The 72,089-nt window shown below is 47.1% G+C and overlaps 3 protein-coding genes across 5 annotated transcripts in view; 1 reads left to right on the top strand and 2 right to left on the bottom strand.

The window, feature by feature from the left end:
• Positions 1-10,891, bottom strand: part of LOC119405101 (tetratricopeptide repeat protein 39B) — a 117,414-nt gene extending 106,523 nt beyond the window's left edge. Inside the window, exon 1 of the mRNA XM_037671888.2 lies at positions 10,761-10,891. Within this exon, the coding sequence (XP_037527816.1) occupies positions 10,761-10,838 (78 nt within the window). The 5' untranslated portion in view covers positions 10,839-10,891. The remainder of the gene's footprint in view (positions 1-10,760) is intronic.
• A 14,454-nt stretch (positions 10,892-25,345) lies between these two features.
• LOC119405097 (uncharacterized) lies at positions 25,346-68,803 on the bottom strand. 3 transcript variants are annotated; one of them, XM_037671883.2, is made up of 9 exons: positions 68,525-68,803; positions 67,856-68,122; positions 64,954-65,043; positions 41,177-41,243; positions 39,725-39,823; positions 37,936-38,034; positions 34,508-34,809; positions 31,767-31,847; positions 25,346-28,057 (listed from the first exon to the last, which is right to left on the bottom strand). In XM_037671883.2, the coding sequence occupies exons 1-9, from the start codon at positions 68,765-68,767 to the stop codon at positions 27,788-27,790; spliced, it is 1,518 nt and encodes a 505-aa protein (XP_037527811.1). In that variant the 5' UTR covers positions 68,768-68,803; the 3' UTR covers positions 25,346-27,787. The 3 variants fall into 3 exon arrangements, with proteins under 3 accessions (XP_037527811.1, XP_037527812.1, XP_037527813.1); XM_037671884.2 differs by lacking the exon at positions 37,936-38,034; XM_037671885.2 differs by lacking the exons at positions 64,954-65,043; positions 67,856-68,122; positions 68,525-68,803 and adding an exon at positions 41,514-41,775.
• Positions 60,563-61,626, top strand: LOC119405099 (mediator of RNA polymerase II transcription subunit 27). Its single transcript, XM_037671887.2, has one exon. It carries the CDS (start codon positions 60,651-60,653, stop codon positions 61,584-61,586), a length of 936 nt encoding a protein of 311 aa, XP_037527815.1. The 5' UTR covers positions 60,563-60,650; the 3' UTR covers positions 61,587-61,626.
• Positions 68,804-72,089: the final 3,286 nt, after the last annotated feature.

The following is a 72,089-nucleotide window of genomic DNA, read 5'->3' as shown; positions in this document are numbered from 1 at the left end:
AATATCTATACCCCGATTCACGCAGGAGATCCCATCCAAAAACTCAAACAGGCCCACCATTTTTTTGTTTGTTTGTTTGTTTTCTTCACGCCTTGCGGCGCAGTCCTTGAATCGGCTTTCTCCTACGCTCACGGACGTGCCGTAAGAAAAACAGCTACAGGAATGCACCCAAACAAGCGTCTTCCTTCTTTCCTCTCTGTCAGGTCATATTCGGACCGGATATACGTACTTAGAATACTGATTAAGCGGCAAATCAATTAAGCCACTGAACGCGCCCTTTCGCTGCCGCGTACACGGTTCACGCGATACGCGACTACACAATAAGGATACCGTCGAAATAACGAGTGCGCGTGCCCGGTGAAGCCCGGGGACAAGGAAGCAACAACTTCGGGCCGCATGACTAATAAGGAAATAACGCCATGCAAGTACGCCAAATAGTCCGCGGGCGCGCTTGAAGACTGCAGCGGCCCCCCTGTGAACGGAGTATATAAAGGCGCATGGAGCGAATGCATGAAAGAACAGAAACAACAAAAAGAGAAGTTGAGACTACGGGAAAGTCCAAGCCACGGACAACAGTATCAGAAGAATTTCTCGCCGTCTATGCATACTTTTTGTTCCCTTTTGGCGGCTCGCAAAAGAAACTTCCTTCCCGTCGCTTCCTCGCGTTCCGCGCCGCTGCGAGGGGAAAACTCCGTTGCTCTCGCGGCACAAACCTCCCGTTTTGTTTGTTTGTTTATTTGTTTGTTTGTTCGTCGCTAATTCTTTGTATGCTCATTTCGGGCTTCCCTGCACGTTCGCCGCATGGTTTCCGTCTTCGGCCAACCGTCCGGAATCTCGCAGATTTTCTTATTTTATTCTTCCTCAACCAACCGGCCTGCATAAGCAACGCACCGCGTCCCGCCTTTTCCGGCTTGTTGGATAGCGCGCGAGGCACGCCTGTCGAGCCCGTGCCGGCCGGAAATAGACTGTTCTTGGTATAAACCAAGAGCGAGACCACTATAGACTATACCGTATACGCGACGCTTCGAATGTATATTCGTTCGGGTATACGCGGAGCGTCGCGAGGTGCATGCAGGTCTCGTAACCGCGCGAGCACTCTATACTCTCTCGGATGATTTACAATGTGCTATACGACGGCGTCCTGGAAACAAAAGACGTCGGATGCGATGCTGCTCAGTTTCACAGTAGCTGCAGCTCGATCGTTAACGCTGTCAAGGCTGATTTGCGGCTGTTGTTCTTGGAACGGATTCTGCAAACGCACCGACTCGGTGGGCCTCAGTTGAGTATAATCGCTTCTTACCTATAGATAGACATGGCGTTCTAGGAGTGATATTGAACATATTGTAACATACCCGGCGTGGTATAATGACTTAGTTGGTAAGGTTTCGCGCTAGCTAGTATATCCATCTGTGGACATATGTACAGACGGGTCCACTGTTAAAGGGAACACTTGCGTGCAGGGCATGTTCAGATTTCGCTCTCTTGCAAAAACATAGTGGCTTAGATTCGCATAAGACTACTGGTGGTTGACAGTTGGGACTCCTTTTCACAGAACAGTGCCATGCACGAACGATGTTTCCCCATCCACTTGCCGTTAGGGGGCCAGCAATATGAAGGGTGCTCATGCGAGTGTTCCCTTTAACAGTGGACCGCACTGTACATAGTCCATATCTCCCCTTCTTTCTGTCCTTTCACTAACCTCACCCACTGATGGCCAACGTTCACGTGTCAAGCTGATCGAACTTGACAGTTTTACACAGCAGTGGCCATATCATTCACTCATGTCCCTCTCCCTTCCCCGCCTCTTATACATATTTGCTCGTATAAACAACCGCTGACGTACAAGCTCCAGAACGCGGGCTCTTATTCCCCGCCACGGCGGCAGCATTTCCTTTCCATTAGCCAACAATAGGCAAGTGAAGTTCGGCGTGATTGTGTATGTATGCATAGAGACCACGACGATGTGACGAGGCGATCGCTACGTAGCCAGCTACGTAGCCAATGTATATATCTAGTCGCACCAGCTTCGCGTCACATCCGGATGTGACGTCAGCAGGCCCGTAGCCAGGAATTTTTTTCGAGGGGGGGGGGGGGGGGGCACTTACTGAAAGCCTTGACTATTTGAGAAAAACGCCTATTTTCATTATTTATTTTCGGTAAAACACCACGTATCATAAAAATGTCGGGGGGGGGGGGGCGCACCCCCCCTGGCTACGGGCCTGGACGTCAGCAATAGGCAAGTGAAGTTCGGCGTGTTTATCAGGTCAAGTGTAGGTACGCATGCATAGGGACCACAGTGACGTGACGAGGCGACCGCTACGCGGCAATGTATGTGTTTAGTCGCGCTTCCGGATATGACGCACGACGTGGGTGATTCTCAGCCAGCACTTCTCAAATCGAGCGGGTGATAATGGACTACACTCTTGAACGACGCCCTCCGCGAGGCCTGCAGCGACTTCAGCACCAAGATTTCGTGAAGACGAAGACAAGGTAGGCAAGCAGGCAAGTCACAGTGTTGGTGGCACACTCTAAGAAAAAAAGGGTGTCCTTTGACTCTTCTTTCCTAGACATGTGACTCTCACATGTATAACTCTCTTTAGAAAGTCACGCTGAGTCTCTATAGGAGAGTCGTAGGATGTATAACTCACTTGAAAAAGAAACGCTAACTCTCTTTTGGAATACCGTGCGTACCACGACTCTCCTAAAGAGAGCCAAAGTGACTCTCTAAAGAGAGTTATACATGTGAGAGTCACATGTCTAGCAAAGAAGAGTCAAAGTGACTCTCCAAAGAGAGTAATACATGTGATAGTAGCATGTCTAGCAAAGAAGAGTCAAAGGACACCTTTTTTTCTTAGAGTGTAGTCTCGAGCTCACGCTTGCCCGGATTGTGGACGCTTGACGCTCGCCCTTGACGTTCCCCGACGTTCGCACGTCAACAAATCACGTCACGCAAGAAACAAAATCTTGCTGCGGGGACCGAAGTCGATCGCGAATCCCGATGGGAACGAGTATGAACGCTTCACGCAGAAACACAGAAAGGAAACGCTTCCGCGGAAAAAAATAAAATGTCACGTGATCCGGTCGCGCGACGGACTCACGCGTGTTGCCAGCACGTGGGTCGGATTTCCGCTTATAAGACGCAAGTGCACGTCTAAGTAAGCGTCGATATATAAATACCACAGCACCGCAAGCCACTCTTCGTAGCAGTTATATATATACGCCTACGAGGTATCGCATGCGATGAGCCAGCGCTCGCCCGATGCGCCCAAGAAACCAGGAAGGAAGGATACGTGTGTGGGACTTCGCAGCGTCGCCGGCCAGTGCGTCGACGTCGCGCGGTGACGGCGACGACGCTCGTGACAGCCCCGGGGCTACAGCGGCGTTTCCTAGGCGCGCGACACGCCCGTTAATAGGACGCCTCCCCCCTCCACCTGCATGAGGCGCAGGAAGCGAACGCGAAGCCACACCACCGTCCCACGCGGAAACCGGTCACCGTCATAAGCGCTGCAGCTTCCCCGACATCCTCCTTCAAGGAGCGACGCGCGAAAGGGGGGGGGGGGGGGTGTGCGAGATATACTGTAGAGTGCTTTTTCCCCCCTGTCGTTCCACTATTACGTCTGTGATACGCTTTAATTGACACGGTAAGAAAGAAAAATTGGCGCGAAAGGCTACGCGCGGTGTATGTGTGTGTGTGTGTTTTCGATCGCCGGAAGTGGTGACGCGGCCGGGCTCCGTCGAAGTTATCGCGTTACGTAACTGTTGGCGGAGTACCGCGTCGCCTCGAGATGACAGAGCGATGTTAGCCCAGAAAAGCGTTGATTGACAGAGGCTGACTTGCAACGTCGACAAAAATGCTGCGCTCATTCACAACCTTGTTGACTTCCGCGTTGAGGTAAAAAAAAAAACAATTTGCTCAGTTGTTCGAAATTTCGGCCAATAAAGGGTCTGCCAGTTTGTACGGTGGAGCCGACAGACCCAGCCGGCGGCGTCCTACACAATTAAGGGAGGGAGAGAGCAGGTACGCAAGATACATGGGGCACTGTAGTGATCAAAGTTTGGAAATGTGTTTGTGCAATGTTATTTAGAGCATGATTGTACAAGTCTACGGAGGGGGTGGGGGGCAAGGCCCCCTTCGCGGACGAGATCGAGAGGGGAGTGCGAACGACCCTCCCCCCCTTCCCTCATTCGCCCCTGCCGCGCAGTAACCGACGCCTCAGCTAAAACCTGCATTTTATTAAACCCATGAGACTGGCGTTCTGCGCATTGATTTTTGCAAGCTCTACAGGCACGACTCTTAAAACTCATTTCGACTGTACCTACAATGTGCAGGAATGGACTCGCTGTGACGTCTCGCCAAAAATAATCCGCAGTATACCCTTCCATATATGTCTGCTGACGCTCTAAAGTTTGCAGGAAGCTGACGGTGCATTTGCGCTCCGTTATTCAGATACCGGTACACGTATGCGTGTCAATCGTGCTCGCGGGCTCTCCTCTCGCCTGCCCAGGTAATAAACGTCTCCGCACGCGCCGCTAGCGTCGTGACCCGAGACACGTGATCACGCCATGTCCGTTCTCGTGGCTTCCCTGTTAATCATTATGCAAAGGGATGACAGCTAGATCAAGACACATCCGACGTTCGAATACGGCTGTTACGGCTCCCGTGCTGTGGGGTATGCATGTGTATAAGCGCCAGTAGCAGGTCTCGTATAGTAGCACGCCGATCGCCGACAGAGGAGGAAATTCGATGACAGCGTGTGCGTATATAGATATGCGACAACCGCTTCGTGAGCTGCGCTGAACGAGGGCATCGGAAGAAAGAAATTCTTGGTACTCGCGTGATGATGATGACAGGTAACACAAAATCGTCTCTTCAAAAGCGCCGTTGCGGACCGAATCATACTTAGACCGAAAGGATCCTAGGGCTAATTCTCTAGGAAAACCGTGCGTTCACAAAAAATAACGCGTCGAGATCCATGGGCAGTGATGTAGCCAAAGGGTGTCTGGGTCTGAGGTGGGGCGGGGGGGGGGGCAGTTACAGCCCCCGAAATTTCTACATTTCGATTGTGTACACATACGCGCACACATACAAACACATGCACACACATAAAGAAGGTCGACCCCCCTCCCCCCGCCCCCCAATACTGGAAAGAAAGTTCTGGCTACACCCCTGCTCAGTAGCTTGCGGAAGAGACCTTTTCCAAAAATTGTGGCATGAAACGACGCACGATCGTCGCCTGTAAACGTGTCCGCCGACCCCTCTCGCCTTGCTCGTGGCTGTACACATTTTCTCGAAGACACCGTAAAATGCGAAACAGTTAACCTCGTAAATAAGCGTACACGAGACAAGCCACGAAAGGTGGCTCATCGCTCTACATACTGGCCGTCACGCCAAGCGCCTTCATGGCTCATCAAAGTACGTGGTGTCGGTTAGGCATGGTCCACATGAGCACGCCGTGAAGGGAACGCTCGACTGGCGTTGAGAGGGACGAGGCAATAAGATGTCAGAAAACAGTGAAAAGTTGCTGGACTTAGTCAATGAATTGAGATTAGATGAAGACGTGTTGTTCTTATGACAGCGGACAGCCAACATAAACAACACCTGCCAACACTCGCCATTGTTTCGCCCACACAAGTCATGATATAGACATAATCATCACAATACCATGCCCACTCGATATTCCCCAACGTTAGGTAACACGCGTCAGCGTATTTACTCAGCGCCCCCCCCCCCCCCATCTCTCTCTCCTTCTCATTTCTATTCTCCTTCCCCATTCCCCCTGCGTAGGGTACTCAACCGGACACTCTTCTGGTTAACCTACCTGCATTTTGTTTTTCTATTTTCTTCCTTCCTGAGGCAACATATGCAAAACTTGCAGTTCAATGATTGAGCCATATTTTAGACTACTTTAACCAGTGCTGCACAGGCGTAGCCAGAGGGGATTCAAGCCCCCGCCGAAAATTTTCGATTTTACATGTGTGGTTAAATTAAAGGGTTAAAGCCCCCTGCCTCCCCGCCCGATAAAAGTTTCCGGTTGCGCCGCTGCGGTGCTCGTTTTATTCCAGTAAATGCGGTACTTAATTCGGTCTGAATTACATTATCGTCGACGTCACACGATACCCGGTTAGAGGATGTGGGTGTAATAAGAGACCCAGGAAGGCATTGTCTTCAAGACAAGCAAAGAATCATCGCAGACTGACCCCTAGCGGCGCGCCGCGCGCGCCACGGGAGCCTTTCCGGTCCACTTCCGTGTCCCGACCCCAGCGTGCGCGGCCGCGAACCAGTTCGCTACGCCACCGACGACGGCGACGCAAAATGCAGCAAGAGATCGCGATGGGCGAGCTGGCTAAAGCTGGCGCGCCCCAACAAGACGACGCGAGGGCCGTGCAGTGCAAGGAATATCGTGCGGCGATACAGCCGCCGCCATCTTGAATGATGCGCTGGCTAATGAGGATTAGGGGCGACAAACAGCCGGGATTTCGAGGAATTCCTAAAGGGCTTTCGCGGCGCGTTAAGTAGTCAGTGAATATGGGTGCTGAGCTGTATCAATAGCAAAGCGGCAATTATCATCAGGAAAAGATAAGTATGTGTGGCTGTAGCCGCCGCCATATTGAATGATGGGCCGCCGCCATCTTAAATGCAGGGATTAACAGGAATTCATGCTGGGCCTCCACAAGCACAGTGACTCAAGTATACATTGAATACAGATCGACAGCAAAGCGGCAATTTTTATTAGTAGAGGAGAGAGGTGTTTGGCAGTATAGCCGCCGCCATCTTGAATGATGCGCTATAGCCGGTGCAGATTAAGCGCGACAGCCAAGCAAGGATTAATAGAATTCCCACTGGGATTCCGTGGCGCGTTACGTAGACACTGAATAGGCCTATGAATGTTGAGCTGTATTAACAGCAAAGCGGCAATTTTTAGTAAGAGAGCATAGATGTGTGGATATATGCCTCGGTAGCTATAATATCGAACAATGGGCTGACTAATGCGGATTAAGAACGACAAGACGAGTAGGGATTGATGGCAATTCCACCTCGGCCTTCCGCGGCGAATCGAGCGGACAATGAAAACAGGCTGTGAAGCTGTATCAACAGCAAAACGGGCAGTATTAGTGGAAGTGGAGGTCTCGTAAGCCAGAGAAAACGCGCTAACAAAATGACGATGAAAACGTACTAATCTCATCAAGTTTGAGCACCGGTAGATCGTGACGTCGTTCATTTGGCAGCGCCTGCTGACTGCGTTTTTATAATAGGAAAATTTTCACATTTTCTTTTCGCAAGTTAAAGCTGCTTGAATACGAGAAAATAGTCTAAAAATTTATGTACCAGGGCTGAGCTGTTGGCTCCCAAAATGAAGAACAAAATTCTGATTTCCGCTATTTACTACCAGACGTAACTATTCCGATCATTCCAGCCTCCAGTGAATTACACTAAGAGTTATCCAAACTACCTTGCCAGTAATAACTACTTTAGTCTGTTTTTATTGTAAAATTAAATAACATCGTTAACTGTTCGTTGTGATCTATCGCAGCGCCGGTAAAAAAAAAAGATTGTGGCTTTCAATGTTTGTTTGCCCAAGAGTACCGAAAAATGCAATTTTCTTTGAACGCACACAGAGGCGAGTCATGAAGACGTTATGAAACTGACAACTTCGGAACTCTTGGGAACTTTTGACACATTTCGGGGCCTCGACGCAACTGTGCGCGATACGTCTATGCGGACAATGACCTTTCTTCAGGTCATCAGCCTCAAGCAACATGAGGCGCATGGATTACGGGAACTCGGCAGCGAATAATCCAAGACTGCAATGACGACGAGCACTGTACACACCTTGTGACACCTATAGGCGTTTGAATATGGTTCAGTTGATTGATTGATTGATTGATTGATTGATTGATTGATTGATTGATTGATCGAACGAACAATTATGTTTACTGTTTCAAAGCACATAATGGAGGGCTCTTGATTAAGTTTCGTAACCAGCAAGTTTCAACCTGTAATCGACGTTTGGTGCATTACGCCCTCACCTAAGTGCAGCGGCGGCCGCCAGGAATCGAACCCGCGACTTCACGCATTGTCCAAGACAGTGAGAACAATCGGTTACGTACCTTCACGTACGCTGAAGAGACCAGCGAAGCTAATCGTCTCTTCATCGTAACCACGAGACGCGGATGTCGGCGAGGTATACTCCGTCTCGCGGGGAGGCCCCGCTTCGGTCTAGTTTTGCTACCCCAAACAAACCAGGCTAGTCACTGAAAAGCAAAACATAAACGCTAACGCGGGAACTGGTCGGGTGAGCCAGACAACCAACGCGTTCCTTCCTTCCAACCAATGGCGGGGGGAAGTGATTTTTTAAATTTAGGAAACGAAGAGAAAAGTGCACCCCGCAAATGTCTCCCTCAGGAGTGGACACCTCAGCAGTAGCGCACAGGGGGAGGGCTGAGGGATGCAAAGAGACAGAGAGGAAAGACGGTGAGCGATTAGAGGCAATCGCGGACGACGAAGCGTTAAGTGTGAACCAACAGCCGATGAAGGGCGAAGCGTCAGGCGTAAAAGGGTGGCACGCAGTTCTCCGAAGAACTTCGCTCCAAACTGCCACTAAACGTTTCTATCATTCTCTCCCATTCACCTTCACAGAGTCGCTGAAAGGAGGCACAACAAAAACCGAATACCAGTAACCAGAATTTGGGCGGTGAGGGGGGGGTGGGGGAGGGTGTTCAACCATACTTTATGTTCGTGCATGCGTTTGAAATTTCGGGGATGTTGTTTCGTTTGAAATTGCGCAGGTGTGGCTTGGGGGGGGGGGGATGTTGGGGGTGAGTGCCCTTTTTGCACAAAGGATAAAAAACCATCGGAAAACACGGGACACAGCGGAAAGAAGTCGACGGGACAAGCTGGCACTCCCCTGCCGACGCTCACGCCCGCGTACAAGAATTTTTCTTCTGAAGATCAGTATGTAGGCTGTGCGCTGAAGTCTTGGAGCCACTATGAAGTTGAAAGCGTTCGTGCACTGAACAAAACCTCTAAGGCGTCAAAGCTAGCCCATTGAGGACTCGCATTCCGGCCTTCTCCGCGAAACGTCACGGTCGTGTTCGTTCCCAGCTCTCACGCCGCACTCATTCAATCCATGCAACGCTATGAAAGTGCCGAACCAACCATGTTTTGGAAGGCGTTGACTGACCATAACCGTGTCAGCTGTCAATCAACACTAATCAACCCTGTGTGCAATCACCCTTGCGTGCTATTGTCATGACTTGTCGTCACAGACTCTTCTCCTTCATTATTTTACACCACCTGTAAAATCCGAAGAGTTCGTTCCAAGATGAACCGGGCTTCTCTCGCACCACGCGCCGCCCCTCGTTTTTCTTTTCTTCTTTGCGCGCGCTATCTTTGCAGTTATTAACATCCGCTTTCCTCTTCCCAAGTACAGGGTAGCGAACCTGAGACCTGCTTTGGATAACCTGCCTGACTTTCCTCTCATCTTTCTCTCTCTCTCTGTCTCTATTTTAGCACCCTTCCCTTTCAATCTCACCTGCAGTAAGCATATAGAGGCTGGATAGTAAGCAGGAACCCAAGTTCGCGGGTTTCAAGCATTCTTTCTAGGGCCGGAAAACGTGTCTTGAAGCAGCAAAAGGGAGAGTTGGGCTAGTTGGTTTGCGTTCATACTGAAACAGCGCAAAAGACGAAGGACACAGAAAGACTAGACAACACAAGCGCTGACGGTGACACGTGTGTCAGCGCACCGTCGATTTCTTTACTTGATTGCGAGTTAACGTACTTGGAGAAGACATAATGATGTTACTAGTGTAGTCCTTTGTCATGTGCATAGGTTGCGTGCGCATTTTTTGTTCTTTCTTCTTCTCCCTTTCTATGTTTCGCTTGAATAAAGCATTCAGTTGTCACAGCGCTTGTGTCGTCTAGTCTTTCTGTGTCCTTCGTCTTTTGCGCTGTTTCAATATGGTGTCTTGAAGCACTTGTAATCATATTCGTAGCGCAGAAAACAAGACGCAGACACAAGTAAGGAGCACATACACAGGACGGGAAGAATGCCTTGGCGGACAACATTTAGCGTGACTTCGCGGTGTACACAACGTGTCTTGCATTAGGGGCTGCCTGTCAGGGAAGCCGCGGGATTCGACACGCCGCCTCTGTGGCCCACAACGCGTCGGGTCGGTTTGAGTCACTTCGTTGTATAAGTTAAATATTTAGGGATTTTACAGCCATGTGGAAGGCCGATGGATGGATGGGGCTGTACCCTATTAATCGGGCGGCGGCTCACGCCACCTAGCCGTAACACATAGTGTAACGCTATGTATTGAATGACTAAATTTCACTTCTGCCTTTATTCTAGCCACCGATCAGATAACGTCCTCTTAGTTATTTCTACCTGCTTAAAGTCTATGTCGTCTTCACTGTCCCTAAACACCGATGCTTTGAAAAATTCAGCTCCATTGCCTTGAACTGTAGGGTGACGCCTTTTACAGTAAAGTATCAGGTGTTCAGCCGTTTCATCCTCCTCTTCACACGCACCGCATAGTGTGTCTACCCCTTCGTACTTGGCTCTGTACGTCTTCGTCCGCAACAGTCTTGGCAACACTGCTGGACACGATCAAATAGCGACAGCCCGGCATTCCGGAACATGCGCGCAGAACAGACACTCTACGCTCGCATATGCATCAGAACATGACACTCGATGATTTCAAGCGAGTTTTGCCGATTCCGCCACGCGTCCAGCCCTAGTGCGAACGCACATCCTTACCTCTGCGTCCTCGTCGGGACAGGGTCGCACTGTCGCCGCTTCGTTGACGTTCTCCAGTGACATGGTCCAGAAGGACATGGTTGCTGGCTGTTGCGTCGCACCCGTGGAGGAGATGTACAACAGAGTGGCGAAAAATCCCTCGGGAGTCGACGGAACGGGCCACGGAAGGAAGAATTATCACACAACACCGGTTGCCCACTCGCACGCCCCGAGAAGCACGAAAGGAAGAAAAAAAAAACCCTCGAAGTGCGGTTCTCGTCGAGCTGTGAAGACTACGTCGTCGTCGTCTCCCGAAGTGCGGCCGAAAAGCCGAGGATTCACACGGGGCAGCGGAGCGCGCGCGCGCGGCTGCTTTTTGCAAAAGGCGTGCAACGAGTCTTCAATCACAGGACCGGTGGCTGCATGGCTGTTCGGTCGGCAGGGGCTGCTCGGTGCTGCGACGGGCTCCCTTCTCCTGCGTCCTGGAAGCAAGCGGATGGCTGGCTGGCTCGCCGGTCGGCCCGACTTTTCGGTCCGGGTCAGTCGGGCGAGGGGGTCACTGCGCGTACGGCGGAGAGTGCGGACTGCGAGCACGGGCGGGAAGGGAGGGGGGGGTCATTATAAAACCGTCGAGTACCGGTGGGGGGGGGGGGAGGAGGAGAGAAGCGGAGGAGCTAACGGGACGCGCCATGCAAACAAGCAAAAGCGAAACGAGGGCGCGAAGGCGAGGGGAGGACAATTCAACCTGCAAGTTAGGGAGTATACTGCGCCCGCGAATGGCAGACGCAACGGCGTCTTCTCTCGCTCCGCTCGCAGGTGTATTTGAACAGGTTCGCCAGTACTACTCGCTTCCGCGCGAGCCTCTGGGATTCGGGAGTGGCACGCGAGGCGAGTCGCGGTGGTGACTTCTACCCCATCCGTAACGTTGTCAGCACCATTACACTAGTTACTGCGCACACAGTAAGCGCCGCAGGACTACATTCCTCTAGGAAGCATTTATACGCGCGTGCCCGAGCGCTGGTGCGGAAAGGCTCCCTACGTGCATAAGCATGCGCGGGGGGTGGGAACGGGGGGGGGGAGGGGGCTGGAAGGACTTTTATACCGTAAAGCCGGGAACCAAAGGAAGGCCGTCGTGAGCAGCCCGTCATTTCTTCATTCCTAATTTTGCATCCACTGCGAAGTTTGTTCGCTGTCCGCTTGTAGGTGTCGTCCAGTGAAAAAAAAAGGGGGGGGGGGGTGCGGTGACCCCTGCGCATACTGACAGTTCTGAGGTGAGAAAGACGCTACTTTCTGGCTTCAGCGGCTCGCCGGGGGCAGTTGGCACGGAGAGAAGAGTGAAAGACAGGAGAGAGCGGAAAGGTACGGCTGCCTTCCCGAGAAAAGTGTCCACTTTTTCCACGCTGTAGTGTCTTTGTATCCTCACACGCTGCGGTAAGCTACAGACTGTCGCACCTCATCAACTGCCCACTTCGGGGCAGCCTCCTGCCATCCCGATCACAGAGTTCAGCTTTCGCCCAAAGTCGGTGCTCCTCGGATCCCTCTGCTTTCCGGTTGTCTGGATCCCTCGTCGCCGGCTTTCTTCTTCCACCGAGTATATTGTCCCCGCCTTTTCTTCTACGATGGTGCCGAGCCACCTCGCTCCCGCGAAGGGTGGCGTAGATAGCTCCATACTATCCTCCTAAGCAGAACCGCAACACATCCACGCTGCCGAGCGAAAACCGGTGGGTAGCAGGCCGCGCTTGGAATCGAACCCAGAACCTCAAGCATTGGAAGTAAAAGCTCTACATTTTGACCCCCGCTGCGGTCCTACGACACCTCGATACACGCTCTCTCTCTCTCAGTGACATAATTTCAACTCCTATCAGAATGGTTCCCGCGGAGCCTAAGCGGCGACTTCGGTTCATCAATAGTTGATGTCTTCGTAAATTCGACATCTTAGGAAATAGCTGACTGGGCTGGTTGGTTATTCATACTGAAGAGATAGGTAGCTATTAATAAACTTTATTACGGATAAAGAGCACAAAAAAGCACGGCCACGGAAAGCAAACACACAGGACAAGCGCTGGCTTCCAACTGAATTTTCACTGATGCGTCGCTAAATTCGACTAGTGCTTAGGAAGTAGCTGACTGAGCAATGTAAGTGGTCTGGCAGCTAACGGCACCGTTACGTGTTGCACCCACTTTGATGATTGGTGGTAGATCTCCTCCGACGACTAACGTCCAGTTAAAGATTAAACAAATCCTTGTGGTAGGTAGTGGTTAACTGAAACGTAATCAGAGAACGGGAGTGATAAAGGGCGTCGCTTTGGACGCAGAATTCGCCATCCCGGATAATGTGATTGCACACCAGCGGAATAGAGGGAAACAAAAATTTTTCTCTGCGCGAGCGTGAACGGGGAACGCGGTGTTACACAGGTGGAGGCTTGCGTAAGCATTTTTGGTTTGGAACGTGACTATGACAGGCCGGCTTTTACCACGCTTGGGGCCATGTCGCCACCTCGCGGTGTGTTAAGGCTGGCTTCTATTCAACGCCCCGAATGGGATGGATGTGTAACGCATTGCAGGTTATTGAGGCCATAGTAATGACGAATTACTTTATACGTCCCAGAGGGCAACACCACCCCGCCGCAGGCGCGTTTGTAAGTATATGCGGGAGCGTGCCCGGCCTCTGTTTTGCGGACACGGTCCTGGGTTACAACCTTGTTTTCTTTGCCCTCTGGTTGTAACTTTTTTTTCGAAAGAACTGAAAAAAAACGTGTTAAAAACACAGCATTAACGATCACAGTGGCCTGATGCGCAAAAATCCCGCATTCCGAGGAACAGAGCTCCTAGCTGTCAGACAGCGCAACCAAAAGTTATAACTTACGCAACCGCTCCTCTCTCGCACCATTTTAGCGCTTGTCCTGTGTGTTTGCTTTCCGTGCATTTTTGTGCTGTTTATCTTCAGTAGTGCTTAGGGCCGCACAATTGTGTTGTTACTGCCTAAAATTGGCATCACGCATCATATTCATAAATTCGGAGAAGCCTATAGGACTCGTAAGTACCAGAACATATCACTGACGAAAGGTGACCGCACGCAAGTTTCAGGGAAGAAGCGCTTCTCGTCCAGAGCTCGCCGCTGATCTTTCCATAAACGGTAATTTCAGCCACGCCACATGGAATTCAAAACGATAGAAAGAGATAGAAACTCTCATATTCCTCTCAACACGATAGCGTTGAAGAGCCCGTGTCGCAGAAAATACGGTGTCGGCGTCGGCGGCGTTGTCCGATAGCGAAATATCCGGATGGAAGCAAAGAATTAAAAAAAAGAACGCCAGGCCTGCGCGGAAAGCGCAGCACAGTCACAGCGAAAGCTGAAAGAACGGCATTTTAGAGCCCGTTGTAAACTCTCTTGGGGCTACTCATACAAGTACGCTAGCAAGGTATCCCCTACGCTACAAATCACAATATTTGTGAAGTTGGGAAGCACCTACAACGCCATTATTCATCATTGTGCGCAAAAGCGAGGTTCCAGCTACACATATGTAAGGCATTATGTGTACTTTGTTTGCGTGACGACTGATGACGATGAAGAATTGTGGCTCAGCCCTTGTAATGGGTTGGAAGCTTTAAACGGCTCACCAGTTACGTAATTCGCATTATGTGACGCCCGGTCGCTATTTCACTCTCACACCATGCAATACAACATACGTTGACGTGAGAAAGAGAGACGGAGAGAGGAGGGAAGAACTTTATCGAGACCCTGAGGAAATGGATGATGGGCCTATGGGCTTCCTCGGCAACCAATGCAAGTGCACTTGCGAGGAACCCACTACGCTATACCTCATCATAATTTGTGCGTCATAGGGAAACAGCCACTATACCATTTTTCGTCATTCAACGTAGAGCCGTGGTACCCGCTAAAAACATGTAAGGCATTATGCGCACTTTGTTGGTGTTCTGCCTGATGACGATGAAGAATTATTTCAGAGCCCCTTGTAATGGGTTGGAAGCATCCAACAGCCCACTCGTTGCTCAATTCGCATTGTGTGACGCCTGGTTACAGAATTCGCGTTGTGTGGGGCGTGGTTGTTATTTCACTCTTCTACCACACTAAATTACACATGTTAATGTGGTTCCTTCTGGACATGAAGCCTCTATAGCGTCTTCTTGCTAGGCAGTTCCAAGCACCGGCATGGCTCTGAGGTACAGCACTGGGCTCCCACGCAGAGGGCCCAGGTTCGAACCCCGTTCCATCCTGAAAATTTTTTCTTATTTCGCTTTTTTTCTTTATTTCGAGCGATAGTGGTTACGGACACCGGCGGCGGCGGCGGCGGACAACTACGGCGCCAAAAACGGCCAGTGAAATGATCTCATAACAGCTTTCGCTGTAAAATTGGGGGGCAGCTAAGCACTAGTGCTGCGATGACTGAAGCAGCAGCGAAGCTGGTGCGTTGCCCTCCCCCCCCCCCTCTTCCTCACCATCGCTTCCCTTTTCCACTCCTTGCTATACTATACTATACTATACTATACTATACTATACTATACTATACTATACTATACTATACTATACTATACTATACTATACTATACTATACTATACTATACTACAAAAGACTATGCTATGCTAACCAAATTTCTAGTGTCGCAACCACGTTGAAAAGAAATGTGGTTGTGAATTGTCTTTTAATACAAACTTCGATATAACGAAGTTACTTTCATGTCGCAAGTCGGCTCTGCGGAATCCCGCAAATTGGCGGAAGGGTTAAGACAGGGAAAATGGACAACCTATACTACGCTAACCAAATTTCTAATGTCACAACCACATTTAAAAGAAATGTGGTTGTGAACTGTCTTTCAATACAGTCAAACTTCGATATAACGAAGTTATTTTCATGTCGCAGATCAGTTCTGCGGAATCCCGCAAGGTGGCGGAAGGCTTAAGACAGGGAAAATGGACAACCACCCGTTCGTAGCACGAAGCCACAAGGAAATCCGTACGGATTTGTCAGAAATGAAGCCTCTTAGTCGCCGAAAAATTCGTCCTGGTCCGGGCGTCGAACCTGGAACCAACGCCTTTCCGGGGCGGTCGCTCTACCAATTGTGCGTGACACACACAACCCTCGTAACTATAGACCTATTTCCTCGACATCAATACCTTGTAAAACATGTGAACGCGTCAGTTTCTCGCATCTAGTCAATTTTTGGAATCTAATAGGTTTTTTTTTTTTTTTCATAACAGTCAGCATGGGTTCCGTAAGTCGTTCTCATGAAAAACGCAATTACTAACATTTTGCAATGATCTTCACGCATATTTAGACGCCGGCTTTATAGTGGACTGTATATTTTTTTAGATTTTGCAAAGGCTTTTGACAGAGCTAACCACCACTTACTCTTACTAAAACTCAGCCAGCTAAACACTGATCCCTTGGTCTTCAATTGGATTCGAGAGTTTCTTTCTAACCGAACGCAATATGTCAGCACTAATGATCTGACCCTCCTGAAGTACCGGTAAGCTCAGGCGTACCTCAAGGCTCTGTTTTACGCACCCTTACTTTTTTTTTTCCATCAATGACCTTCCTAACCAAATCGCAAGTACCATTTGTCTTGTTCGCCGACGATTGCGTCATATATCGCGCGACTGAAAGCTCTAAAGATACGTCAACACTCCAGTATGATCTAAATAATACTTCAACATGGCGTAAGCTCTGGCTATTTGAACTGAACACGTCTAAATGCAAAACAGTTAGAATTTTCCGTAATCGAATCAGCCTGCCCTACTTACTTAAAACGCTCCCCTTGATCAAGTACATGTTATAAATAGCTCTGTGTGCATATTACTAACAGTCTTTCATGGAAAAAAAAAACACATCGAACACATAACGTCGAAAGCCAACCTTTGTTATCTCGAGCGAAACTTTTCTTTAGCTCCACCGAAACTAAAACAATTCGACATCACTTACGTTAAATCTAACCTTGAATACGCACGCTCGATATGGGACCCTGGCCATGCTACGATGTTTCAGGGACCCTACGAATGGTAACTCGCCGACGTAGAGCGACGGGACATCACGGTGTCCAGCTCGGACCGCGCTGAACAAAAGCAGCTGGTGGGCTGGGCCGATAGTCACGAGCTCCCGGCCACCTTACGCGACATCCAGCCGGCCCATCAACAGGCTGTCATTATAGGCTAAAAAAAAAAATGTTTTCACCGCCACCTGTCCCTGTGCGCCGTTCCCGTTCAAGTGATGAACCATGCAACCCTGCAGCTCAAATGCGTACGCTTTCTGACGGAAAGAGCGTTTTTCAGACTGGGGCGCCGGGTTACTGTTGCTGAAATACACGGCTCGTAATGTCAAGCATAGAGTTTCCTACAATACTTACTAGAGGGAACTCTGGCGCTAGTGTCTGTGGGAGCTGCAATGCATCGCTATGGCATCGCGCTTCAGCCAGCATGGGAATCATGGGTAGTACACGGATTTGTCTAAACTTCATTCTTTCGGCTCCGTTTGGCTCCGCGTCGCCTGCATCCGCTTTGTCGCAAAACGAAGTTCAGCAAAAATCAGCAGTTTCACTTCACCACTTTAAACTTCTTTAGGCTCACCGATTCAATTCGGGTCACGAAGTTCACAACGATCCATTCTTTTATCCGAAAGAAAACCAAAACATAGCAATAAACAAAGCCACAAGTGCGTTCGAAGCCCACAAGCACGAAAACTAGGCAAATCCGTGTACTACCCATCATTCCCATGGTGGCTGAACGATCGCAGCGCCAGAGTTCCCTCTAGGTCAGTTTAGGAAACTCTATGATGTCAAGAGTCAGACGGAAACCCGTCTGGTCGGGAAAATACATGAGGACAATTAAGAACGGACATCGACCACGACAGTTCGTAAAATTAAGGACGTTCCGGTTCCCGCACGGGGAGCCTTGTTGAAGTGTGTGCGGGAGTCAGACCTTTCGTGGTCGGTGTCCATTCTTAATTCTCCTTATACCAGCCATGCCTTATACCAATCGTAAACCGCACGAGGATGATGAACAGTGGTGAAACGAAGAAAGACTCTGCCTCAGGCATCGAGACGTTTCGCAAGTCTTCGTCGGAGCAACGGGTGTCCCCGTGTCTAAACGTTGCCACCAGCAACCAGTCGAATCATTCCTGCAATGTTTCTGGACCACTATTGATCTGAAGCTTTGTACTGTTTCTATATCCCTACTCGCGCGAAGATTACTGAAATAAATTCGCAGAGTCCCTTATGTGTTCGCCTAAGACGACTCGATGGCGAAATCCATCTTCTTTTTATTCTCAGTAGAAGTATTAGTTCTCCCCCGCCCCCTTCCGAAAGCTTTCTGCACCTATAACGTAGTTTTTCATTTCCTCCAGGATCGGAGGCATTTCAAGCTTTCTGCACATCACCTGGTTTTGCACTGCCTCCGTGACCGGCCCACCTTTGACCACGCGACGGTGTCACGCGATGACGTCACAAACTTTGACGATCTATGACGCCATGATGGCGTGATATGGTGACATCATGTGACTATTTCTTGCATCACTTGCGTTGACGCCGACGCCGCGGGACGCTGACGGTCAATTTTCGCGTTTGATGAGGGCATCTAAGGCTATTGCCTTTTTAAAAAAAATGTGACAGAGCAATACGCCGGGCTCACCTGTCAGGTAACGGCCGGATAATACGCTGCTTAGCGGGTCCTTGACCAATGCCATCGGTCCTGGACTGGGTTGGAAGCCCTGGGACCGGGTATACTGTAGAGGTCTAGGACAGGTCTACCGGGTCACGCGGGCGTCCTTTCCCAGCTGGCACAAAAGCGATAGAAAACCGCTTGGATACCGATTCGCCAAGACGAAAGAAATGTTTTCAAGAAGCGCTAAAAACCTTTTCAATCCATTCAGAGGGTGATAAACGGCTGTATATCTCCGCTCATGTCTGGCGGACACACACACACACACACACACACACACACACACACACACACACACACACACACACACACACACACACACACACACACACACACACACACACACACACACACACATGGCTTCCCCAGTCCTCGGATTCTGATCAGCAACTCCGAACACCACAGTAATGTACACAAGATAAATTGTGTTTTGAAATATTTCGAAAAGAAAAAAATTACACCATCTCACACTAAAGGGAACCATGTGGGGATGCGAAGCAGCGCATGGGTCGACTTAAAGTTCCGTTCATCACGGGCCCCCTGCCCATGTTAAAGTGGATTACACCATGAATTCACTGTAGTTGCTGTTGCTGTTACTCGTCCCGAACTCTTGTAGGAGCACGCCACGCGGGTTCATCGCGCGTCTGCAGAATCTCGTTCCCCGACGCCATCACATGATTGCTGAGAGAGTGTAAGGGGGAGAGGCCACAGCGTCTTACCCAGCCCCTTGCCCAGGCCCGAACGCGCTAGCGCGTGCCAGCGCGTTCTGACTAGGACACAACGCGTTGGTTCATCGCGCGTCTGAAGGATCTCGTTCCCCGACTCCATCACGTGATTTCTGAGAGAGTGTAAGGGGGAGAGGCCACGGCGCCTTACCCAGCCCCTTACACAGATCAGAACGCGCTAGCGCGTGCCAGCACACATGCACGGCCGCTACATAAAAAAACACGTTTTTTTTTTATGTAGCGGCCGTGACACATGGTTTTGTCTGCGTTACGCCAAGCTAGGACAGCATACGGCAGCCCGGCCCCTAAAGCGCTCTGCACGTATCATCATCAAGGCGGTCGAAGAACAAGACGAAGAAGACTTCTCCTTGGCGCGAGCGCGCGCTCAAATGGCTATGCTAGGTAGTAGAAAGCGGACGGTCGCCAATGGAACTACGGACACAGCCCCGAGCAAAAGCTTCTTCGCGTCTAAAAAAAACCACTAGAAGCTTTTGAAATGCCGTGATAGAATTCTTCCATAATATGGATTTTGATATTTGCAGCCTCAATTCACGTGTGTGTTTGCGTGTGTGTGTGTGCGTGTTTGTGTGTGTGTGCGTGTGTGTGTCTGTGCGCGCGCGCGCATGCGGTAGACCGAAGCAATTGCAGGGACGCTCAAGGCAAAAATTAGCCGTCGAAATCGTCATCGCCGTGATGATCCGACAAAGTGAGATCGATTATACAAACGCGCCATACAAAACAGGCGCTGCTAATAACTGTCCAGTGTTCAAACACACACAAAGAAAGAGTCCAATGAAGGAGAAATGTACTTTAGAAGAGTAGAAATTAGGGCCAGTTGGTGATGTATACTTGGATAGCTGTTAGTGGCGCTCGTCCCGTCTGTCTCACCTTTCCGTCCCGTTTACTGCGTTCCACTTAATCAAGCGTCCAACCGTGCCCCGCGCGATGGTGTGCGAAGGAAAGCGTGCGACAGCGAGCTGCAGCTTATCGCATGCGAGTTAAGTGTGGGCACGTGAGTTCAGCATGAGTGAGCCTAGGTGGCTGGTCGCTCGCTGAACATCGTCTTCCCGCGCACTATTAAATGCGAAGAATTTCTTAGCGAACCTCAGGCACTTTGGCCGTTTCTATCTACGTATCTATCTATCTAGCCGCTTACGGCTGGGCGTTCTCCTGGTCGTCTCCATAATTTGTAATATACCAAAATTCGCATAGCAGGGGATCGCTGTATATGACGAACACGATTCACTGCCCATGACATAACGCAAAATACCTGCCGCGTACGTCATGAAACCCTTTCTCTCAGTCACGTGCGGCACATACCCGTATACCAGAGTTCATGTTATGCGGGTATGTGCCACAGGTGATACAGAGTCTCAACCAACACAGTAACTGCGAACACACACATTGACACGCAAGGAAAGTGATAATAAGAATAATTGTTGGGGTCTTATGTCCCAAAACCACGATATGATTATGAGAGACGCCGTAGCGAAGGGCTCCGAAAATTTTGACCATCGGGCATTTAACGTGTACCAAGATCGCACAGTACACGGGATCTAGCATTTTGCTTCCATCGAAATGCGACCGCCGCGGCCGGGAATCGAACCCGCGACCTTCGGGTCAGCAGCCGAGCACCGTAACCGCTACACCATCGTGGCGGACGCAAGGAAAGTGAGGAAGCGGAAGACAGACCACTCCTGGGAGACGCTCAACTACAATCCACTCGTCCACGTGGTCCGCAACGTGGACCACGTGAATTACGCATAAACCGGGGTCAATGCTTCCTATAATAAACCTGCTGAGAGATCAAGCCATCTCATCGTTAGCGATGACTTCAACATTGATTTACCAAGACCCAACAACGCTTGGTCCTTATACTGCGTGAGAGACGGCTTGAATGTGGACAGGGCATCAAAAGACCTCGCTGCCACGTCCACAACAGGAGGCATCATTGATCATTTCATAGTAAGAAGCATCAAGGATTTCCACCAGCTGCACTATACTTCGCACTTCGCTACACTTAAGACTTCTCATTGCCATGATCACGAGCGGATCTGATTAAGAAGTCCGGTCTTGCTGCTGGGGCTCACTGATCACGGTGATGATGACCTTGTTCAAGAACTGTCAAAAACCCCTTCTACACATACGCACGGGTTCGTGAAACGTGCATGCGTTCTCCGTCATAACGGACAAGTATAAACATAACAACCGCAACTGTGACTATGACGTACGTGCAGTGCGCCTGCGCGTGCCACTCGGCTGTGTGTATATCTAGGGAACAGGGGCGTAGCCGAGGGGGGGGGGGGGTTGGGGGGGGGGGGTTCAACCCCCCCCCGAAATTTTTCAATTTTGCTTGCGCATATATACACGCACACATACAAACGCACGCACGAACATATATAATGTATGGTTTAACCCCCGCCCCCCGAAAAAAATTTCTGGCTACGCCCCTGCTAGGGAATCTTTCCTGAATGAAGCTTAGTTGCCTATATATATAACGCCTGTTCTGTGCATCTGTGTTCCTTCTTTGTTCTTTTCGGATTCGCGCTATCCAGTATCGAACAATATAAGCACTGCATATCAGCTTACCGCGTCTGGTTGGTAACAGCCATGTTGCTGCTGGTATCCTTACACAACTGTAAACAACTAGTTATACATATAATACATATGCGACTGTTCAACATATGTGTGTGCGTACACCACTTCCACATTTCTCTAGCGTCATTCCGTAACGTTTCGCTCAATGTGAAAAATTACGTCAGTCACCATATCCCGCGCATGCTTCGCATAACATCGATTCCCACCGTACGTGGGATCTGCCGAATTTTTTTCGAAGACGCGTTGACGCGAGAGGCAACACTGATGTGTCTGTTCGCCTATGCCTGCGCTTTTCTGCACGCTATAGCAGTGCAACAGTTAGTGTTCAAGGTTAATATGCCTTTTAGTGAGAATGTCGAGCGTTCACACTATTCCTGGAGTTTATACGGCTTCTAAAATTATAACCCTTGATTACCTCGCGTCAATTCTTCGCCTTTCTGGAAAAATAGCGTCGTTTTGTTCTGCTCCCTTGCCTGCATTTTCTTGAACTCTTCACCGTGCTTCACGCGGTGTTACAGCAGCCGGCGGCCTTCAGTTTAGCAACAACCAAATAGCTTATACATAAACGATGAATAATCAGGGTAGTATACAAGGTCAGCCAGAAGCGCGTTCCGTTTGCAAACCTACGCTGAGGCGAAACCGAATCAAGAATCCAGCCTTTTCATTTTCCTACGTTGCCCTCTGCCGTTTTGGTAGGGTTTTAGTGGGGGCAGAGAGAACCGGTATCGCCAGAACGAAGGCCTCCGAGATCAAAAGGCGTTTTGCGATTTTCCGCAAGGGGAAGGGCGCATGCGCCGATAGCAAGCGATGCTGTGCAAGCGACAGGAAAGAGGGAAGAAAGGGTGAGAGCACAGAGCGTGCACATGGGACTACGTACCGCCTCCTTGGCCAGCACCCGCTTAGCGTCTGAGACGATCACTTTTGTAGATATCACCATAACCATAGGCGTGCGCACAGGGGGGGGGGGGGGGGGGGGCTTTAAATCACCTAAGAGGGGGGCGCAAAATCTGCCCCATACATTGACTTAGTAGGGGGGGGGGGCGTTGCGAGGAACCTTATGGGGAACCTGCGCACGCCTATGACCATAACGTCGCTTTCAGTGTGAGCCGATCGAGTGGTTGGTTTAGGAAAGGCGGGCAGCAGGGGGACGTAGCCAAGGGGGGGGGGGTTGGAGGGGGTTCAACCCCCCCCCCCACCGAGATTTTTCAATTTTGCTTGCGCACATATACACGCACACATACAAACGCACGCACGAACATACATAAAGTATGGTTGAACCCCCCTCCCCCCCCCCCCGAAAAAAAATTCTGGCGGGCAGGCAGTCGCTTTAGTCATTAGACACGCGAGATCCTACGTCACGCAAAACGACACTGTCGCAGAAAATACTGCAATACGGCCCATATATACAGCAAGAAAAGGTCAGTTTCGCCGCAAGGGCGAAGCTATGAATGCGATAGCGACAAATTGGAATGCTATACGAAGTAATTAGGCTATCAGCTCACTCCCTTAGCATGAGACCCGGCTTAACTCAAACAAAATGCTGCAGCGTATAAGGGAACGTAGGCGCTGCAGCGAGCGAAGCGAACTTCGTGCTGTCTGTGGCTACAGCGCAAGCTCTGCGATGGGAGCACAAGACGTACAAAGGTATGAGCCGTCGCGTAATCTCAAGTAAAGATACGGCGCGCCCGGCTGGACAAAGTGCGCATTTCCCGCCGGAGCCACGAAGCCCATGCGAAAGGCGCATGAAGGGGTGTCCTTCGGCACCCCTCCATGCGCCTTTCGCGCGATCGTCGGCAGCGATCGCGCGCTTTCACTCGCACATAGAACATTTGCGATGCACAGGGCAATGTTATCGATGTGGACTTTACACGGAACATGACGGCGACGGCAGAAGTGCGCCTGGTCTGTCCATATAATTGCTATCGCAATACAAATAATTTAAAAACGATGAAGGCGATCGCTATGATTTTTAAATGTAAACGTCGACTGGCATGATTGTTCCACAGTACCATTGGTCAAAGGTGACCCTGCTTTATATAACGATATCAGAATCGATTGAAATCAGACGAGTGTTTCTCAACGCTGCAGCCGCAGCGAACTCTGTACTTCAAAAACAGCCTTAGTCAGCGTCTTCCCGCACATATACTACAGTAATCTAACCTGCCACTTAAAGGAGTACTGACACGATTTTGAAGTGCAGCAAAACGGACGTTTTTGGTTTCCTCGGTATGTAGTGTTAACGCTCTCCCCACACCGCATCCGGGAAACACGTATAAATATTTAAGTTTGATTTTAAAGTTTTCATCTCCCAGCATCTGCAAGGCAGCTTCACCGCATGGAGAGCCCTATGACGTTTCAAGTCAGCTCACTTGGTTTGCGAAGTCTGGGTTCTGCATGCAGCCTAAATCACAGAAATCGCTGTCGGAGGCACTGGACGACAGTTCACTCATCATGAACCACGTTCGACTGACAGCAAAGGACAGCAGGTGCATATTTCGTGGGTTGCAGTCTGCCCGTAACGTCACGGGCAGACTTGATACGTCGCCCTCTCGAAACCGAAACCGGAACTGCTGGTTGAAAGAAGCGGTATTAAAAATATATGCAATGCATCCCCAGGCACCACGACACTCTTTTTAGGGTTCCCGACACCCGTGCTTTCATTTAGAGCAACAACCCGAAAAATTTTAAAATTCATGTCAGTACTCCTTTAAAGGGGCCCTGCAACACTTCTTCAACATGGTCAGAAAACGCTGCCGATCGGTAGTCGAGGCTCCTGAGAACACGCGAGCCAAACATTATAGCGCAGCACGCGGCCTGTAATTGACAATTAATTCTTGAAGTTAGCTAGAAATCGCTCCCTCTGCTCTCTACAAATGATGCTATATACCAAAAGTCCACGGCCGCTGTCCGATTTCAGCATCGTGAGCTGCATAGTTACTGCGGCCGCCGCGGGATGCCGCCACGTGCCCGCGCGCGCGATCACACTGAAAGTTGCACGTTCGGAAAAAAAAAAAAAGCCTGAGAAAGTGCTCAACGTCATGAAGCGCGCGTAACGTAACTTCTTTCCCCTGAGCCATTCCTCCCTGCTTAGCTTCCAGCCTGCTCGTCGGGACGAGAGAGGAGAAAAAGCAATTACAGCGTGCGACAACGTGCGACTTCACTCGTACTTGACTGATTCTAAAAAATTTTTGCGGCAGTCGATTCGTGAGGCAATACACTCCTTTAATAAAAGTCATTCGAAAAGTGTTGCAGGGCCCCTTGCGGCCGCCCCGCTAGTCCCCTAAGAGGGGGGGGGGAGGGCAAAGTCCGCCCCATACTTTGATTTAGTAAAGGGGGGCCGCTGCGATGAACCTTCGCCTCCCCCCCCCCTGATAGGGAACCCTGCGCATGCCTATGTGACATAATAATTTATTAATACGAGAAAAAAAACATTTTTTTCCTCTTTAGCGTCCCTTTGAGAAGTATGACAGTTATGATCTGCCAGTGTCATACTTCGCATTTGCTGTGTCCTTCCCGCACTTGCTTAATTATTCACAGGCTGAATGCACAGAAATACGGGCACTACGCATATAGACATACTTGTTTTCCCAGCAAAACACTTCCAAAGGCATCTTATCAGTTTATTAAACATATCTAACAAACATGAAATGAACAAAAAGGAACAATTCACTCAAAAGCTATGTACACATACATACACGCACAAGGACTGCACAACAGGTCGGCATCTTCAGTTGAGGAACAGCAGAATGTACACAGTAGTTGCACACCAGGTACTACGCTCAGCAAAGAAGCTTATTTAAGAACATGCAGAACCAGGAGTGTAGCCAGGACTTCAAAGGCGAGAGGGGTGGGCACGGTTCCTTTTTATATCCATGCGTATGCACATGTAGACATACAAACTGAAAATTTTAGGGAGAGAAGGGGGGGAGTTGTACCCACCCACAGCTGGCTACACCTTTGTGTAGAACGTAGACAAGCTTTCAAGAGAAAACTGCTCGACCAATTTCAGTGACGTTTATTGTGTTTAAAACAGAGTCAAGTTGTAGTGACTGTAGGAAGCAGCTATTTTAATATAAGGCCTGCAAGTTTGTATAAATAAGAAAAAATGAACAGAGTAGAAGCGCTGAGTTTAGAAAATCAGAATTAGCCGCCAAGGTGGTACACATGGTTACGGTGCTTGGCTGCTGACCTGAAAGTCACGGGTTCAATCCCAGCCGCGGCAGCAACACTTTGATGGAGGCAAAACGCTTGATACCCAAGTATTTAGGTTTAAATACATGCTCTATAACCCCAGGTGATCAAACTTTCTGGAACCCTCCGATATGGCATGCCTGCAACCACCTTGATGTAGCGTTTCGAGAACAGTTTACTTCTTACCCTTACCCTTTGAAAGCCGAGGACCAAAGGCCGGCCATTGTGACAAGCATGTCATTGCTTAATTTTCATGTTTGCATCCATGTTGCTTATTTTCTTTCATACTCGACGAACGAGGAGGGGGGGGGTCGGGCTGTGGCAAAACTTGCCCCCCTCCCCCCAATGGCGAACCTTGTGCATGGCTACGGCCGCGGTACTAATGATTTCCCTGAAAGAACCGAGCAGCTTCCATATTTAAAGATCATTACTATTCATTATTAAGAGCAGATGAAAAGCAATCTGCTCTTAAAGATCACAGTCAGTAAATCACTCTTCCTCTGTCAGCTGCACTCTCTCTTTCGCAGCTATCAAAGTGTCTAATGCGTAACAACCTGACCTGTGCCGATGTGTTCTTACTGTTGATACACTCAGTGCTGCAGACATGCATGCAACGGTAAATGTGCAACTCACGGTGGTTGGGACTAATGTTGGTGCAAGGTCCCGTGGAAGCACTTCAATCGAAGTGCGCTGTGCCCTCAAGAATATTTACGGTACAGATCAAGCCAACATCTGCAACCGCAGCTTGGCCATTGGCCATTAGGTATAAAGGTTGTTCCTGCCATGATCACAGCATACATTTCATTAAGTGTCAACCACTGCAGTGAAGACTGCACACAGCACAGTGAAACTTTGATATAACAAACACGGATGGAATGAAGTAGCATGTCCATGTTCCTTGACAAAGTAGAAAAATGTTTCTCACATGTAATGATTATGTATGCTTATGACGAACTTTAAATATAATGAGGATATTTTCATGATGGATGAAACTTTGCTGTAATGAAACTCGAGTGCATATAAGCTCGTGTTTTACTTGAAAAATGTAGTGATCTATAATTACATCAAGTAAATACATTTAGCACATATTCACATTGGCAGCGTACCCATCAGGGCAGGCACACTGGTTTAGCACCTTGCAAAAGGGAGCGCCGAAGCAGTCCTGAAGTATGAGACTACAGTCACTTAAAACTTAAGAAAAAATGTTAGCTCCACCCACAGCCATCACTTTCCCTTCCACAGAGAATTTGCATAAATGCTCCATCCAATAGCACATACTCCATTAATAATGTCAAGCACTTCTCCAGTGTTTCAGATTGTTGACTTTCCCACAGAGACACACGTTTGTGTTGCTGGTTTCAGGTCGGAAACTTGAACATCCTGGTCAATCATCAGGAATTTTGACATCGCTGGCCATCCCAATGTAATGTTTTAAGCAGTGAAGACAAAACCTTTAACTCTTAATATGCGTGGCATTTATATTAGCCCAGAAAAAATACACTCAAACCTCATTATAATGAAGTTACATATTGCACAAAAATAACTTCGTTATATCTGAAAATTCGTAATAAACGTGTATTCCTAACACTGTGTGTATTCCAAGACTATTTTTCACTTACTTCGTTATAACCGATATTCCGTTATATCCGTGTTCGTTATATCGAGGTTTCAGTGTATTTACGGTTTGAGCAGAAACCAGCTAGCATGACAGTCCTTCACAGGTGAAGGGCAGGCACCGGTGATTCTGTGGGCAGAGCTGGTATTTTTTCTTACCTTCTAACCAAGTGTAGTCAGTGCAGTCCCTTTCACTGTTTATGCATTTCCTTTTTGCGAGATGTTGAACCAACGAGACCGACAATTCACTATTCTGAATCAGCCTGTTCGCCTCTCAACAACCACTTCAGCGACGTATATTCCAGCAACCACTTCATGTCGGCGTACGAGTGTTCCGCATGCACTTCCTCGTACGGCCTTTCCCACTGAGTGGCATTGTCCCTAAAGAATTCGGCAGTCTGTTCACCGGCCTGGCACATGGCTGTGCACATTGTAGGGCCGGACCTCTGCGTGGAAACATTTTTTTTCCAGGTCCAGCTGTCCGACGAATTCCGTACCAGCTGGGCTGTTTGCACACCCTGCACACAAGGAACGATTAATGATGGCCTATGCTGACCAATTCAGCTCACACAGGACAGGAATGATCAAAGACCTTTAAAAGAGACCCTGAATCTACGAGTGGACATAGCTATGATGATGTGTAATGTGCTGTGGACTGTGCTATGGACTGTGCTGGGCTTTAAAGGGACACTAAAGAGAAACAATGAATCGGTTTAGATCGATAAATTGTACTCTGAGAACTCTAATGTCGTTACTTTCGCCATCAAAGGTTTATCAATAGAGGAGAAAAATCAAGTTCAAAGTTTCATTTTTAAATTTCGCGCCGAAATCTCCCCGCGTGACGTCACGTATTTCAAAGTGTATTTATCGTATTTTGGCACCATTGGCTCAACAAAATTACCCCAAATTTGGTATGTTAAGTCTATGGCCTTCTCAGAGGACAATGCACTTCATTTTTACCAATTAGGAACTACGTAGTCCCTAGTAGGCGCCATCAAAACATGTGATGTCACGGCAAATGGTGCAGAAACTTCAAGGTGGCGTCGCCACCCACATTTTGTTTTTGCACGTTTTCTCGCTTTACTAAGCGTCTTCTCGCAGCAAGCGTGGTGTTTTTGGTATCGTGAAAGACTACTTTACTAATATGAGAAAAAATCGTTTTGCTCTTTAGTGTCCCTTTAAATGCAGCTACAGCTATGAACATTTCGTCTGGTTAACTTTGTCATCTGCACCAGGGATGTCTTCACCATGAGGCAATAATGTTTGCGATACGGATTGCTAATTTGGGCCTTCTAGAATATGCAGCCCCACACTGCGGGGCGTGCAGAATATGTAGCTCACAATCAGCGGAAACCAACACAATCTCCGATAGCTTACTGGCAGTGCCTGCTTGATACCATGAAGCACCCCAGGCGATCTTCGGCTGTCATGATCCCTCCCCCAAGTTTTTTTTTTAAACATTCGTACCTACTGTGGGTATGAAATTAGCTGCTGTATTTTTTTCTTATAGCCTACGAAGCAAAACATTAACATTGCTCAGTGCACTATGCGACGCACCACATTTCAAATTTTTCCGGATGCTTCTTTGAATTGTGAGCAAAGGCACAACCTCGTGAAGCTTCTATAAGACTGTTCCAGTGAGGAGCAACTAATGCTACGACGAGAAACTTGGGGCCACGACTCGGTCAGAGACTCTACAGTGATTTGAAGCACAAATCTCGCACAGACTAGGCAGTGGAGTCTTTTCTGCACTGCTTATGAATTCCCCTTTGGCACAGTTGTACGCAAACACAGACGATGAACACATATAAGACTCGTACAACAACGGCGCTGTCCACAATTGATGCAAAGAAGCAGCGCCAAATACCAGCAGCAACAGCAAGGACATTTCTGATTTTTCTAGACGACACCAATTATGAGCAAGAACAGATACATCTTGGCCAATGGCCATCATGCTTCACTGAATAAAAACAAAAGCTGCTGTTGGCACTGTTATCAGCAACCATATCCAATGAAATAGCTGCATAAAGTATCTACAAAGCACAGTTTGAACGTTTGTTGGAAGTAAACAGCTGACCATGAGGTTAAAATCATCTTCAATGTTTCTTGAAAGACACATTACTGCTAAACCACAGCCCAAGCAAGCTATAGTACAGATGTTGCAATAGGCAGTGGGCATATCCATCGAATAAATGTTTATAAATAAAAAATTGACCTCTGATAGGCTTAAGTACATAGTGCATTGGGTGCTTTGTCTATTTCATTGGCAGCAAAAATTCCTGCAATGTTGAGGTAATGCCAGCAGTAGATCTCAGTGAACCAGTCCCTTGTGAAAGAATTCAAATCGCACCAAGCAGACGCCACCACCTCAAACACAAGCACCCCAAACTGCAAAGAAACATTAAAAATTTCGGACTTCATGACCCAAAACTAAGACATGATTGTGAGGCATTACGTAGCGGGGGACTTCAGATTAACTTTGACCACCTGGGGTTCGTTTGCATGCCCCTAAATACACGTACTCTAGTGATTTTTTTTTGCATTTCACCACCCCCTCCCCCATCAAAATGTAGCCGCCATGGCTGAGAAACTCGTGCTCTCATGCTAAGCGCAAGAATACTGTAGTCACTAAACCACCGAGAAAGGTCAGTCGACTTTAGCAAGGCACGCTTACTTCGTTTACAACAATGAACATTCCCACAATCTAGTACGACCGTGAAATTAACCTTGCCTTGTCATAGATGGCACTGCTCAATATTGTTTCGACGTCAAAAGGCAGGACGTAGAAAAGCACTGATTGAGATTAGCAATATTAACTCGGTGTCTTTTTTTCTTTAATGCAGCGCTTTTGTGACTTCTTCCTCTTTACACCTTTCTTAAATTTGGAAGTACTATCTTTGTATCGTCACCGCCTTCACCACACTATTGTGGCATTTGCCTCCCTCCAAAAGAAGCAGCGTCTAGATGCACAACCTGAGCGTTTGTGTGCACTCTACTTATCAAACTGCGCCCACTTAGACACACGCAACAAGAGCAGACAAAAGTTATTTCAACGGGTATACAGTTGAACCCCGCAGCAACAAAATCAGCAGGGAACGAAAAAGTTTGCTATCACGAGAATTTCATTACCACAATGTAACACAGTACAAATAAGGAAATAGTCAGCAAAACAAAAATTTGATGCTGAAATTCAGTTAGTTGGTCTCGTAGACCCTTGGCCCGTGTGTGTACCATATTTACTCGAATGTAACGTGAATTATTTCCAGATTTCTGCTACCTGATGTCAACTCTCGTGTTACAACGGAATACCGAAATTACCAAAATTCAAGTTGTCTAAAAAGTGCAATGTTGCACACAATTCTCTTATTTTTGTTTAATTTTTTTCTACCTCGACGCAATGAAAAGTCGCCCCTTGTGTTACAATAGTGGTCGCGTTACGATAGAGTAATTACGGCATATATGTATATATATACCGTATTTACTCTACTGTAACGCGACCACTATAGTGACACAAAAGGTGACTTATATATATATATATATATATAGCAAACACATAGATCTTCCTTCACTACACAGCAAGTTGTCCATTGCGACAACACCATCGCGCAATCCGCAGAACGGCTGAATCGCATTGAAACCGTCCAACACATCCCATAAGTTGATCCATTCTCTTGCTTCAAACTTCAATTGTTTTTCGCAAACTAAGTGTGAAGCAAAGGCGTTTGAGAACATTTCGAAAAATGCTAACCTTGCACGAGCAGAAAATGTGTGGCAAAAAACGTCGCATCATTTTTCGTTGCAGGATTGCAGTTCATCAAAATTTCGTTGCCGACAAGTGTGTGATGCATTGAATCCTAGGGCGTTCGCCACGGACAGGAAAACATTTCGTTGTCATGAGAATTTCGCTCTTGAGCAATTTCATTATTGTGGGTTTCAACTGTAGTTTCGTGCACGCCACGATATGCACAGGAACAATGCACTAGATAAAATGGTCTATACAGTAACTCAACAGTGTTACCCGATCCTTCAATGCTTCACTGTCTGAAACTGCCCAATCACCTACAGCGAGTTTCCAAAGCTTTCCCTTTTTTTACACGTGCACTTGTACTGTGCTCACGATTTAAAATGCCAGCCAAGCTGAATGGAATTCTCTGGCTTGACTTTTGCCGAGCTAAAATGTAAACTAAGGCTGCCTAATCTGAAATGGTGATGCAATGGTACACCTACCTGATTAATGTGACCAATGCGTAGCGTTGGTATTGGATTTGCAGATGTTGGCTTGCCGTCAACGAAGTGCACAGAGCACACCTGAAAGCAACATATAATCACGCAATCAACATGCACTGTAGAGTGTGTTGGCACATGCATGCGACTGCAGTCAACTCTAGGACACAATTTGTCTGAAATATACAAATGAAATTTACTATACGGAAATAATGACATAGTATAAATGATATAGTGTAAATAAACTATATCAAAATACTGACTTGCAGAAACAATAGTTTACAACTACATACCTGCCAATGGTGAGATCATATTTGGGAGATTCATAGAACGGGGGTGGTGAGGGAGGGAATGCAACAGAAGAAAACTGTTGTACGTATTAATTTACTTTTTCTCAGGGCTGCAACGACGTCATTAACAAATATGATAACAAGTTATGTTTTTGACAATTGTGGTCATACTGGTATTATATGGTGCATGCCCACGTGCACAATTAAAGAATCTGCTGTGTGCTGTGACAGCTAGTAGCCCCTTGCCAATATTAATGCACTTTTCCACATGACACCAATGTACTGCGGTGAAGGTGAGATAAGCGTTCCGCACGCAAGAAGAAATCTTAGATGATGATGATGATATCTGGGGTTTAACATCCCAAAACCACGACATGATTATGAGAGATGCCGTAGTGGAGGGCTCCGGAAATTCTGACCACCTGGGTTTTAACGTGCACCTAAATCTAAGTACACGGGAAGAAAACTTAGAACTGATGTCCTTGCTTATAATAATTTCTTTTCGCGGTGGCGCTAGCGCTGTTTTTTGGGAGATTTATGACCGTGCCCGTACAATTGGAAGGGCTGGCAGGTATGCAATTAACATTTTGCTTGATTCGTGCTCTGAGCTTTAGAAGGGCCGATGAATTCAGTGAAGTAAGTACGACTGGTAACAGAACACAAATAAGGCATAAGTAGTAAAATCATGCCCACGTCTTGTATATGTGCACAGTTGGTGTCGAAAGTTCGTAAACTGGGGGATCTGAGAAAAGCATAGAATTTATGAGCACTTCACAAAACCCCCATACAATACATACCATAAAATCTCGAGCAAGCACCCCCCAACCCCCTGCGGTGAAACATAATCTGACAAGATTTGGAGGTGGGCCTTTGCTCGGCTTCGGATCAAAATTCAAGATGGCGGCGGAAAAGCCCCGCATGCTTTCAATGAATTGATTTATTGAATACGCATGCATTCACTGCCTTTATTCGTCCTCGTCGGGTGAATAAAAACAGTGAATGATACAGTGAAAGTGGCGGGAAGGGAGGGAGGGGGGGCACTTTCTCGGTCATTGCTGCATATTTCAAATCTCCCAAAAAAAGGAGGGGGGCGCTTGCTCGGGATTTTATGATAGTAGTTCTGACACACTACAGTCGGTTACGACCTAAAAAAAAAGGAAGAGACAAGTTCCACCCCTGGGTCTTGACCTCTACAAGATGGTCGGGTCAGCGCCAGTTTCCGTTTGAAGTAAAAGCACTTTCTCTCTGCTGATGTATTGAAAATGAAGGCTCATCGTTTCGGCCAAAGTTTTTCATTGCACTGAGTATGGATTGTTAATAATAGAAAACATAGCACGCGCTAGAAGAGAGAGACGAGAAACGGCGCGTGGCACGAAGATCTTGGTTCTTTCGCGGGAATAAATGGCAGCGTTGGGACGCGGTGCTCTATCTCTTCAGGCGTACTGCCCTTAAAACCTGGTTCATGTTAGAACGAAGTCTTTGAATTGTACATGGATGTCATAATTCGTGACAAAATTTGTGGTACGCTCAAGTTTTCTAACTCAAATAAGCGATAGAAAAGTGTATCTTTATGGCAAAAATAACTACGTTTGAATAAGCAGAAGTGCTCGACATCAAAAGTATGAGCAGAGGTAACTGAACAGAGTGTCTATGCCAATTCTCCTTGGGTTGGGCAGTGACGGCTATGATGCAACTTGTATTTTTTCTTAGGTCGTTATCAACTGCACTTCAGACTCCAAATCCGAATATTTACGCAGTAGGTTGCAGTGCTCTCTCGGAAGACATGGTTCACGAACTCTCGACGCCAACTGTACATCAACAAATGCAAACTACGAACTGATGAACTAGGCTGTCTGCAGCTGTGCCCGAAAGAATGTATGTACTATCGCACTCAGTATGAGCTACATCATGCAAGTGCGTGGCCGAGCGCTCTGCAAGGTTGTACAGTGGCGCCGATCATGGCTTATTTTCGAGTTATAGGGAGAGAATTTGGCTGCTCGTGCGAGCGCGCATCACCCCCACTTGCTTGCTCTTACCCTCGAAGTTAACATTTTCGAGGTTGATATCACCGCAGGGCAAAACGAGGGCGAGAGTGAAAGCAAGTGGAGGCGATGCGTGCTCGCAGGGACAGCCAAACTCTCTCCCGATAACTTTAAAATAAGCCATGATTGGCGCCACTGTACAACTTTGCAGAGCGCTCGGCCACGCGCTCGCGTGATGTAGCTCATACTGAGCGCGATAGTACCTGTTTCATACAGCGAATTACACTCTCCAAGCACAAGAACTGCGAGTGATGTCTTAGTGGAGTACTCCAGATATATTTTAGTCACTTGGGATTTTTTACTGTGCATCCAAACTAAGACTAATGGTCGCGAGCAATTATAACTCACCCCAACTAAACCAATTTCGCATGATCAACTGCTTTTCCACATTGAAAACAGAAAGTGTACCAACCCACATGTTGGTGTTGATTTGATTATCAGGTAGGGACAGCGCCACCTTCCAGTCATGGTGGTGCTCCCACAGGGGCGGAGGGTGGTGAAAGTTGAAGACACCGCACTTGCACTTGCGCCTGGGCCCCTTATGCTCGCGACACAGTCCCGCCATTAGACGCCTGCGCTTCGACTGCGTGTTGCTGCATCCAATCACAGCGCAGGACTGCTTCTTCAACCGTCTGGCCCTCACCCGTGGCCTGCGATGATTGCACCTGCGCCCGCCGTGGCTGTGGTGTATGCACACACCCGCGGGGTATGCACCTGCATGCGCAGAACAAGTGCGCATACTGTGAGCAAGTGTGACTCAAACACAAATGCGTACGACTAACTCCAGACATCACGACTGCATCAACTGCTTCACAAGCGTCAAACACATGGGCGTATGCACAAAGAAGGCCGAGAGGGAGGGTGGGGGGGGGGGGTGCAAAGTCTGCCCCATACCGTTCCTCAGTCAGACCTATCCCATCATTGTTCAAAGAGCGGGATTATGGCACTACGCAGGTTTTGGGCGATAATGGCAGCCAAATGCCCCTGATGTTGCATTCCAAGAACTGTTCATCTCTCATCTCTACTCCCGGAAACCCAGAGACCAAAAACAGGCCACTGTGAGAAGTGTGTCATCGCCTCATTTTCATTTTTTTATCTATTGTGAAGGACGCTGTCTTTTGACTTGACCAATAGGGAAGGGGTCTTTGCCTCCTCCCCCCGCCTTACGGGGAACCTTGTGAGCACACCTACGGTCAAACACATGAACTACGTCTATCTAGGCTGCACATACTTTCAACATCCTCGGCAATCAAAACCTCTTTTTCTTCCTCATCCCTAGATGGTGGCATGAGCTCGCAATTCCTGCTCACACTTCCCACAGATTAACCCTCCTGCACACGAGTTCGTCTACAACAAGCCAGTTACGCAGGCTCTGACCATGCAAATCAATGTGTTTTGCCACATAAGAAGGTACCTGACATTCAGGAAAAGCGGCTTTAATAAGTGAAATTATGCACAGACTTCGTCAATCGCAATGAGGCACTGGGTTTCAGTGGGGTGTTCTCATTAGTGGCATGCACAGGACCAAGGTGGGCTAGTTGGTTGACGTTCATCTCCAAGAGGCCCTGCAACACTTTTCCGAATAATCGTCTAATGGCTTCATTAAAAGATCTTATTGCTTCACGAATCGACTGCCGCAAAAATTTTTATAATCTGTCAAGTACGAGCGGAATGACAGGGATTTGCCACACCCTTTAAGTTCTTTCTCTCTCCTTTCGAACCAGTGAGCGCACTGAAAGCTACGAAGGGAGAGGGATGACAAGGGGGCAAGAAGATGCGTCCCTTTGTCAGCACGCATCATGACCTTAAGCACTTTCTTTTCACTTTTTCTTCGAACATGCAGCTTGGTTTCAGTGTGATCGCGAGTGCGCGGGGGCACGTGGCGGCATCCTGTGGCGGCCACGGTAACTATGCATATCATGATGCTCAAATCTGCTAATGGCCATGGAATTTGGGTTTATGGTGTGGTCATTTGGGTTTATGGCATCATTTGTCGTGAGAAGAGGCAACGATATTTAGCTGACTTTGAGAACTGATTTTAAATTCCAGGCCGCGTGCTGCACTATAATGTTTGACTCACGCGTTCTCAGGAGCCTCGACTACCGATCGGCAGCGTTTACTGACCATGCTGAAAAAGTGTTGCAGGGCCCCTTAAGGGTTCTCTAAATGCGCTAACAAACACGGACTTCTTCCCTCATCTTTTTTCTTGTTTGTTGGGGCAGTTAAAAAAAACCTTTCAAATGGTGGCATGTGCTAATTACACTATTAGTAAGTGACTGCTGAGGTCGATGAGGCAGTCCCGTACTCTTGCAATCTCGCACCTTGAGGTGCAGAATTCATGCTAACTGCAGGATACCGCGTGTGCCATTCACTTTCATAATTTTTATTTGCTTTATGACCAGGCAAGCCCAACAAATACCTTGCTGTTTTTGTCTTTAGCTATGAAGCACTTTTCACCACCACTGGCTGCTGATAAGTAGTTCGGTAGCATATGATTTACGGCATACCCTTCCTTCATGGTGTTTTGCACACGCGCTTAGTTCTCGCCACCTCCTGTGTCCACATCTTCCTGCTTACAGTGGGCCCACTTGCATGCGACTTCCACGGGTGCAACAGATTGTTGAGGCAACTGTTTAACCTAGTATTTGAATCAAATGCGTTTTAAAAATAACATATTCAGTTCCTAGAACTCTTTATCTGATTCCAAAACATTTTCGATGGAAACTGTGTAAAAGTGTGCCTCATAATATATCAGGCAAGTTGGGGGGAAAAATGCATCTTTCAAGCCACAATATGTGCACAATGGCGCAGCCGAGGGCCGCCATCTTGGTCACATCAGAAAGCACATTTCTGTCTTCAACTTTCCTGTTTCAGCTGGCCCTTCTCCACATTAACAGGTGCAGGAAAAGTAAACGTTTAAAGGTGGCTCCAAGTCTCCAACTGGCTACATCCAAGAGATAGCTCAGGCGTGCTTCAAAGTTGGTCTGACCAACGCCTGTATTTTTTTCAATGCCAGTGCAAACGCTCACTCCTCAATGGGAGCCTTTCATCCACCTTAGTTCATGGATTTTCCATGGTGCAACGTCACCTAAAGGGTACGACCGTTCACGTCACACGTGCATAGCAGCACTCAACGCAGCTGTTCCCGTGGAGATGCGGTAAACGCTCCGACCCTCACTTATATCATGCGTCTGTCAGATTTTGTTCCTTCGTACGCCTTCCTTTGTGGCTCGAAGCAATACCACCGCCACCACACAGCACACGTATGACACATTTTAAAGGCAGCGCACGCAGCAGCGTTGCAGTGACATCACCCCTTTGGTATCGCGCATGGCGCCATGAACGGAGACGCACAATCTCAAAACACCGCGTCACTTACAGAGCCAGCGTGACAACCAACATAGTGATCATGAGGGATGCAAGACGTCGTCCCACGGTTCTTAACACACTTGAACAAAAGATTATCTCGTATGACATCCATCACGAAGCACCACCTAAAGGATACTCTCCCCTATGAACACAAAGCAGGCGCTAACGCTCGCCAATGGGGAAAAGTAGAAAAGGACAATAGCAGAGAATGGTGAACAGTTAAATCGGACGCATCTGACTGGCACTCAAGAAATAGAGGAGGCACTGGTCTGACACTCATTTTGCCAGAGTACTGCCTGCTACTTGTGCGTCGTGAGATCACGTATGTCGATGCTACACAGTTCCATGTTTGCACTTGTTTACTAATTAGAGAGAGACAATCTGTGCTCGGAAGTTGAGCGCCATGGTCAGGAAACGAAGCACCATACTGCCTAAGAATGTAAGAAATGGCCTTCAAGCCAGAAGGCTTACCTATTGCCAAAGAAGCCGGCGGTGGACTTGGGGTGCGCAATGCAATTTCATCATCCTCAATGCATGTTTCCAAGGCGCTGTTTGGGACTTGGCCTGCACCTAAAATGAGGTTTTATTTCGTCAAAAGCGCAATCAGTACATGTGGCAAATCAGTTCTGTGGTTATACTTTGGTAAGAAATGCAAATTTTATGATTGTTATACTTTCTGTAAGAAACGCAATTTTTTGCCACTTATATGCTCACTCAATGGGGCAAGCCAAGACTAAGCTACCGATTCCCTATAGTACAGGAAATTGATTTACTTTTGAAATTAAATACTGCATTCCATACAAATATTTCACAGCTCCAAAAATAATTATTAAAAAAAAAAAAGCGGAACGAGATATTTAGTACATATTGTCACGTGGTCGTGACGCTGACAAAGGCAGCAGTTGGCGTGTTAGACTAAACTATTTATTTGGGCGAACCTGTGCCCGGAAAGCAAAAAGGCACACTACAAGCAATACACGCTGTAGGCTGATAGCGGCCAACGGGGCGTCGACCGTCAATAAACTGATCATCGCTGGGACGCACCGTCTTTTATACATCACTCATCGAACTTTCCAGCCTTATCAATGGTGGCCGTGCAAGCTCTGGAATAATTTTGACTATTCACGCCCTGCGCGCAGTCTTAAAGGGGCCCTGCAACACTTTTTCAGCATGCTCGGAAAACGCTGCCGATCGGTAGTCGAGGCTCCCGAGAGCATGTGAGCCAAACATTATAGCGCAGCACGCAGCCTGGGATTTACAATAAATTCGCAATGTCAGCTAAAAAGCGCTTCCTCTTCTCTTGACAAAAGATTATGCTTACGGCGTTACAGGCAGGTTCCACGCCATTGACTGATTTGAACATGGCGCGCTCAGTAGTTAGTGTGGCTGCCGCGAGAGGCCGCCACTCGCCCGCGCCCGCTACCACACTGAAAATACGCCATGCGTTCAAAGAAAGAAAATGTGCTCAAGGTCAGGAGGTGCGCGATGTACCTTCTTCCCCTGTACCACCCCTCCCTGCTTAGCTTCCAGCACTTTCGTTGGGACGAGAGAAGAGAGAAAGCAATTACAGCGTGTGACAAATCTTTGTAACTCCACTCATACTGGACGGATTCTAACAATTTTTGCGGCGTTTGATTCGTGAGACAATACGTAAGTTTCTTTAGTGAAGACATTCCATGGCTACTTGGAAAAGTGTTGCAGGGCCCCTTTAAAGCCAGCGCATGCAGCATCATCGCAGTGATGTGGTATCGCGCATGGCGCCATGAACGGGGACCCACCACCTCAAAACCATGTCACTTAGAGAGCCAGCGCGACAACCAACATAGTGATCACGAAGAATTCAAGACGCCGCACCAATCTTTTCAACACACCTGAACAAAAATTTATCTCATCTGACATCCGTCATGAGGCACCACCTAAAGGGTACTCTCCCCAATGAACACAAAGCAGGCTTACGCTAACCAATGGGGATGAATAGAAAAGGACAATAGGAGAGAATGGTGAACGGTTAAATCAGACGGATTTGACTGGCCCTCAAGAAATAGAGGAGGCACTGGTCTGACACTCATTTTGCCAGAGTACTGTCTGCTACTTGTGCATCGTGAGATCATGTATGTCGATGCTACACAGTTCCATGTTTGCACTTGTTTAGTAATTAGAGAGAGACAATCTGTGCTCGGAAGTTGAGCGCCACGGTCAGGAAACGAAGCACCATACTGCCTAAGAATGTAAGAAATGGCCTTCAAGCCAGAAGGCTTACCTATTGCCAAAGAAGCCGGCGGTGGACTTGGGGTGCGCAACGCAATTTCATCATCCTCAATGCATGTTTCCAAGGCGCTGTTCGGGACTTGGTCTGCACCTAAAATGAGGTTTTATTTCGTCAAAAGCGCAATCAGTACATGTGGCAAATCAGTTCTGTGGTTATACTTTGGTAAGAAACGCAAATTTTATGATTGTTATACTTTCTGTAAGAAACGCAATTTTTTGCCACTTATGTGCTCACTCATTGTGGCAAGCCAAGACTAAGCTACCGATTCCCTATAGTACAGGAAATTGATTTACTTTTGAAATTAAATACTGCCTTCCATACAAAGATTTCACAGCTCCAAAAATAATTAGTAAAAAAACTGAGCGACATATTTATTACATTTGTCACATGCTCGTGACGTTGACGAAGGCAGCAGTCAGCGTGTTAGACTAAACTTTTTATTTGGGCGAACTTGTGCCCGGAAAACGAAAAGTCACACTACAAGCAATATACGCTGTAGGCTGATAGCGGCAGACAGAGTGTCGGCCGTCAATAAACTGATCATCGCTGGGACGCACCGTCTTTTATACATCACTCATCGAACTTTCCAGCCTTATCAATGGTGGTCGTGCAAGCTCTGGAATAATCTTGACTATTCCCGTTCTGCGTGCAATCTCAACAAAATGATCTACTACAATCGCGAAGCTTCTCAAACACTGCAGCGCGGTCTGCACCGAGCGTTGCTAACCGTCTTTGCAGGTCAAACTCGAATACATCAAATATAGACACTCGTGGCAATATACAGTACATGTGTTTTGCTACATTTCACGCAGATAGCTTTCCGCAGCATGCCAGCTATGAAACATTTTTTTACGACCAACAGTTTTGTATGTCTGTAATAAAGTATTCATCTGAAGCTAGTTCCTTCCTTGCTACAATGGTGTCTTGTTGCACATATTTAATTCTTGTATAAAATTGATACGTGTGTGTTTACTAATCACTCTACTGCAAGTTCTTGCACACAGTACCAACTGTTTTATGGATGACCAGGACCTTTTTCAGCCTTGTCTCTTGTCTGGGAGCTTTCCTTTCTTTGAAAAGGCATAATTTTTTTGCTCTCGCCAGTGACGAACATAGAGAAATACTAGCTTGTAGTCAATAAACGGGAAGCTAGCAGCTCCTTACGCAGTTTGGCCTGGTTGTTCTCACCTTTAATAATAATATCTGGGATTTAACGTCCCAAAACCACGATTTGATTATGAGAGACGCCGTAGTGGAGTGCTCCGGAAATTTCGACCACCTGGGGTTCTTTAACGTGCACTTAAATCTAAGTACACGGGCCTCGAACATTTTCGCCTCCATTGAAAATGCAGCCGCCGTGGCCAGGATTCGATCCTGTGACCTTCGGGTCAGCAGCCGAGCACCATAACCACTAGACCACCGTGGCGGGGCGGTTATTCTCACCTTTGTCACACACAACGGTCCAGGAGCAGATCGCTTGACAAGTCTGTTCGGACTGCACCTTATGGTCCTGCAAGGTGGAGTAGATGTGTTTTCCTTTTTTCTATCCAGTCCTACATCTCATAGCTTCACTACACTTTGCGCTTCATACCTAGCGTGCAATTTCGCAGACGCTACGAAAGCAGCGCGGTCACAGAAGTCTCACTCTGCAAAATTCACAGCACAGTTGCTTTTCTTATATGCGCCATCTTCCGCAGAATCAAAACTTTACATCAAAAGACAACAGTTTCTGAATTCGAGGTTACGTAAAGCATCGTTTCTGCATCTTCGCATGACGCACTGTGTTTACATTGCGAGCCGAGAGTGGTTGCTGCCGTTGTTGACAAACAGCAGGATCTGCTTGTTGTGCACCAGCGTGGAGCAGTGTGGATGGGTTTGCACCAAGAGGTATGCAGACATCGTCTTCCACATTTTCAGTTTTATCCCGGCGCCCATCATCGCTACTGGGTTGGTCATGTTCTGCGACACATTGGAGAGGTTGACACATAGGCTAGGTCAGTGGATGCCTGCCCTCCACCAGCTGCACATTGAAAGCAGAGTACAGATGGTTGTCGTCAATGTCACTGCGCTCGCCCTCTTCGCGTACTGGTACATCGAGAAGCTGCATAAATAATCAAATGACAGTGGCACGTGTGCAACTTGTGCCAAGCGTGAAATCGATCCGTGATAATCAGGTGAGAAATGGTCACTGTCAAAAAGTATAAAAACAATGTATGTGTGATAACAAGGTGCACTGATGTTATCGTGTCCACCATGTCTTCATGACACAGCACAATGAGAAGCTGAGTTTGTCAGGGATTAAATTGTCAACCTTTGTATGACACATTGCAAGATGTGTCACACTATGAACAGCCACCAACTAGCCCAATCCATCACTATCTCGAACTTAAAGGGAAGCTGAAGCTCTTTTTTTTTTTAATGACTTTGGAACGTGTAGTCATAGTATGTTTAACTGCTGAATTCAAATGTCATTGCGAGAGGTATCAAAAGTCAAAGCAAATAGCACACGGCCACTCACATTTTCCTCTCTTGTAAACTCAGTAATCGGCCTCCTCCCCCCCCCCCCCCCCCATCTCCACACAAAGTTGGCCACTACGCTAAACAATGAAACTTTATTTACTCATTACTGAAAACGGTGTTTCGCGAGGAGTCTTTTCACGACGTTGTGCAACCACACCGGAAACTCATTCCGCACGACGTCATCGTAATTGCGCAGGCGCACTGCAAAAACATCTGCGTCGAGAGGAGCAGACTTCCGTTTATTTTCAGATCCGCCGCATTCTGCCGCAAGTGCAAGCAGCAAACCCCACGTGGGTGACAGCTAAGGCATGTCGCTGGCCGCGCACACGCGCAGTTTGAAAGTTCTGCACGGATGAAAACACCAAAAAGACTGGCCTTTTTAGAGTATCCGAGGCGAAGCACCGGCACAGGGTTTTGCTCGGAAGGCTTGCGGTCCAGAAAGTGCTCGGAGCACACCTGCGCGTCGCGCAAGTGAAGTTCGTAAAAAAAAAAAAAAAGAAACAGAAAGGGCGATCGTCAGTACTGCATGCAACTAGCATACTCACTCGTGCATGCTCACTCGGCTCGTAGTCTTTCCTGTCCACCGCAGCTATCCACTGGAGACGCAGTTCGGGGTTTCTCGATGCGGCTGGAAATCGATGCAAGCTGAAAATGCCGCACCGGCACGATTCCCGACGAGTGTCGTGTTCGCCGCAAAAAGCTCTCAGAAGCCGGCTCCTCTTTCGCTGGTTGTTTCGGCATCCAACTACGGCGCAATGATGTCCAGATGACCCCTTGTAGGCGTCGCGAACCGGCGAATTTTTGCGTGTTAGGGTTGCGGAGCTGACGCTTGCCATGTCTGCTTGCCGCAGACGTGTGCATGCTTCGCTGTAGTTTGGTCGTGTAATTGGTTTAATTTGCTTTGGCAGTCCAAAACAAAATGGCAGCTCAAAGTCAAGCCCACCAGAGGCCCAGAGTTCTTCAGTCATACCAGTCGCGAAACTACGTTCCGAAAAAAATCGAACATACCCATGGCCAATTATGCGGGGGCCTGCAGATTGTCGCGCCATCTGGGAGCAGTAATACTAAACACTATATTGCTATGTTGCCGCCCTTGCGTGCGCTTTTCGCAAGTTGCTCAACGCCGCACGCAGCGCTGGCGTCGTCGCGAGCGTTTATTGTTTTTCGGTCAACAGATGACGCCACACTCCATAAGGGTCTAAGGTCCCTTATAAGGGTCTAGGGCACGACCTCCTCTATAGAGGAGGTCGTAGTCTAGGGTGCCTTGATGCGCGTTTTGTTGCGCGGGCGCACACATCGAGGCACCATATGCCCAGCGCAGAGAGAATTATGGCGGCGCCCAGGGAGCCTTGTGTGAAAAGGTGTAGAGAGGAGGTGTTGCCTGAGTGCGAGTAATAACTAAATGAATACCTAATAAAAGTTCCAGAAATACTGAAGCCATCAAAAACATGAACAAAACAGGCTTATTTCTGGAAATCTTGGAAAGCGTGGGAAGAAATATACGAATGGATACAGAGGTGGGGGCCAAGACCGATTTTCAAAAGTCTTGGCATGATGTTGATGTTACTTTTTTTTTTCACTTGGGCACCTTTGGTGGCTGATTTCTCAACAACCGACGACGAAAGCTGCACTCTCTAAATACCTGAGGGGATGGTGCACAGTTATATAAGTTTCCTGTTTCAAATTAAATTAAACAAAAAACACACAGATCAAACATGTGGGTGCATCTGGATGGTTGGAACAGTGAGAAAGAACACGTAGGTTGTCTACTGTAATACATTTGGAACAAGCTGACGAGAACAAGACATTCTTTCAAAAGCTTTCGTTTACTCTGCGAGAACTTTGTCAGTGCCAACAGACGGAACGAAGTGCAAATTTTCTTTCCTGAACTTTTCATCCAAATATGTGACATCTCGAAATTTAATCCTTGTTCACATATGTGGACCATTTCAGAACAAGATACTTACATAATAGTCTAGGTTAAATCTCCTGTTTAATTAAAAATTCAAAGCAGCCTGACTGTAGTCATTTCTGTGGAGATCAGTTGACAGTAGATCCAAAGAAATTCCGTAAAAATTCAAGACATACAAAGTAAACACAATAAACTGATTTCTACAAACTGCTCCCTTATTTCTAGCAGCACAAAGGAGGTATTCTTGCTATTTGTGAAGTGCAATTTAGTCACACTGCTTGACGTGCTTCCTTAATGGCACTTCAGGAAGCTAAAAATAAATGTTGAACATAAATCCAAATGAATTAATTTGCCTGATAGACGCAACATCTTCACGTTCTCAATTTAAAGGCACGCAATTCAATTTGTGCACGCAGACTACCAATCACCTCAGAATATGACAGCATGAAGATTTGCATCGAAACAGAGTCGAGGAAAATGAGAAATTTCTGTGGAGGGTTTTCTTGTTAGAATGGCAGGAAGCAAAGTCACGTTGTTCTTTCATAGATAAAAGATAGCGGATGACTATTACTGAAGGTACATGTGGCATGCTTTCGTGCTACCATAGTGAAAATTAGATTATAAAAAAATAGGTAACTCCAACCAGATGTGGCATGGGCTTTGACGTATAGAAACACAAGCAAGCAGCACCGACTCACGAATGCTACACTGAAGTGACCCACTTTGCGTACTGACTCACGCCCATTGACAGGCTAGGCAAGCATCTGATGTTGCTTTGAAAACCAGTTTTTCTCGATCAATATGACTGAGAATGTTACCAGAAGCGCCTTGCTTGTCGTTTTTTTTTTAATTCATACGTCGAATCCGATGTACACAACTGGCAATGTGATGTGTTTCAAGGATCTGAGTGACGAATGATAAAAATAGAGCATACCACCATAAAAAATGTTGAAAATGCCAGATGAAACATGTTAAATATATGTTAGCATTTGTAAGGCAACGCCAAACTGACTTCTACATGGCTTACAATAATCTATTGCATCTTATTGGGTATAATATGAACCATTTTTTTTTCTTTCTTTCGCTTTCTGTGCCCCGAGAAAAACTGCATTTTTTTTTAATTCTGTTTTTTCTAAGCTCTCACATCTCTTGTGTGAGACTAGCGTGACAAGCGAAACACGTTGCATCACGGAAGCTGCAAGAGATTAAAAGCTACCCTCCCCTCAAGCCACGTTTTTCTTTTTCAACTTCTTCACTGTGCAGTTGGGGCTATGCTCCACCTTCTGCGATTGTGTACTGGCACATGGAGTATCACGGAGGCCAATCTCCATCTTTGTTGTTGATCTCTGTGTCACAGGGTGCTGCCACAAACACGACAATTTAATTTTCCCTTCCAACACAAGCAAGCCGATCGGATGCATGACATCACAAACGTTCAAAATGCAGGGGTAGCTGAAAAGTCTGCGTAGCGGTTAGTTGCCGATGTGTGTATTTAAAATTTTAGAATAAATTACACACTTTACACAGGGCACATAGATCAGTCTTTTAATGATCCTAAGGACACTAAACTGGCTCAACAAATTTGTATACATGAAACTGTCGAAAACTGTTTCAGGGTCCCTTTAGCAGAATGTTCGTCATCTCTGCAGGCATTTCATAAAGTTGTTCTCTCTCTCTCAAAAGAAAGTGAGGTTATTGAAACGTGTTGTTCAATCACCAAATTGTTAAGCAACTTGCAAAATCTTGAGTTTGCTCATTACCGAGGCCAGACAGAGACATGCTGGAAAGCCGGGCAATATGTAATAGAGACGTGTTCCTTTTCAGGTGCTCAGCACTGAATTCACTATGGCAAAGAGTATAGCAGTGGCTGTCCGTCTCTCCAGATGACCGTACGTCTAGTTTACGACTACAGCGATTGCAACAGGGGGGCGGAGAATCTACAAGCATCTCTACAGCTGCGATCAATTGATGCCCGAGTCCATAGACAGTGAGTGTTAGAGCACCAACAGTTGCATCCAGTGGGCAGAAGAATACCTATAGGAAGGCAGTTCATGGCGGGCTGTCATGAAAGCTTTGAACTCTTTTCTCAAGGTGCAAGACTGCAGTCCTCTTGCCGATTGGGCTTAAAGAAGCTAACTGTTCACTTTTCAAGAAAACACGTGCTATAGAAGGTTGGGTAGTGTTACCAAACTCGGGACACTCAAAGATTCCACATAAACGAACAAAAAGACCCTCCTGACAACCAGGTATGCCAACCCGTGGTGTGTATATCTCACTTTATATTAGGGTAGCAAACAATCCCACATGCTGTGAAGACTGCAAACAAGCAGTTCACCATCCTTCATGTGCAAACTGCTTACTTTTTTCCTAGCACCATAGGCGTGTGCACGTTGGGGGGGGGAATAATAAAGGAAAGGTGGGGAGGTTAACCAAGGCTGAGCCCTGTAGGCTACCCTGCACTGGGGAAGGGGGGAGGGGGAAGGAAAGTTAGAGAGGAGAAGAGAAAAGTCACTCTCAGCTGACGTAACAGTTCTGCGTTTGACGTCACAAACGGCGAATCAGTCCGGTATCCTTGAGAAAACGCAACAGCGCTTTCGCTGCTTTTCGGAACTGTGATGGGCAGCCCCATGGTCCCAATATCTTCTCGACAGTGAAAGCACTTCCGTCCAGTTGGTTAAGTGCAGTGCGGAGGTGAAGCCTCTCGTTTGCGTGTCAGGCAGTAACACAAAAGGTGCTCAATAGTTTCATCAACGGCGCAGTCGTTGGGGGGTGCTAATCATATAAAGGGGGTGCCAATTCTGCCCCATACTTTTACTCAATCGGACGTTTCACGTCATTTTTTAATGTGCAGGGTTATGGCTACACATGCTTTTTGACGATAACGGCGACCAAGGACCCCTGATGTTGCATTCAAAGAACATGTTTACTCCCCAGCTTAACACCGGAAGGCCGGGGACCAATGGCAGGCCTTTGTGAGAAGCATGCGATCGCTTTATTTTCGTGGACATTGCTCTTAGCTTGTTTTCCTTCAGACTCGACCAACGAAGGTGGGGGGGCTGCGGTCAAACTGCACCCCCCCCCCCAATGGAGCACTGAATTTCTGTGTTTAATATTCAACACTTCATAACATGCATAGCGGAATAATAGCAGGCTTGCTAACAAATTTACGCTGGTGTGGTCAGTACACTACATTGAACGGTGAGAATCACAAAATGCAATCTTTCTGCGAAGTTTGGTCAATCACAGAAGCAGCAATCGCAGCCACCCTCACCCCACCCCCTTTTCTTTTTTTGTTAAGATTTGAAGCGCTCAACGTACATACCCTTTAAAGGGACATCATGCTGGCGTGATGAGCAGCATTGCCAAAGGTTTTGCAAGCACCCGTGCGAAAACGCGCCTTGCAAAAAAAAACAAAAAAACGGGGGGTTCCACGAAATCCAGCTGCGTGGTACGTTGTTTTAACGGCATATATCTGCCCGAGGTCCACGAGTGCAGTGTGGTGTAGCTTCTGCTGCAGTGGCAGCACGTCAAATGGCCTCTGGCAACTGCCGCTATCGGCGGCGTGTTTCTCCAGGCCTGTGTGCATGAGTATGCATGCACTTCACATCAGAGTGCAGCGCTACTGCTGCTACTGCTCCGCAATGCTCAGGTAGTGTAGTTCAGGCGAACTCCGAAGCAGTGATGCCAATCTAAGTCGACATTTTATCTCTAGATAGACCCCTGAAAAACCCCTAGACAAAAATTCCGTAGATTTCATTTTTTTTTATTAATTTGTGAAACTAAACTTCAACAAAGTCTAAACACAGTTCACTCTTCCGTCCGTTTGTTCTGAATCTTGCTGGAGGTAAAAACACCTAATTGCCAGTAATTGCAACTCATTTTTTTACATTTTCTGCGGAGTAATTGAGCCCACTGCGATAGTCTAGTAGCAATGGTGCTTGACTGCTGATCCAAATGTCACGGAATTGAACCTCGGCCACGGCAGCCTCATTTCGATGGAGGTGAAATGCTGGAGACGGGTGTGCTTATATTTAGGTACACATTAAAGAACACCAGGTGGTCAAAATTTCCGGAGCCCTGGACTACAGCGTCTGTCATAATCACATCGTGGTTTTGGGTCATAGAAGCCCAGCGATTATTATCATTGTGGAGCAATTGCACATTAATAGTCATTAGATGGCGCCAGTTTCAAGAGATGTAGGGTCAATGACATAAAGTTAATGTAACATTATATTGACTCTACGTTCAACGGCGGGTATTCGATGGCCGCGAAGGCGATCAAGTGTGTTCCGCGCGGAATCTTTGCGCTACCTAACACTGCTTTCAGGCTGCTGTAGAGAGGGCTCGCGGTCGCATTGCTGGCTCGTACTAATTAAGTCAAGAAGCGCATCCACTACACTGCCATGATGTTCATATATATAGCTCAGGCGACGAGGGTCAAGTGTTACACCGTTCCCGTGTCAGTGGATTGATCTAAAAGAAGAGAGGACTTCTGTTTGCACGAAATTTACCTAATCTCTTGGTGACTCTGCCCACCAAGGACATTATTCGCAATGACAGTGCGCTTTGTCCGGCAGTAGCTTTGCAATGTGCGAAACATTACACGCCGCCAATCACGTCAAGAAATGTCCCACTGCTACAGTGAGCTAGAAGGGGGGAGTGGGCTCACTGGCGTCGAACGCGTGACGCCACCGATGTCTCCTTCCAAGCAAGCATTGCTCACAGATGCGAGTGATCTCGACGGTCCTGCCATTCGTTGTGCAACAGTGTCAGCACCCTCTGTTCTTTCGAGCCACATCTCCCCTGTAGCACTGCTGCGCACCAGGTGTCTCGCGACGGTCGTGATCAATGTATTGTCTGTGGCCACGAGTAACATCAGCGGCTGCACCTCCCCCGTTGCCACGCAGTGAGCCCACTACCCCTCTTCTAGTTCACTGTACCATTGAATCAAATGACAAAGGTTATGCTAGAACTGCCTAAAATGTCCTTACGCACATGCTTTCATTCTCCTACTCCCATCATCAAAGGTTTTTTATTCCAGAGTAGTGACCCGGCAACTATTCCCCTAGTGACCACTGCCCGACATGTTTCGTTTACTGAAGAGACAAGTGTTTGCACACAGTTTCCTACTTTAGAAACTTCACAATGTCACTCCCTACAAGCAAGCGGCATACGTTAACTTTTTGTTTCAGCACTACTGTAGTTTTCCCTGCCATTGCTTTGCAAGTCTTCACGATTACAGCAATCTATATATACTCAGTATGAAAAAGAAACGCTGCTAAATATGCACTACTCTTGGCCCATTTGCTAACAAGTTACATGTGATACTCTATGCAAAGTTTTACATGTAGATTAAGGCAGAGTATGTGTACCCCATCACATATGCACTATCCAAGAAATTTTAAGCCAGCACATTTCCTCTAAACTGAGTAATTCATGAAGCAAGAAACAATAATTTGTGCACCCAATCTTGTACCGCTTCAACATACTGTACACTATCACTGCTTTTCAGTATAAGGCTTGCATTTGTCCGCCTGGTAAACTTTGGTGACGGATGGGGTTGTCACTATGGCAACTGTTGAGCTTCTCACAACTTGGTGTGGGTAGCTTGGAAACCAATGATCTCTCTTTTGTCCAGTTTCCTGAGAAGAAAAAAATTTGAGTCATGAGAAAGAGCAAGCAAGAAATGGTGAAAAAAAAAATTGGTTCAATAAATAAAGTGTCCACAACCATACCTCGTGAGGATTTTGGACCATGAGTTTACTTTCAGTGATGACACATCCTCTGCTGACTTGAGGTAGGTTCAGAGATAAAGCATCCAAGCGTGTACTGATATGAGCAGTTTCTTGGAGGCAATGGCTGGGTTGGAAGCAGAAAAAACATACTATGGTAGAAGGGTAAATGGATTTGTGATTCATGGCCAAGAGAATGTATATGAGAACACTGCATGAGAAAACTAGCTTGCACATAGCATTACTTTGTTTGTGAACTTGTTTTAGTGGTGTCCTTCTGAACAATGACAAATCCTCAATTAGAGGACACTAAGTTAGTTAATTGCTTAACTCCATATATATGGTATATGCAAATGTAATATGTATGATTGTAAAGTTACGAAAATGTGCAAGTGCGTATACATACTGTAAGTTCACTTGGCTCTACCACGCATTGAATTTATGAGCATTTATCGGAGCAGACTCATTTGAGCAGAAACAGGTATAACTCTGTGTTACAAAGCTAGTTTAGCAGTAAAGATATTTTCTGCAAAAGTGAGAACGAAGTAAACAATCTCAGACAATGTCACTGGAATCCACAAGCTGTGCATCTGATCAGCTGGACAAGTCGTAAAACCTTATGAAATGACAAAAACCGTAGCGCACGCAAAGAAAAGAAAGCTATGTTCAAATGCAAAAGAGTGCATTTTAACTCACCGGCGCGCACGCCCACATGCTGCATGGTTATTCCGTTTTTCGTAGGTAGTCTCCGAGCGCTTTTCCGGCGTTGTATTTTCACGCTGGAAGCTGTACAGCCGAGCGTTTATAAAGTTTGTGCAGCCGATGAAGCGCCGCAGCTGACATTATTCACAGACTTTAGACCAATTGTTTAGACACGTTCACCGCATTATTTTCTACCCTTGTGCTTGCAGCTGCTTGCAGTGAGCGCCGAGCGCAGCGTGCGACGTGTATTACTACGCCTTGGCATAGCCTCCTCTCTTGGTCGCGCGAAAACCGAAAGCCCGAAAGTTCGCCGCGTTGGTCGGCAAACGAAGAACACATGAAGCGGGGGCAAGACAAGAGCACAAGAGTGCGCGAATACCACCGGCTAATAAGCTGAGAAAATGCGAGCTCCTTTGGCTGCGGCCGCTGTTTCCACAAACGTGTCACTCGATCCGCTGAGCCAGCTCGTTCGTTGGTAAATCGGTTTAGGATCTACAACGTTTTGCGACACACAAGCACAGAAGTGTGAAACGCCATATATGTTACAACGAGGCACGTACTTGCGCGCTGCTCGCATATGGTGACGTTTTTTTTCTTTTTCTTTGTTTTTTTGCGCGGAGTGCGAGTGATGGCAGAACCACTGATCTGGAGGTCAGTGGCCAGAACCAGCGGAACTATTTTTGGATGCGCTTGAATAACGAGGGCACAGCGAGGCACACAGAAAACCACGAACGGAAACGCACGGAAAGTATTGACAGGCGTAGCTAGCGTAGCCACTGGCGTAGCGTCGTCGCGCGATCAGATCCTTTGACGAGGTTGCAGAAGTCGGAGTACAAAGCGCACCTCTAGTGCCGTGCGCTCAGTGCACAGCCGGAAAGATGGAAAACCCTGGTAGAGACTCCGAGGAGCCCGGCGAGGTCGGCCTGCTTGAAATGCCCTACAAGGTAATCGCGAAGATATTGCAGTACACGAACCTCTCCACCATCAGAGCCGTATCCATGGTGTGCCGCCAACTAAACGGAGCAGCGCGTGCGCTGCTGAACTCCGAGTTCCTGCGGCTGCAGTCGCTCGTGCCGAATCGCTTGCAGGCCATCGATGCCCAACTGCCGGGCGGGGAGGAGTCGACGGACTGGGAGAACCCACTCTTTGAGGAGATGCACGGCTTGCTGCGCGACCTGACCATTTCGCGGACGCGAGGCCCAATGTTTCCTTGGGATGCATACAGTTGGTCGAGACGTAGGCGTGCGTACAGGGAGGGCAGAAGGCGTGCGTACAGGGAGGGCAGGGAGGGCGTTCACCCCCCCTACTCCCTTAAGAGGTGGGGGCGCAATGTCAGCCCCACACAGGGGCGGCACCAGTGGGGGGTTTGGGGGGGAGAGGGGCTCCAGCCCCGTCAAAGTTTCTGCCTGCCCCCCCCCCCCCCCCAAAGAGCAAGCCTAGTCAAAATACAATGTATATGTTCCCAGCCTCCCTGCCCCCCTGAAGGAACCCACTTGTGAGTGCCCCCCAGTAAAAAAAATCCTGGCGTCGCCCCTGGCCCCACACATTGACATAATAGCGAGGGGGGGGGGGGGCGCTGCGACACGGAGGGGGCGCAATGTCAGCGCCATACATTGACATAATTGAGAGGGGGGACGCTGTGACGAACCTTCGTCCCCCTGAAGGGGAACCCTGCACACGCCTATGGGCTGAAGTCATTCACCTTACGTCCCAGGTCCTCAATCATATGAAAGAGGACATGCCACCCAAGACTAGCTACTCTGAAACCAGCTACCTCCAATGCATTAGTTCTATCCGTGATCCATATAAGACCCAGGTCTTGGTGAAAGCGACAGCACCTTCTGCAAGCGTACACAGTTCATCGTCCAGTGCGACTCAATCCCCTCAGGCTGAAAAACTGAAAAACAACTCCTGTGCAAGCTGACGAAAAGTGTGAAGAAAAACAGCGGGTGGAAGCTGCATTGTAAGCTCAAGCTGATGCACCGGCAGATGGCCAGGCAACAACGGCAGACTAGCGATGAAGGCACGCCAGGACAGCTACTACCGGAAGTTACAGACCATGACGCGCAGATTAGACCCAGTGCAGCAGAAACTGAACAGCTGCAAGAAGGAGTTGCACTACTGGTGCTTCAAGTCACCTGATGTGCCAGCCTGCATCAAAACAACTCTGCTTGGTGACGGCCCAGCTCGGGGCTCTCCCATCAACATCCAGGAGGCCTCCACTACCTCTTTCGGACTACTGTACGAAGGACTAGAGATGCCAGCACCCACATGCAGTGGCACGCCATCGGAAAACACCTCTTGAGTGTATGTCACCTGAAAAGGCAACCACAGAGGCTGTTTCATGTTTCAGTAAGCAAAGTAGCAGCTGTCCATGAGCCGGCACCACATATTATTCCATTTTATTTATGCGTATTTACCTTGGACGGGATGCATAGAATAAAATCCTTGTCAGTAGTACATTTGTTATTCCTTTTCATTACCTGTGCTTGTGTCACTACCAATGAGGCAATTACTTTACTAGCACAAAGTGATGTTTCTCTTGTTAGCACAGAGGAGCATGCCCAGTAGAAATGGAAACTTATCACACAGACATGTTCTGCAAGTGCTTGTGCTGAAAGGTGGAGCATGACAAGGTGGTTTCCTTCAAGGGGCCCTGCAACGCTTTTCCATGTAATCATCGAGTGACCTCACTATCGAAGTTTATTGCCTCACGAATGGACCGCTGCAAACATTTTTAGAATCTGTCATGTACAGGCAGAGTTACAGAGGTTGCATTCTTTCAGCGCTTTCTCTCTCGCTTGAGAAAAGCGAGAGAGAAAGATCGCTTGAGCGTTTTACCGGAAGGTATTGAAAGAGCTTGGCAGGTCCAAGAAGCCATTCTATACAACACATTACCAGAGTCAGTCAGGAAAATTCGATCTCAAGACAACTTCTGAACTGCAATGACGTCAACAGAACCCTTGCGCGAATGAATACTTGTGTTCCACGTTCGCACTGACCCTAATTGCTATCACCGTGGTATACAATTGCTCGCTTCTTGCTGTATGTTCACTAGGCAGGGCAGCTTAGACCATGTGTGTAGGAACCCTGAAAAGAAAGACTTGAATTGTGGGGATTCATTTCAAGACTTTTGTTGAAAACAACTAGAGTTGAAAAGCAAAGGTGAGAGTAACGAAGAAGGAAGATCGCAGGCGTTCTGGCAGTGAAGGTACTGCGGAGCAGGCGCAGCTAAGTGCAGCAGCCACTTTAGGTCGAACTGGCTTTGTGGGAGGCAAAGTGGTGTCGCATGACAGCTTAAACGGTCTTTTCTGTCAGGCGTCCTACTCACAACCGGTGACCTCCGGCGGCAGGATTCACCTTGGTTCCCCATACGATTTGTCTCCTCGAAAACGTCTTTTTGTGGGAGGTTCATGGCTGCCTTCAGACGTCTTAGCACCTCAAAGGTATATGTTGTACTATCGATGAAAAGGATAGCAAACCTGTGAGGGGGGTAAGTCAGCCTCTGTTAAGTGTGGGGGGAGGGGGGGAGGGAAGTTATAACTCCCTAAACAACCCCATGGATGTGCCACTGATCTTTGGTCAAAGGTCGCTGTTATCTGAAGCCCGTGGTTCTCGTCGTCTTCCCATCAAATGTGGTGTCTGAGTGCAGCATCCTAAAGCTTGCACTACAGACAGTCGCAAGTATACGATAGTGTTGATGAACAGGCTTCTCCACAATTACTAAATTAGGTGCCATACCTGGAGAGAAGCCTTGTTTCTGCTCAGGAAGCGAAATGCTTCAGCACAAAAACATGCTGTCATGGTCATTTCACGATGTCATCGCCAGGTGTGAGTGCAAAACAATTGAGCAGACGTGTGTTCTTGAACAAAACGGGACATTCTTCAAATGAAAACTTGCCTTCTAACCACTAGTCATTTCCAGCTCCCCTCGTGGAGTTCACAACTTTGGCCGTCAAGGAGCAATGCGTAACACAAGTAACAGTGCCTTTTCGTGTGATCCTGACAGTGGGACTTGAAATTGTACAAGGGAGAATGAAAGAGTGAACAAAGCCACGCAGTTTGTCATTTGTCACTGCTGCACGTATTTATTTGTTTTCTTTGCAGCTTGGTCTCACAGGTACCAGGTCTGTCTGCAGCTCGACGGCAAAATGCGATGCCGCCAACACAAATACATGTAAAGAACACAAACGCTCTGATGAGACAAACAGTGAGCTGATTTGAATAAAATTTGAAATGGAAGGCAAAATGCTGTGGTAAGTGCTGGAAGTAGAATTTCGAATGAGGCTCTGGGATTATTTGTAAAAAATTGCCTGAAATGCGCAAGTGAAACAAAATATAAGCTCCAAGTTTACAAATCCCTAACTGTGCTCCTAAGAAAAATGTCACAGTTCTGCAAGGGCATACAGATAGAACAGCTTTTGGAACAGTCTTTGGGGCAGCATATTTTCATTTTGGAACAGCTTATTTGCAGCAGAATATGGTAGCCCAATTACGCAAGTTTTGCAATGGCCAGGGGTGTCGATTATGGAAGGGCACGCACTAATGAACTGGGGCCTAGGCACATGTGAATAAAACCACTTCACTGACCTGTTTCCAAGTATTCAACCAACAATATGGAGGACCATGGCACAGACACTCGGGATTGGTGCAGGGGGCCACCATCAACCTGCTTGATCTGTTCTTCGAAATCGTTGAGATGATATTGTGGCATAAGAACTTCACAATCATAGGTGCACGCACAGTGGGCCTGTCCCCCTTAATCCTCCAAAAGGGGCACAAGTCTGCCCCATACCTCTACCTAATTGCATTTAGCCCGTCATTGTCTCAAGTGCAGCGTTACATGCAGATTTTTGAACGCAGCGTGCTGCACGTGAGCAGCGCAAGCACTTTTAGCAGGACTGTGTGACAGCAGCACGACAGTGCAAACGCGTCTCGAGCGTCCACATAAGATTTTCTGTCAATATAAAATGGTTACATTTTGCTCGTAGGAGTGGGTATGGCATATTCAATTGGCCTGGCTAATGTCACCGAATTCGGAAACGTGTGCAACTGGAAGAAACGTGCGTCTTCGGGCACCTTCAGTCAACGTACGCTTGAGGAAATGTGCATGGCCCCTCGCTTCAACATGGCGAAAGAAGTCTGGCTCAAGGGAGTTCTATATGTTTATCGTTGCTTGGGCTCGATACACTAACAAAAGTCAGCAGAGGAGGAAGATGAAGTAAAGAGTGTGTAAGTCTATGGTCTATACGATGGCTACGAAATTCTTTAAAATCAACAAGCTTAATTGGCCCAGAAACACAGGAAACCAAGACAATTCAATTTCAGTTTGAAAGATGGTGACAGAGAAGAATGCTCCGCAAAGCATTTGCAAACAATAATTGTCACGGGGAAATAAACTAGAGACAGAGAAATTAGTTGCCGAAATTTTAAACAGCCATGAATTCCAATGGAAGTGCATAGTAGTGTCCTTTTCATGGCATTATCCGTACAGCGACAAATGTACAAAAGTGACATTCTTTAACAGAGAAAGAAATACTGGCAGTTCTGCCTGAAGGACAAAGTATCGAAAGCAGTACTAGCAAGGTTCCGCATTGCGCTGAAGGTCTTGGGACAGTTCAATTAACCGTATATTGTCACGTGGTAATGACTGTGAAGAAGGCGGCAGTCACACTGGTAGATGCGAAACTCTTTACTGGGCAAACTTGTGCCCAGAAAACCAAGCGACTCAAAGTACAAGCAACACGCTCTGTACACTGATAGCAGTGATCACAATCTTGCTTCCTTCAGTCAACAGTAGTCGGCTGGGAGGACAAAGCGTATATTCAAAGGTCCGGAATTTGCATCGGGTCTAAGGTGGCACCCCTCCTAAGCAACATTTTTCTGGCATTGGTAGATAAGGCTTTTAAGCATGAATGTATGGATGCAGCCATCAAGTTGTTTCCTTATGTGGACGACTTTATTGTATTCATTGACAGAGGAGACTGCCCTAGGTAAGTAGTGGACGAGCTGAAGATTTTTAAGGAAGTGGGCAAGGGTCTGAAGTTCATGTTTGAGCTAGCCGAGAATAGTAAACTGCAGTACCTTGACTTGAGGCTACAGTTTCTGGAAGTTCATGTTTGCTGGCAATATTTCCCCTGTCCTACCAAACTTTTGTTAAACTACAGTTCCTAGCATTCCAAGCTAGTCAAGGGCACGATATGCGTGTCCTGCCTGAAGTCAGGTTCAGTGAAGTCGTGCCCACGCACAGCTAATAAGGCTTTCTCACATCAGATAACTAGACTTCAAGAAACGGTGTACCCAGAATACGTTGTTTCCAGAAGTTGGGAAAAGCTGGTCAGATGGGTGAAAGGTTCCCAAAAAGAAAAAGAAGTTTGGGATAGAAAGAACCTTGCGGTTATGCCTTATGTCCATAAGTTGTCTCATGGCCTGAAGAATGTAACAGGTCAGCGTGGTGTACAAATGTTTTTTTTTCCACTTCGGTAAAATGGAGTTCTTTTTGCCCGGTTGTAAAGAGGTGCGTAAGTGGAAAGGACGCATATCAAATCAGAGTGCAAAATGAAACATGTAAACCAGTATGTGAATTGCAAGATGAACATTGTATACTCCTTCCTTTTTACTTGTGGCCGTGTGTACGTAGGGCAAACAGGCCGCTGTGTCAATGTCAGGTTTAGACAGTATCTGTTGTCTCGGAAGAATAACAAGTATGCACATGGGTCTACCCATGCACACAGTTCAAGTGCTCGGCAATGTTAGAAAAAAGAACAATTTTGTATAATCATAAACGTTTGCACGCAAAGTTGGTGGCAGAGGTGCAGCCAGTGTTGCTAGATGTCGCCGACTAAACAAGCAAATAATCACCACAAAAGAAGCCCAAAAAAGCGGCGGCACTCCTGTGAATAAGCCCAAAACAAGCGGAAGTTAAAAAAAAATGCTCTCATTCTTGAAAATTATTTTATAGTGTGAAAAAAATACTACAAACACATATGGAAAATGAAACCGTTTATTTATATTACTTTTTTCGTTATTGATTATTCATTTCACATAATAAAAATAGGCGCCTGAATGACTGAAAACACTGAATGTTGTTTCTTGCACTTCAGAACCGCACACTACACAGAGTCATCGTCACTGGTTTCCAATACATCTGCAAAATCCACGTCATCCATTTCCGCGGAACCATACATGTTCCACGTGGTTTTCGAGCTGGAGGCACAGACGGGCCTTCTACTTTACTGTTGACATGTAAACAAGAGAGAAGAACCTTCCCAGTCAAAATGACCGACTTCCCGCTTTGCAAGGCTTCACTGAAAGTGACGTCAGGGCCTCTCCAGAGTTTTTCTTCCTCCATGCTGTAGTGCCTTTATAAATGTCGCCAGGAGGAAAAGAAGGGCCTAGGAGCACTAGATGAGTGCTTAGGGAGGGGTGGGGGGGGGGGGAGGGTTTTATTTTGACTCAAGCCATGTATTTGACAACAAATACATGTGCCGGGCACTAAAATCATAATATTTCCTGAAAAAGTGCGAGTAAGCCCAAAAAAACGCGACAAGCGACTCAGCCAAAAAAAGAAGCCCAAGTCCGCTTATAATAAGCGGAACTGGCAACTCTGGGCGCAGCACATACTGAGCAATGCTTAAGCCAGCCTTCTATTGCACTATCTTCACAAGAAGTGGCATTTTGTTATAGTACTTTTCACCGGCTTTTGCTTCGCAACGATTGTGTTTGGTATTTTTCCACTGTTGCACGTTCCGGGTGTATATATATGTTACGTTTCTTCTGTTAATAAATTGAGTTGAGAGTCAGTGCTCGTCCTGTTTTACAGCGAAAGCTGTTATGAGATCATTTCACCGGCCGTTTTTGGTGCCGGCGGTGTCCGTAACCAGTATCGCTCGAAATAAGAAAAAATTCCAGGATGGAACGAGGTTCGAACCTGGGCCCTCTGCGTGGGAGCCCAGTATTCAACCTCTGAGCCATGCCGGTGCTTGAAACTGCTTTGCAAAAAGGTCCTATACAGGCTTCATGTCGGAAAGGAACCACATTAGCATATGCAATATGGCGTGGTAGAAGAGTAAAATAAGCACCAAGCGTCGCACAACGCGATTTCTGTAACCAGGCGTCAAACAATGCGAATTGCGCAACGAGTAGGTTGTTGAATGCTTCTAACCCATTACAAAGAGCTCTGCCATAATTCTTCATCGTCATCAGGCACAGCATCAACAAAGTGCGCATAATGCCTTACATGCGTTTAGCAGGTACCACGGCTCTCTGTAGAATGACGAAAAATGGCACAGTGCCTGGTGCCCTACTTCTAAAAAATTACAATGATTTATAGCGTAGTGGGTTCCTCGCAAGTGCACTTGTATTGGTTGCCAAGGAAGCCCATAAGCGCATGATCCATTTCCTCGGGGTCTCAGTAAAATTGCAATGATTTATAGCGTAGTGGGTTCTTCGCAAGTGCACTTGTATTGGTTGCCAAGGAAGCCCATAAGCGCATGATCCATTTCCTCGGGGTCTCAGTAAAGTTCTTCCCCCCCCCCTCCGTCTCTCTCCCACGTCAACGTATGTTATACAGCATGACGGGCGAGGGAAATAGCGACCGGGCGTCACCGAATGCAAATTACATAACTGGTAGGCCGTTTAAACCTTCCAACCCATTACACAGGGCTGAGCCATAATTCTTCATCGTCGTCAGTCGTCGTGTCAACAAAGTGCACATAATGCCTTTCAGACCTGTAGCTGGTGCCTCGCTTCTCCGCCGGATGACGAATAATGGCTTAGTAGGTGCTTCCCATCTTCACAAAAATTGTGATTTATCGCGTAGTGGGTACCGTTCTAGTGTACTTGTATTGTAGCCCCAAGAGAGCTTACAACGGGCACTAGAAACGCCGCTCTTCCAGCTTTGGCTGTGACTGTGCTGCGGTATCAGCGCAGGCCTGGCGTTTTTTTCTATGTTCCTTCCGCTGTGTCTTCATTTTTCGCGCTGTTCCATTTCATCACGCATTTAATTACTTTCTACTGATTTGAGAAATCAACATTTGTCATTTTTTGTTTACTGCAGTTATTACAACTGCTCTTTTTTTTTTCTTTGCTATTTCCTGCTGTGCTAGGATTTCCTCGGTATTTTTTTTTTTATTGGACCTTCAACTTGCCTTTGGCTACAGGCCCGGCAAGTGTTTGTTATCTGTATATGTAAGATGAAATAAACATTTTGATTTTATTTTATCGTGGTTATGAACTGAAGCAGCAAAGGGAAGGCGTGTTTACTGTTGCAGGAACGCACCGAAATAATCTTGCATAGCTCCCCATGAAACACAAAACCTCTATAAAACGTCTTTAAAACGTTTAAAACCTCTATAAACCTCTATAAAACGTTTTATAGAGATTTCGTGTTTCGTGGGTCCCTTGATTGGTTTAAATCTCCGAAGCCCACGTTACTTCTCCCGATTTGCCTGGGAGACTCGGATTTCGAGCAATCCTGCCGAACGGGCGCAACTGCGAAAATAAAATAGTAATGACAAAGGACAACGTTCCTAACACTTTCTGGCATTGATCCATCGAGTGTGGATGTGGAACGCTTTAAGTCACTTTAGCCGCAGTACATTCGTGTCATGCAGAAAAGCGCAACATGCTTACTGGTTGTCACGGGACACAGCACATTTTGTCCCTTAATTACACACGCGTGCACGCGCCTTTTAATGAAGAGTACCAGCATTATCGTCAACGTCTGAAAACTTTACTGAAACATTTGAAACTGAAAATGAAAGGGAGCTACATGACGTGCTACGATATCATTCCCTTCAGCTGCCATCTAGTTTGGACAGCAAAATAGCCTGCATCGTATTGCATAAATTTATTATGTTGTCCATGAAGTGAAGCTGTGAAGCTGACTTATTTTGTGGTCTGGTCGACAGAATAAATCCGACGCTTATTCTGTGGTCTGGTCAACAGAATAGGAACTGCGGTTGTCGGAGCCTTTGGCCCTTTGGTGCGAGTGGTGCGTTGTGTAGTTACGCTAAAGAAGTGCGTTGCGTGAAAGTTGTCGGCAAGAATCATGAATCCGTACATTGCAGACATGGGGATCAATTTGGATGCTGTGAACTCGGGCCTGAGAGCAGTGAAGGCCCTTCGATGTACTGTCGGAGAAGTGTTCCGTACCTTGACGGATGGCGTACCGTGTTCGCAGGGCGACGAAAAGAAAGAGAAGAACTTTATTCTGGAACTACAGGGAACGCTAGGCGCAGTTATCTCTCGTATAAGAGAGTTGGAAACAGCTGTTACACTGCTTGGATCTCCGATTGCACCTCTCAACCTGGGAAGCACCGGCCACCTGTGTCAAGATCCGACTCTGGACAGGACATCTTTGTATACAGACATGATTAAGTCGTATCGGTGGTTTGACAAAGTCCACGAGCACACGAGTCATGCGTCAGCGATTTTAACCCAGAATGGACTGAAGAGATCTAACAGTTCGTTGTTCCCAACGAAACGGTTACGAAGACCACATAGCAACGGCCACAATTTCTCTCCTCAAAATGTGGACGCTTTCATCGGCAGTGTACAAAGGCAATTTGTCGACATGTCGATTGAGATTCTCAGGCCATGTGGCAACTCTGCTGTTCTAAAGATTACACTGAGCCGAACCTTGAGAGCGCTGGTGTGTCTCCGTGGCCTTATCATTGAATGGGTGCTGGTGAAGGCGTTCAACGAAGACTTCTACACCGATGACGACCAGCTTGACATGTGGTCGAAGTCTCGGTACCAGGTTTTTCAGAAGGTGACCGAACACGCCAACGCAGCGATGCTTCACTTCTTCTCTCCGCAACTGCCCGACTTGGCCGTCAAGTCTTTCCTGACGTGGCTCCACAGTTACCTGCATCTGTTCTCAGCGCCATGCCGCAGGTGTGGCACGCGACTACAGCATAACATGCCGCCAACATGGAGGGACTTGCGCAACTTGGATGTTTACCACGAAACCTGCAGGCCGTGATCCTCCCTCAGACCATGTGTCGTGTTCATCTGACTGTGTAATCTGTGCACATGTATTCATGTATGCCTTGCTTTTCTCTGCGCTTATAAACACCGTTGGTGGCGATTTCCGGTCTTAATATTTCATGAAATCTTACAAGAGCACACCCTTCACCAAGGAGGTTTAAACATAATCGCTAGAGTGGAAATTATGCCCCAAGAGTGAAGTCGTACCCACCCTAAGATAGCGGCCGAAGCAGCAGCTATCTTGGGAGGGGCAGGATGAAACAGCAGCCGCAAAGCTTCCGAGCCGTGCTAACAGTTCTTGTGGGTGAAACAAGATCAGATAAAAATAAAGAAGGGTCCGAGACCACTGCTACTGTCTATCACAAGATAAGCAGGCAATGTACTGTGTAAAACAACTGCTGCTATGTAGCAAAACAGCTCTTTTGTCACATCACTGGCATAAAAAACGAGCAGCATTTCAGGTACTGGTAAGGGAAACACTGCACAAGGGTGTAGCACAAACAACTTCGTCTTCACCCTACGTCTTTAGGCGCTGTTCCCCACAAGTATGCACTGACAGGCCCAAGCCTTCACTGTGCAGAATTTCAGGCTTTGCACCTCGACGCTGCACAAGATGAGATTGAAAGAATACCGTTGGAATACAGAGCACAGTGTTTACTATCCATTCTGCTCAGACCAATGCATGTATCACAGTGTGGCATGCTCGGGGCTGCACATCAGGAACGCTAGTGTTTTCACGCGTCTTACATCTCTGTAGATTTCCGAACCCTAGGCACACGTCAGATACTGGCAGCACAGCGATCCTTAGACAGTGCTGCAGTTCGAGCGTACATGCTACTGACAATTACAGTCAGGCAGGCACTCCCTGCTGTGGAATTGTCATGTAGAGTGTAGCATTCTGAGATGCTACTACATCTGAGGCTATAAATGCTTTCAATCACTACAATTATACGTGACTGCAAGGCAAGATAGTTAGGCACACGGTGCATGTGAGCCACATGATGCGCATCATACTGTCTCCAGGATCAACCCACATTGCCGTGGCACTGCTCGTATGGTCAACATGCCAACTATAGTGGGCCCATCCTAAAGAAAGTGTAATAATTAACACACTTAACTGGTGTCAGGAACCAAAGAAGCAATGGCAGCAACCTGTAAAACTTTGGAAAGGGCATGTATGGTAAGAGCTGTACTGCCTACGCATCACCTGCTGAGTAGACACCATACAAGCAGAGCTGCACATACTTGTTACCAACAACTGAAAGCCTCTGCTACGCACATACAGCATGCACGCCGCATCGTTTCAGTGTAGATAGACAGGATGTGTCATCTGTCATAGCTCACACGATTGTAGTTGGGTTAGTTATACAGTCAGCTGACAAGGTGACTGTGTAACCCACCACTCAGGGACATTCCCACTTATCAAAAAGTCCCTGAAAACCTTCTCAGCATGAAAGACACGGGGAGATAAGTAAGGCATGTAGACTGTAACACCGAGAGTATCGCGACACGTTGTAAAAGCTGCGTGCACGTCCTGCGTCTTTCGTGGTGCGTACTGCCCACTTCACTTCACCGGTGCCCCGTGGATAACACAGACTTGTGGAGATGCGCAAAAACCATATGCTTCACTAAATGCTACGAATGCTTTTGCAGTGAATTATGGCCCATTGTTAGAGGGAACTATTGGACAATATGCAAAAATAAGCAATACAACCCTTGACGACTGCTATCACTGCTCGAAACTTTGTTGACGATAAAGCGATCACTTATGCGAACTGTGAGAAGCGAGAGATTAGGATTACATTTCGCTTGCCCTTGAGCTCAAAAGGATCCATGCCTACTCTCTGCCGTGGGCCGTGGGTGTAGGAGTGAGCACGAGAGGCTCACTATGCTGGACATTCGTTTGCACACAATCCATGCAACCAGTTATCATCGTTTTCTAGTTGGCCCTTGATAGTATGCCACCATATTGATTCACACATCAAGGCCTTGACAAAACAAGTGTGAGCGGTGGATCTGATACTTGACTATTAGCATTAGCCATTATGGGGTAAGCACATGTTATGTAGTCTCTTGTAGAAGTTTAACTCGTGGTTACCACCATCTCGCTTCTGACATCATGTTAGGAGCTCTACAGCCTAAGCAGCTCCCAATGAGAGGCACAATCGCACACACTTGTTGCCAACAACAGAAAACAACTTTTATTCACACGAAACGCATATGCATAAGTTGTCATAGCTTATGTAATTCTAGTTACATAAGTTATACAGTCTGATTGCAAGGGGTAGCTGCAGCCTACAGAGGACTGCTTGATTAAAGGAATTCTGCCCTCTGTCACGCATATTTGTTCCACTGAGATTATTTTTCTTTTCCTCTGTTAATAAAAAAAATGAAAAACTGCGCTTTGTATGTTACCACTTCACTTTGTCCGTGTTATTTTGCGCTAAGTTTAATAATGGAATATTACCAACTCGCCCAGCAAAACGTCCTTCTGAGATTATTCAGGCACTGTTTGTCGTTTTGCTGCGTGATTCTGCAAAGAGCAGCGTCAATGACCAGCAAACCTGCACAGCTAGTCCAGATGGGGCTATATACGAGCCGACTGGTATCTGTTATACAAAACATGAAAATTTTGGTCAAACTGACCTCGCAACTCCCAGCAATAAAAGGTAAAGAATGGTACGCATTAAAAACAACTCTGAGGAAGACCACAGGGTCACATTCCAGCACTGGCATAGCGAGGGGGGAGGGGGTTCAACCCCCCCCCCCCCCCCAGAAGTTTTTCAACTTTGCATGTGTATATATACAAGCACAAACCTACATACAGGGTGGTTAAACCCCCCCGTCGCCCACTGAAAAAATTTCTAGCTATGCCCCTCTTTCCAGCTACTACTTGAATCCACACAATCTACCGAGACAGGTAATACAAACGAACAATGCAACATAAGGGTTCGTTTATAGTCTGGTCAGTTGATAATGGTAAACTGCAAAGCACAAATTTGGTACAGAACAGAGAAGCACACACACCGCACAGGACAAGCACCAAATTGGAAAATCAGGTATCAATGCTAATTAATACCTGAAATACAAGAACTACACTGAGACACAAGAAGACATAAGCGCATGTCCCCGTCTTGTGCCCCTGTGTAGTTACGCATTTGTATTACAAGTATCATGAATCACCAACTCGCCCAGTCAGCCATTCTTTCGATGCTCAGTAAGGAAGCTTTACTCTCCACTGTGGTTGTCAGTAATTGTGAAGCAATTTTCTGGCATGACGTCACGGCACTATCCTTGCTGTTTATTATAGTGGGATTTCAGATCCTACATGACAGCCATCTCATACAAGTATATAGCCATACCTGATTCTGAACTTCTTGCGAGTTAGGAGCTGATGACGTGCCTGATGCTGGCTGTTGGATTCTCTGCACCGACTGCTCACTTCCTTTGGCCTGCATGTGCCAACGGGTGTCTTCATGAGCCATACATCTTGCACTATAATGGTATGTGTGCTACAGGATTTCAGCTTTTATGATTGGTTATATTACTTGATCTGCTGTATGTTTTGAATGCAGGTCTACCGTGCCGTCTCGGAAGATTGTGCAAGATCATCCAGCACCTTTTCAACGCACAGACTAAACGAAAACAGCGCGAATCTCACACATGCAGTACTGGGGCTATGTAAACTGTTATTAATGATATCACCAACTCCCACCATGAGGGACTTTCGTTTTTCTTTCTTTTGAGTCTTTTCCATAGAGGATGCTAGGCAATCCTGTGCAAACTTGTTAGACAGCAAGGAAAAATTTGAACTGGGGACATATAGCGAATAAAGTGTATATAATATTACAATAAGCACCGTAAAAGTTAACATTCTTTAAAGGCCAACTCCGGCGATTTTTTTGCCATGTCAAAGTAATGGTGCTTTTATGTTCCTGAGACGCTCCTGTTACGGCCCCGATAGCAGAAATACTCGGCAAATTGGAGAATAATTTTAAATAAGCAAAAAAGCGCAACACCGAAACCGAAACCCAACCGAGTGTACTGTCTACGTATGACGTAGACGTTGTTACGAACGAACCGGAAGTCGTGCAAGGCATGCCGGTCACGCCGGGGCGGAGTATGAAAACTGTGACAGCGGGACGACCAGCGAAGCGCCGGCCAAACCAACGCTGTCTGTCGCCTTGTGCACAGCAGACGCTCGCTGTAGCGGCCTAAGCGCCGAAGTTAGCGGTGCCCTCGGCTGCGTCACTTCCGCCGCCTTGCCAACACTGACGTCACAGACGCAATGTTGCCAATAATTGTGGGAAGCCAGGAGGGCGTTTGCAGACAATCTTTAAAATTCATTTGCAAACAATCTGCGCATGTCTCAAGCCTGTAATTTGGCATAAATGACGGAAACGTGCAAAGGAACGTACCCAGCGAATTTCACTGAGATCCATCGACCTCGAAATATCGCCGGAGTTGGCCTTTAATAGCATCGCTACTGTTGGGTATGTAGTTGGAGGCTCCCTGATACATGTTTTTCACGCCTTACGATACCATCTAGGCAATAGAGCACATCTCTCATGGAATGCTTTTCCACAAAGCTTACGTTGGCATGTTACATTAACATATCCAACGTGCTGAAGTATTACCCTTCTCTCAAGCAGTGACATTCACACTTAACTCATCATGTTTTCTATGTAGACATGGCTTTGGCCTGCTTCTATGGGCACAATGCTGTGTGGTGACGCAAGTGCTTAGTTCTATTTTATTTGGACCGACTTCATTTCCACATCTTTAATGTGTTTTTTCTTTACTGTAGTTATGGCAGTGTCAGAATGTTCACATGCAGCACTCACATATTTTGCAATAGTCTCTGTAGCCTATTCTTTCCAGACACTCGCACAACAAGAAAATGAGCACCGGTTTTTGCAGCTGAAATTGCTGCACATGCAGATTTGCCATTTCCATAAATTGTGGCAACTAACAATTTCTGCTTTCGGTAGCACTAAAACAATTTTTCTTAACCCAGGAATTTTGAACCCTCTTCATCATAAGCAAGAAAATTTGGACAATACTTGTGCAATGTCTGTTTTGTTTCAGCCCATTACTCTAAACAAAAGCAAGCAGCCAGGTTTTTCAAATGTATCTTAAGATTTGCATTGATGACAGTACGCCATCCATGGTACATGTGGTCTTCACAGAGGAGTTCAGCACCTCCGATGACTAAAAAAAATCCTATGCACCTATTGTGCTGTGATCTTCCCATGTTCAGAGGTGCTGAGGTTCTCCGTGAAATCCGTGTGAAATCGCACGACGTGAAACAGGCTGGAGAGTACAGCACTGATATTTTTGTTGTTGTTTCGTCTCTAGAAGATGCTTTTTCCCCTCCTTTCCTCTCACACAGGCACATGTCTGCGCTTATTTTGACAGGTGCCCAAACTACTATGCGTACAGTCATGGACCACCGAAATGACGCTAGGGTAAACTAAAATGCGTTCTTTCATTTTCACCAATATACGTGTGATGTCAGCACAATTTCGGTATGCACACTTATAGTGAGGCTCAAACAATCTTTTACAAGTGCATAATTACCAGTGTGAGATGGCACTCTCGAGTAATTGCTTGTGGAAGCTGTTCATGTTTCATTTTTCCATGACTATACACCAGCCTAAGTAAGCTTGGTGAAGTGGCATGCTTAACGCATCTCCCACGATGTCACGCGGGGTGACAATTTTACTGCTTGCCAGAGACGCAGGAAGAAAACACGGGGAGTGGTGCCACTGAAGTCTCCAGCAATGCAGATGATTAAAAACGAATGATAAATTACACATACGCAAAGAAATTTGGCCATTGATGACGGCTTGCATTATCAACTCAATGCGCCATTCAACATGTCCGGGCCTTCATCCAATGCGAAAAGAGAGAGAGAATGAAAATGTTTGGTGCCATGTGTTTTAACATATGTGCGCTGTAAAAACTCTGTCCTGGCCCAGATTCCTCACCGTGACACCAGAGAGGTGACACCTACAAGGTCGGACAGCAACCAGCAGCAAGTTGCTTGTGGTGTGAATATTAGGCCATATTCACCTCGTTTCTGCACATATTACGAAGTAGCACAAGCACCTCTCCTCATTTCTTGTCTCGCCTTTTCACCCCAGGGTCACACAAACTTTTTTGGGTGAAGAACCATCCCAGTAAAGAGCCTACATATGCAAGCCCATGCTTTGGCGTAAGCATACGCAAGTAGGCTCCAATTATCAGGCGCTGCAACCACACCTTGCTATCTAGGGCCACGAAGCAACTTCTTTTGAGTACATCAGCGCACTGCGCGGCTTCTCGTCGAATCCTCCTTGCTGCCGGGGTTTCTGTTGTGTCATTTCCTGGATCCGAAAGATACGACGGGCACGCAGGAAATATTGTCGGCACGGAACCGGAGCGCAGGCGCGGCACTGGTAATGCCGCTTCGAGCACGTTCCCCGTTCTTGGGTCTGTGTACGATGTTTTCCGCTCCAAGCAGGACGGGTCAAAATGATCCGCACACACCTGCGCACATGTGGAACATACGTGCCTAGCTGAGCACCACGGTAACCCGGTGCCCGGTGTCACACGGTACGCTGGCTTTCGATCGCGATCGAGCCCGATCGAGTTCGATCTGCTTGGACGCGTGATTGGCTCACTTCCGCGACGTACGCGGATGAGCCAATCGTGATCAAGAAATGTGACCGCAATAGGAGGCTGGTCAAACATGCGTCACGTGTACGTCCGCAGCAGACACTCAACGGTTGTCACGCGCGGTGCCATTTCGATCGCGATCGAGTTTCTTGATCACGATTGGCTAATATTTGACCGGGGCTCGATCGCGCTCGAGAGTGCACGTGTGACCGCGCGTATTTGCGAAAGCAAAGTACAGCGGACTTGAGCCGTGAAACACACACACACACACACCTTCGTGTATTCAGTGGGCACGAAATTCTTCCTTCGAATTCGAATCGCGTCTATCCACTCGCGCCGCAGGTTTTCTTCTTTCGGAAAAGAAAACACTTGCACTTTTCTTCTTCCGTCATAGTTGCCGAAACACCCTCGCACGCAACACTTGTTCGGCATCATTTCGGAAAGAATGCCACAGGCACACGTATTCAATAACGGCACCAACGACCAACACAAATACGTGCAAGTGGAACTACACATGAATGGAAAGCATGGAAAGGGCCAGAAGAGCTGGCTCGGAGCATAGAAGGAAACGGCCACAGGCGGCTTCGATGCCTGCGGGAAGTGACGTCACATTATTGCGCGCAGGTTTGAACACTGGGTTTGAAAATGCAGGTGGTGGTGGTGGTGGTGGTGGTGGTGGTATCAACTTTTATTTGACTAAAAGTCACTTGTCTGACGTAGTCTTTCTTTCTGTGTCCTCGTTGTTGCGTTTGGCTGGAGACTCTCCTCACCTTAGTTGCCTTAGTACTCTCGACGACCTCTCTACGCTTTTTAGCACACATGGACACATCCCACCCTCGAGTAAATCACTCCATCCAAAGGTGCTATCGCGGAACGATTCTATTTTTTATTCCAATGCTTTTCGTGCTTTTCGCGCTTGGCCAGTTGTCAGAACGACGGTCCGTCCGCGTTATCAACGCGATCAGCCAGCCGCGAGTGGTGGATGATAAGAATAGCATAGAATATGGCATTGGAATCGAAAATAGCATCGTTCCGCGATTGCACCCCAAGTAGGCTGGACTAGAACAGCTAAGCCATCCTGCAGTAGAGCCACATATCCAACTCATCGATAAATTGCAGCCCTTCATTCATCCTTGATTTAGATCTTGTCCTGTCCGATGTGCTGTTATTCTGTTTAGCTTCAATATGTACTAACCTGTCCAAGTTAGCACTCTTCTGCTGTCATTTAGGTCCAGACAAATAGCCACAACTAGTTGGACACTAACCAGGATCGAGTACAGTATTATAAAAAAAAAAATGTTTACACCATTTCAGGGCATATTTTTCCTCCAAAAAATATTCACGATCTATCTTGCTTGCACTACTTCTATCTTGAAAGCTCCGCACTCACTAATTTCCTGTCCAGGATGTTGTCATGTTGATAATGTATATGTCTGGGTGCACCAGAAGTACTCTAGGCCACTGTACATATGCCATTTGCAACCTGGAAGTAGGAGGCACGCAGAATTTTAGAAGGGCATGAAGGATTTTTGATGGTAACAGACCCTTTTTACAATTGTGAAGCTAGCTTTCCTGCTATGCAGTTTGCCCAACTAATGCCGGCCAGTCACTTACTGCAGACAGCATATTCAATCGCATTTTGCTTATGCTATGACGTGGAAAATGTAGACTTCGCTTTCTTGACATAAACACGCATAATAGACAAGCCCCAGCACGTGTAACTAGGACCTCATGTCCACTCTAAGCAAGACAGTTGCCGCCATTAGTTGGGCAAATATGCAGCGCGGGGAAGTGCCCTTGAGAATTATGAAAAGGGTCTACTGGTGTTTGTGAACAAAGTGAGCCACAAAGGGCGTGTGCACTTCTTGAAATTTAAGTTTAGTAAGAGTCCTTCTGAAATAAAGTTTCTCGCTATTTAAAATAGGCAAATATACGAGGAGGAAATGTTATTTGCAGCTGGTAGCTGAAGCACTGGGTCATTCAATCCATGAAGGACATAAGCTATAAATGCTATAGCAACTACATAGGAATGCTGTGTGCCCTCTTGTCCTTGGCACAATTCATGCCCTTAGTACAAAAATCGAAACTGGCTTTATGTACCCAATAAATTGAGGCAGCTACACCCCAATTTGACTGAGGAAGCAGCAGAGATGCTGGCCTTTCCCTCACACCACTCCTCCTCATCCTGACTTCCCTCTCCCACTTCATTGCTATACTATACTAGTGTAGCAAGGTGGTCAAAAGGCACAAAAGTCCAGCTCACCTATGATAAACCTAAGCTAAAAGGCAAAACGCACACATGGGACCTCACCCAAGGTAAGCGCTCACCGTGTGGGACTGAAGAAAGTAGATGAGGTAAAGGAAAGCAGAAAAAGGCTCATGCGGCGAACCGCCCGCCTGACTCACATGATGCAACAAATTCAGGGGTAACGCCCACCTAGTCTCTGATGTCATAGCCAGGGGCGTAGCCAGAAATTCTTTTCGGGGGGGGTTCAACTATACTTTATGTATGTTCGTGCGTGTGTTTGTATGTGTGCATGCCTATATACGCAAGCAAAACTGAAAAATTTCGGGGGGGGTTTGAACCCCCCCCAACCCCCCCCCCCTTGGCTACGCCCCTGGTCATAGCTATATGTTTTCTTGTTCTAAATGAACGCAGCGTCATGCTCATCCCAGCATGGCTCCCATGTTGGACTATCCACTGTTACACAATTGAAGTTCATGATTTTGCTGCACCCTTAGATGAGAAGCAACAGACTGACGTCATTTGTGTAGATTTTGCAAAGGCTTTTGAAAGTGCCCCATGATAAGCTAATCTTTAAACTTTGAGAAACTGGTATCGATCTTGGATAAAAGAATACTTAAGCGATCGAACGCAGAAGGTACATTTAAATGGCAGTTCGTAGAGTCCACTCAAGTGTTTTCAGGTGTCCCCCAGAGTTCGGTACTGGGCCCTTCGTTATTTCTTAAATATATCAGTGATATCTTTACAGTAGCTGAACATCCGGTAAGAGTGAAACTTTTTGCCGATGATTGTCTGATTTATTCCACCATAACGAGAGCGCATGATCAAGTCAGAATTAGTCGTTTGGAAAAATTCAGCCAATGGTGTAATTTATGGCGTAAACTACACTAAATCAACATACGACTAAAAAAACAAACATTATGCCTGAACTATTGTATCGACGGTAATTTATTAGTACATGCTAACCAATTTAAATATTTAGGTGTCAGTCACTCTTATGCAAAATCTGGCATGGCATACGCACATCGAAAATGTGTGCTAGAAATCGAATCAGAGACTAGCTTTCTTAAGGCAAAAATTACACCAAGCTACGCAAGATATAAAACTGGTGGCTTACAAAACTTTCATTAGACCACTACTAGAATATGCCTCGGTCATGTGGAGCGCTCATCAGGACAGCCTGAAAAAAAAAAATGTGAAAAAGTTCAACACCGTGCCGTGCGCTTCATATGCACAAAGTACCCCAAGTTAGATTCCATCACGCAGATGTCGGAGTCCTGTGAACTGGAACCACTAGAAACACAAAGGCAAAAGAACAGGCTTAAAGTTTTTTTTAGGATACTGCATGGACAACTAAAAACCAACAAAGGTGAGTACTTGAAGCTGCCAGGGAAACGAAGCAGTCTTGTTAATCACCAATTATGTTTTACTACCATGCTTCGCTCGCAGTGATGTGTTTTGTTATCCCAGCTGTGATTGAACTTTGGAATGCGTTACCAAGCTTTGTGGTAAATGCAAGTGATGTTTGTCAATTTGAACAATTGTTAGACATGTATTTAAATTATTACGCTGCCACTTTATATACTTGTTTGT

The sequence above is a fragment of the Rhipicephalus sanguineus genome, chromosome 9 (genome assembly GCF_013339695.2).
Source record: "Rhipicephalus sanguineus isolate Rsan-2018 chromosome 9, BIME_Rsan_1.4, whole genome shotgun sequence".
Lineage (NCBI taxonomy): Eukaryota > Metazoa > Arthropoda > Arachnida > Ixodida > Ixodidae > Rhipicephalus > Rhipicephalus sanguineus.
This window is presented reverse-complemented; position numbering and strand designations above follow the sequence as displayed.

What these genes read in the sequence shown, in the direction of transcription:
- LOC119405099 (XM_037671887.2), top strand. Translation starts at nt 60,651, where the DNA reads ATGAATCCGTACATTGCAGACATGGGGATCAATTTGGATGCTGTGAAC.
- LOC119405097 (XM_037671883.2), bottom strand. Translation starts at nt 68,767, where the DNA reads ATGTGTAGTTCCACTTGCACGTATTTGTGTTGGTCGTTGGTGCCGTTA. An exon ending in TGCCCACTGAATACACGAAG is followed by an intron (nt 68,123 to 68,524) that starts GTGTGTGTGTGT and finishes ACATGTGCGCAG; the next exon opens with GTGTGTGCGGATCATTTTGA. An exon ending in TCGTGGCCCTAGATAGCAAG is followed by an intron (nt 65,044 to 67,855) that starts GTGTGGTTGCAG and finishes TGGCACATGCAG; the next exon opens with GCCAAAGGAAGTGAGCAGTC.